This window comes from Rhamphochromis longiceps, linkage group LG23 (genome assembly GCF_057381845.1).
Source record: "Rhamphochromis longiceps isolate RC_006_pf linkage group LG23, R_longiceps_female_GT1.1, whole genome shotgun sequence".
In the NCBI taxonomy this organism is placed as follows: Eukaryota; Metazoa; Chordata; class Actinopteri; order Cichliformes; family Cichlidae; genus Rhamphochromis; species Rhamphochromis longiceps.
Genome location: NC_140578.1, coordinates 30,061,822 through 30,121,831, shown reverse-complemented (window position 1 = coordinate 30,121,831; position 60,010 = coordinate 30,061,822). Strand labels below are relative to the sequence as shown.

At 42.3% G+C, this 60,010-nt stretch overlaps 3 protein-coding genes and 1 long non-coding RNA gene across 5 annotated transcripts; 2 read left to right on the top strand and 2 right to left on the bottom strand.

Annotated features, from left to right (window-relative positions):
- The first annotated feature begins 7,512 nt into the window (after positions 1-7,512).
- Positions 7,513-9,290, top strand: hemk2 (HemK methyltransferase 2, ETF1 glutamine and histone H4 lysine). Of its 2 annotated transcripts, XM_085397796.1 has the most exons (6): positions 7,513-7,820; positions 7,902-7,988; positions 8,088-8,178; positions 8,249-8,332; positions 8,416-8,557; positions 8,642-9,290. In XM_085397796.1, the coding sequence occupies exons 1-6, from the start codon at positions 7,696-7,698 to the stop codon at positions 8,755-8,757; spliced, it is 645 nt and encodes a 214-aa protein (XP_085253922.1). In that variant the 5' UTR covers positions 7,513-7,695; the 3' UTR covers positions 8,758-9,290. The 2 variants fall into 2 exon arrangements, with proteins under 2 accessions (XP_085253922.1, XP_085253923.1); XM_085397797.1 differs by lacking the exon at positions 8,249-8,332.
- On the bottom strand, positions 9,024-20,612 carry gart (phosphoribosylglycinamide formyltransferase). Its single transcript, XM_085397795.1, has 23 exons — positions 20,480-20,612; positions 20,220-20,313; positions 18,621-18,770; positions 17,929-18,024; positions 17,676-17,850; positions 16,925-17,036; positions 14,560-14,628; positions 14,296-14,421; positions 14,111-14,198; positions 13,946-14,031; positions 13,690-13,858; positions 13,105-13,336; positions 12,733-12,827; positions 12,283-12,392; positions 11,990-12,188; positions 11,645-11,896; positions 11,411-11,563; positions 11,042-11,245; positions 10,798-10,956; positions 10,261-10,391; positions 9,906-10,047; positions 9,703-9,818; positions 9,024-9,600 (listed from the first exon to the last, which is right to left on the bottom strand). The coding sequence occupies exons 3-23, from the start codon at positions 18,763-18,765 to the stop codon at positions 9,406-9,408; spliced, it is 3,054 nt and encodes a 1,017-aa protein (XP_085253921.1). The 5' UTR covers positions 18,766-18,770; positions 20,220-20,313; positions 20,480-20,612; the 3' UTR covers positions 9,024-9,405.
- Positions 20,613-23,621: 3,009 nt separating this feature from the next.
- Positions 23,622-27,482, bottom strand: LOC146642353 (uncharacterized). Its single transcript, XM_085399227.1, has 5 exons — positions 27,383-27,482; positions 26,905-27,191; positions 24,440-24,706; positions 24,206-24,358; positions 23,622-24,031 (listed from the first exon to the last, which is right to left on the bottom strand). Exons 2-5 carry the CDS (start codon positions 27,176-27,178, stop codon positions 23,859-23,861), a joined length of 867 nt encoding a protein of 288 aa, XP_085255353.1. The 5' UTR covers positions 27,179-27,191; positions 27,383-27,482; the 3' UTR covers positions 23,622-23,858.
- A 5,380-nt stretch (positions 27,483-32,862) lies between these two features.
- On the top strand, positions 32,863-58,166 carry LOC146642352 (uncharacterized). Its single transcript, XR_014909727.1, has 3 exons — positions 32,863-33,049; positions 55,084-55,147; positions 56,133-58,166. It is a non-coding gene; the product is annotated as an uncharacterized LOC146642352 (long non-coding RNA).
- Positions 58,167-60,010: the final 1,844 nt, after the last annotated feature.

Below are 60,010 nucleotides of genomic sequence, written 5' to 3'. Positions count from 1 at the left end.
GATCAGTGACATGATTGGGTATAAAAGGAGCATCTTAGAGAGGCAGAATTTCTCAGACCTTTGGGGTTCGTCAAGCTGCAGTAAATGTTTCTAATATGTGAAATTGTGAGGACTTTGAATAATTTATTTCCTACAGGCCATAATTTAATCAAAAGATTGAGAAAATTTGGAGAAATCTCTGCGCAAGGGATGAAGCCAAAGATCAGTACTGTATGCTTGTAGATCACAATTTTTGGCCTTCAGGCAACAAACTAAATGATTTTGTGAACCTGGAAAAACTAGCTAAAATAAAACAAAAATATTGAGTAAATATCTTTAGTTTTAGTATTTGTTAGTTTGGTAAAAGCAAAGCTAAAAAACAATTTACCTGATTTGGGATGAGTGTTTATTGAGACTGATATCTATCTCTGGGGCGATCGTGGCTCAAGAGATAGCAGTTCGTCTTCTAATCAGAAGGTTGCCAGTTTCAGCCCCAGCTCCGACGGTCTCGGTCGTTGTGTCCTTGGGCAAGACACTTCACCTGTTGTCTAGTGGTGGTGGGCAGCTGTGGCTACAATGTGGCTTGCCATCACCAGTGGGTGGATGACTGAATGAAGTGTAAAGTGCTATACAAATACAGGCCATTTACTGAGCTGATTGAGTCAGCTGCTTTCAAAATTTTATTTTAATACCTGTACTAATTTTCCTGCTTCCTTGTCTCTGACATATGCCCTCCGTAACATAATTATAAAGACTAAAACTAACACTGAAACTAATAAAAACTCTGAACTAAACATAATAAAAGAATAAACTGAAATAAAAAAAATCAGCTCTGGAAACTAACTGGAACTAAACTGAATTGAAACCAAAAACCAAAATAAAATAATAAATACAAAAAAATGCTAATAAGAAAAAACCAAGACTATAACTCTGTACAAAATTAGTTTTTTGTACAAAGGGAAGGGTGGCCATTTTAACAAAACGAAATTTTCATTTTATTAATTCATTTTATGTATTTATTTATTTGTTTAACTTTTTCAGACTAAAAGAAAACAATGATGTATTGCTGGCAAAATATTACACTGGCTTGTCAATAAATAGATGAATTTTAGTAGATTAAAAAAAAATGTAACATGCCTGTAAATAATTCCAAAATGCAAATGATCCTGTTTTGGGACTACAAATGTTTCAAATAAGTAAAACACCCAATACATTGTTTTAATGTTGTTTGTTGTATAAATTATTAAAACCACCTTTTGTTTTATGTTTATTTTGGTTAGGAGTGACGTCACCGTGACGTTGTTGTATATAGGGCTTTGCCGCATGATGTCATGGACGGAGGGGGGCACGCCCCCTCCCGCCATGACAGTAGGCCAGACAAAGCACATGGAAGCGTCAGCTATGGTTCGTATGTACTGTGTTGTCGGTTGCAACGGTAGATCACACAATAGGGAAAGGAAAGAAGCTGGAAAATGGGATCTCTTTTCATCGTTTCCCCTCCTGGAGGCAACGGGAGGGATCTCATGTATCCGATAATACTAAACGAAGACGTCAGGCTTGGATTGCAGCAGTCAGACGAGTGGATATCAAGTTCTCTGCCATCCCCAAACGAGAGCAATTGCCCACCTGAGAATTCATGTTGAGCGAGTAATAGGTAGTTTGCGTAACAAGTTCAAAATGCTACCACTACAATGCCAATCCGATTACTCACATCATGTGAGGGTGAAGACACAACACTGCTTGATAAGATTGCTAAGGTGTGCTGTGTTTTGGTGAATATGTGCCCCAGTGTGGTTGTCAAACCAGGGCCAAATGAAATTTGCTCTTTGCTCGTATTGCATGTACAGTTCATTGTAAATAATTGTACTTTCTGTAAAGTGGTTTCAATAAAACAGAAAAAAGTATGTTTATTTTTTTATTCAAGATCCGTTCACATGTACTTAGCAAGTACATACACATGAAATGCAAACTATTTACATGGCAACGCACAGCTGGCATCAATCGTGAACCGTTCATCTAGAGCAAATTTTGGGGCAGGTGTTGAGAAGTCAATGTTATGTGCAACCTCTGGCTGCATCTTGGTCATATGGTCAATGTACTCACAACGTGGAGGCTTAAAAACGGCCAAATCTTGTACCCAACCGTTTGTGAATCAGATGTGCGCCTCCAGGGATTTATAATTACGAAAATGATTTCCCCACAGGCAAGGTACGCGAAGATATTGGGATAGGACAACAGCGGTAGGCTGTCTGGGTTTCCACTCCACTGCCTTATTTCATACAGGTCCACATTACCGATGCACGCTATTTTTTCCAAGTACCGTCTCTTGGCTTCTGGGCGCAATCAGTCACGATACAGCCCTTTTGCGCTGATTTTAAGCATGGTTCTGGCAGTCCCGCTTCCAACACCGTGGCCCTTTCTCAATATGCGTACTTGTGTGTACTTGCGTTCTCGTGATACGTCATCAGTCGGAGACCAAGTACTGTTCCAATTCGAAGTACGCATCAAGCCGAGAACGCGAAAAAGTCCCGGATGTGTTCTCACTCCGCCCGTTTTATCGAGCATGCATCGGTGGTGACTGTCACTACCCGATCTGTACCGGAAACCCGATCGGTACCCCGCATGCGCGAAAGGTGTCTACTTCCGGTCGAAGCATTTTACGATAGTTACAGGTCAGAGTATCTGTTAACTCATTCACTGCCATTGACGTCTATAGCCGTCAATGGCAGTGAATGAGTCAATGGGTTTAACTCATTCACTGCCAATGGCTGGCAGTGAATGAGTTAAGAATAACAAGTATCTCTTAAAATGTTTCCGATAATGAAACATTTAATATAATGTAGACAAAAACAAAAAAATAAAAAGATAGTGACAGATCGGGACTCCCGATCCTTACTGCGCATGTGCAAAGTCGGACCGTACAAATCGGGTCTACCCGATCTGTACCGTGCATGTGCAGGGGTTTTCTTCTTCTTCTGTTCGTTTAATGGCAGTGTACTCCCCAGTGTACGAGGGCACCACCACCTGCTGACTGAGCGAATGAACCCTATTGTAAACTAAATTAGCATCATTATAAACGTGTGTTAAATTTGATTTAGTGATAATCGAGTGTGTTTATGCTTGTCTGTGTGGAGAGGATTGTTGGAAAAGTGATGATAATGTCCGCTATCACTGTCAATTGCCAGTAAACACTTCATCTGGCTGCTGAATCTTCACTTGACATATTATAAAGTCTGTATTATTAACTCTGTCATTAGGCACCATTCTTCTTATTTTACGGCGCTGTTGTTCAATCGACGAACGCTCTCTGTTGAGGAGAAAAGCAAAAATTTGTTGCGGATACGGATTATCCATTGTTTAAATGTCCCGGTAGTCGAAAAGGAGGCAGAGCTGCTGAGAAATGCTAAGAGCTAACTGGGCGCTAACCGTGTCATTCAAATATATTGAATGTCGCAATGTTGGCAAAGAGAGGAAGTGACGTAAGATTTGCGCATGCGGGGTACCGATCGGGTTTCCGGTACGAATCAGGTAGTGACAGTGGCTGTATCCCAATTCAGGGTCTGCAGCCTTAAAGTACGCAGCCTCAACGGTCTTCAAGGGCCGCGTACTCAAAGACCACTAAGGCCGGAAGTGCGAGGCTTGTGAAATGGGACGGTCTAGCCTCCGTCGCGCTGCCCAGGTTGCCTAGCAACCATGATACTAACAGCTGGAAACGTTTCATACAGCTTTGTTTGACAGAAATGAAGAAGAAAATCTTTTGTTCATTTGTTTGTTTGTTTCTACATGAGCTTTGATCATTCTCTGTAAAATGAAGGTCAGCTATTGAAGGCGTATATTTTAAAGTAAAGGCTTTAAAACCAAGTTAGTACAAATGTCACTAATGTCACATAACTTTGCCGACATGTGGCCAACAGTAATGTTTTAATGTTCTTCGTTATTAAGCATTTGCACATAAATAAGTGACATAATATTCAGTACTTACTTAAAGTTTACTCTTCGGGCGCCCCTCATCCGCCGTTTTTTTTTCGGTAAAATTATCGTAATCGGCCTTAAAATGCGGCCTTTAAGGCTGCAGACCCTGAATTGGGATACAGCCAGTGGTCGTGTCCAAATTCATGGGCTGCATCCTTCTGAGGCCGCATTTGTAGACCGATTACGTCACAGCGACGCGCCGAAGGCTGTCCAAATTCGTAGACTCCTCCGAATGCAGCCGACAAATGCGTCCTCCTTTTCCCCGAATTTGAAGGATGGGTCAGGTGTGTCCTTCGTGGCATACCATATCCCAGAATTCATAGCGCGGCCCAGCCAAACTCCAGTTTCCAACAATGTTTCCAACTACTAAGTTTTAAAATTACTCATACTAATCTTTCTGGGTCACAAAATAAACTTTTAACATATTTTCAGGCGAGAAAGTAGCTGTGTAAACATCAAATATCTGCTCGGTTTATCAAGATATCGCATATTTGCAAAAGTGCCTCGACGTTTTCGGAGACGTCTGCTACCCACCAGCTCGATAGCTAGCCGGGAGCTCGAGGGTTACTGATGCGGCCGAGAACGGCACAACTCCCGGCACATCATTTTCAGATCACCGCGGACTGCTCGGGTTAAACGTAATATATAAGTCACTTAGACAACCTAAAAATGTTATTGTTGGGCTTTTTTTCAGTGTTTTGTTTGTTCGTGAGTAAATCGGTTTGGCTGAGATTAAAGTTATTAGATTAGATTAGATCAAATAAAACTTTATTAATCCCCTGGGTGGGTTCCTCCTTGGTTTTTACACAGCTGACTAAACGTCAAACAGAAAACTGATTAAACAGAAGTATGAGACAGTCGAGAATTTACGCCAGTGTCCTGTTATATTTTAGATAGCAAGGAGCAGACGGCTGAGTTTATTAAACTCCACCGAGACAGCGGTGACGCTAATCAGAAGGCTAGACCGTCCAATTTCACGGCCGTTTACTTCCGGCCTACCCGACCTTCTGAGGACCCGGCCCACGTAGACCGCGAAGGCCGGGTCTATGGGCTCAAAATGTGGTCATAAATAGTTTGTACTTGTAAATCAGTCTCGTATGTGTAAAAAGAATTTGTGTGTGTATAAAAGATTTGTATGTGTAAAAAGAATTTGTGTGTGTGTAAAAAAGATTCGTATGTGTAAAAAGAATTTGTGTGTGTAAAAAAGATTTGTATGTGTAAAAAGAATTTGTGTGTGTGTAAAAAAGATTTGTATGTGTAAAAAGAATTTGTGTGTGCACAAAAAAGATTCGTATGTGTAAAAAAGATTTGCGTGTGCGTAAAAAAGATTCGTATGTGTAAAAAGAATGTGTGTAAAAAAGATTTGTATGTGTAAAAAAGATTTGCGTGTGCGTAAAAAAGATTCGTATGTGTAAAAAGAATTTGTGTGTGTAAAAAAGATTTGGGTGCTTTTTTGAACTGATTTGAACACACAAATCTTTTTTACACATACAAATCTTTTTTACACACATACAAATCTTTTTTACACACACACAAATTCTTTTTACACATATAAAACTGATTTACAAGTACAAAATATTTATGACCACGTTTTGGGCCCATACGGGTCCTCAGGAGAATGCAGTCCATGAATTTGGACACGACTTGTGTGGACTTGGTACAGCTAAATATCCCAAAATGCATTTCGTCCAAAACTCAAACGCGGCAATGGCGGACGAGCGGGGCTAATAACTTTTAAATATTACTCTTTCTGGGTCACAAAATAAACTTTTAAGTTATTTTCAAGCGAGAATGTAGCTGTGTAAACTTCAAATATTGGCTCGATTTATCAAGATATCATATGTTTCCAAACGTGCTCCGACGTTTTCGGAGACGTCTGTGACCCGCCAGCTCCAAAGCAGACAGCGAGGTCGAGGATCATTAGAGCCGGCGAGAACAGCGACTCCCGGCACATCGTTTTCACCCCCCCGCGGTCTTTTCGCTACTCAGGTTAAACAAACCCCAAACCCCAGTAGCTGTCTATTGTATTGAGTGTCCACTAAAATAAAGGCGTTCTAACATCTCACCTGCTTGTTTTTATTAAGGTATGTACACGTATGTACATGTACACTATTTTTATTAATAGAGCTTTCACTACTGAGGTTAAACATGATATATAAGTCACTTAGATCACTTCTAAATGTTAATGTTTGGTTTATTTCAGTGTTTTATTTGTTCCTGAGTAAACCGGTTTGGCTGTGATTAAAGTTAAGCTTCATAACATATTACTCACAGTTAAATTAAGAGGGGACGGCAGTAAAAGCTCTGGACCTGTGACATCATCAAGTACGCTGGTGTTCCAATTGTACAAGCCCGTGCTCGCGTTCTCGCCAAGTCCGGTCTCGCCGAGAACGTGAGTACGTACTCGCGTACTTTTTTTTTTATTTAAATTTGCACAGAACAGTACAACAATTATGGCAATCTCTACAAACATTCTATTTTCCCAACATGAAATAGTATCAGAACAGGCTGAATTCCAACATATAGAAGATAGATAATGAACAGGAAGTACAAACAACAACAAATAAATAAAAACAAACCCCAAACAGAATCAAAGCAAGCAAACAAACAAACAAACAAAACAACGACAACAACAACAACAAAAAAGACGTTATACCTTAGGGGTTTTCTAGCAGATCTAGTTCAATAATCATATGATTCAGAACCAGAGCTTGGTTTTTTGTCCATAAATTTAACAGATGAGAGGAAGAGGCAGAGGTCTTTGTGAAAAGTCAAAAAGGACGGCTTTGTTTTCAGAAAACGACATTTGTGAATGAAGAATTTGCCCATAATTATTACATTTAGAACATTTTCAAGCTTCTTTTCTTTTCTTAGAGAACCCAAGATAATATCATTTTTAGAAAATTCAAGTAAGTTTGGAATCTTTGGAAAGAGCCAGTAGTGCACACAGGGCTTTACAGAATATACAATTATAAAATAAATGTTCTGTTGATTCAATATCCCCGTCACAAAAAGAGCAAGAATTATTATCAATAGCAAAGCGACGTCTGAGAAATTCTTTGGAAGGGTAAATACCAGAAAGGATTTTGTAGTGGACCTCCTTAGCTTTGGGAGGAATGGGAAGTTTTAGGTAATTTTTTCTGATCTCTTACTTTTGATCACTAGAGAACAGATGTGAGATGGAATTTGGATTGGATCTATAAGGGAAAAAAAACATTAGTAAATAATTCCCTAATTTGGGAGTTTTTTAGACTGTTAGCTGTAATGTTATGCCCATTTACCAAGAGTTCAGGGAGGTCAGGGGATCTAGTCAGGGTTTTGAAAAAGATTATATGCTGTACATAGAATGTTTTGAGGGATAGCCTTAGTAATTTTTTGAAATTCTTTGTTATTTATTTGCAGATTATAATTGGTGGTGAAATCTTCTAATAAAATTTTACCTCAATCATTTAACAAATGCATCACACTCGCGTACTTAGAATTGAGAAAGGGCCAGTGTGTTTGTTTTGATTTGTTGCCTTCTGACATGGCGCCGCGATCCCACAATACACTGCGGCGTGACGTCAACTCCAAAGCCCTATAAGGAAGTACAGCGAGAACGTCTCCGGGGCTGAGCTACCTTTATTTTTAGCATGAGTTTAGGCATATTGTCATCAAACATTAAACAGTGGCTCTGCCGAGCTTGATTCCTTAGTGTGGGCCAGCAGATGGAGGAGCGGATATTTAGTGAGCTGTAGAGTGAGCATGAGTACGCCGCTTTATTCCCACGCTGGACGAGGAGACTTCCGAGAGGTTTACGAGCCGGCGGAGGACTCCTTCCTCCTGATTGATGCTCTGGAGAAAGACGCAGACCGGCTACAGCGGATGAGGTAGCCATAGATCGAGTATTATTTCCAGTAGACACACACACATTTTTATCAGAGTCTTAACTGCCTCTTCACCGTTTTCAGCCCGTGTGTATGTTTGGAGGTGGGCAGTGGCTCAGGAGTGGTGTCTGCATTCCTGGCGTCGGTGGTGGGACCTTCGGCTTTATATATGTGAGCCATTCTGGTACCTAGCAGCAATGTCCAGCCAATGGGACTTACTGATGTAGAACATAGCATCCAGTTTCATGTACGCATGCATTTATGTTTCAGTTGCACTGATGTGAATCCTGCAGCAGCACAATGCACAGCAGAGACTGCTTCTTGTAACAGGGTGTCCCTGCAGCCGGTGATCACAGACCTGGTAATCTTTAGCTGCTCTTATGGTTTGGGGTTTTCACAACCTGCATATCTGAATGTTGTTCCTCCTGCAGGCTGACTCTCTTCTCCCCCAGCTGTGTGGGAAAGTGGACATACTCCTCTTTAACCCTCCCTACGTGGTTACGCCTTCAGAAGAGGTGCATCACATAGCTCAGCAGGGTTAATGAAGTTCAGGCATGGTGCATTAACCTCCAGTTACTCAGTGGGTTTTCTTTTTCAGGTGGGCAGCACAGGCATCGAAGCCGCCTGGGCTGGAGGGGAGAGAGGGCGAGAGGTGACAGACAGATTTCTGCCAGCTGTGGTGCAGCTGCTGTCCGATAAAGGGCTGTTTTACCTCATCACAATTGCTGAGAATGATCCAGGTTGGTTGACTTTATTCATTGCAAATTATTCATTGTAAGGAATTGAAGCTTGAATAGTTGTTTCCCCCCCTTTTTCTTAACCAGAGGAGATCATCCACCTACTGAGCCAAAGTGGCTTGAAGGGAGAGTCCTGTTTGTCTACAAGAGCGAGAAACGAGAGGCTGTCCGTCCTGCGTTTCCACAGGAACCAACAAACATGACCTCCTTGGACATGTTTGTCCAGGATGCATTTCTTTTAGCCCCTGAGGTAGAATTCAACAAGAGCAAATCATGGACAACTGGACAGCTGTTGAATCTCCAGAGGACGAACAGCATGGGAAAACTGCAAGGAATTGGATCAGTCAAAGGATATTTTTAATCCAAGCTGGCTCCATGGAAGGACATTTAGTCCTAAATGTCCTTCCATGTAGCCATGGACAAAAAACAGCCACTATAAAAATAAATGATTGAAATCCTTATAATTGACTGTTTGCATTCAACCACAGTTTTTATTATCAAGTCACCAATGATAACATTCAAAACCTCATAATCAAGCATTCAGATACTGTAACAAGAAGGCTCATCATGCTAAATCTGTTATTTAGTGAGTCCAATGCAAATCTACAAGATATGTGGAATGTAGTTAATGCAGTCATTTATCTGGGTTTTTTCAAAAGCTTTAAGTGACCCTACAGCACATGTGTACAAAAGTCAGCTGAAGACTTTTTAAAGAGTAAACTTTTTCTACTCATCACTCTGTTAGTGCCTCAATTTCTCTAAAACCAGTTTTGTGTAACGGAAGTAAACTGGAATTGCTGTAAACAGCACATAATTATTATTAATTTTTTTATTTTTTTTATTTTTTTATTTTAACTTGAGTGAGATTTCCAGCTTATGCGTCCATCCTCTCCAAGGCTCACAGCGCCGCTCGCCACCAGCTCCAGAGCTGCAGGGAAGGCTCGGTGCTCGGCCTCTCTGATTCTGTCGGAGAGACTCTCCTCTGTGTCGCTACCCAGCACGGGCACCGCCTCCTGCACGATGATGGCTCCTGCGTCCACCTCCTCCTGATCGAGTACAGAAGCCACAGCAAAATGTTAAACTTTCCTGCCTCCCACGACTCTGCTTCTTGGTTTTCACATCTGAACTAAACACAAGCTCCTACTTACTGCTACAAAGTGGACCGTGCAGCCGGTGACCCTCACACCAGCCTGCAGAGCCTGTTTCTGAGCGTTCACACCCTTGAACGAGGGTAGCAGAGACGGATGGATGTTCAGCAGCTTACCTGTGACAACAAACGCACTGAAACTGTAAGAAAACTTAAATCTCTCTGATATTTCACAGAAGAAAAGATGCGCTTCAGGGAGCCTACCATTCCATTTCTTGACAAAGGTTCCAGTGAGGATCCTCATGAACCCAGCCAGACACACCAACTCCACCCCAAATTCTTCCAGCACGCGATCAATGGTGCCATCGAACTCTGCGCGGCTGCCATATAGTTTGTGGTCTACCACCTATTCAGAGCCAGACAGACAGGTTTTTCCCCCAGAAAGTGTGCACACATGGATCAGACCACTGCTTAGGGTGTATTTATTTATTCATTTAATTCCAAACTCACATCAGTGAGCTCATCCAGACTTTTTAAATCTCCAAAACCCCACTCAAAGTTATCATAAATGCATTTTTTTTCCCCCCAAGTTAAGTGAAAAGCTACTTCTGGTTGTTACCCGGGTCTGGATGCCAGCCAGTGATGCTCTTTTCAGGCCTTGAACTCCTGGTTTGTTGGAAATCACCACCACAATCTCAGCTGAGCTGCACGGACGCTTGGCCTGCTCTATGAGGGCCTGCAGGTTTGTGCCTAGGAGAACAGAATAGTCATTTATTTTTAGACACCAGTTTAAAAAATATGGTCCTTCATTATCTTGACTCTGAAGGAGCAGACATACAAGGATACAACTTCTCTTCTCCTTCGCTTTTTTGCACACTACATGTGACCTCTCTCCAGCCGCATACATTTAAAACAATTAGTCAGAAGGAAGACGTCCTCACCTGACACTGTACTTCAATATTTTGGAAAACAAAATGACTTTCAAATTGCAAATACCTTGTCTAGATGATATTTTGTCACTGAAACATTGCGCCTGATAGTGGCAATGTTAGACTTATAAACTCTTCTGTTGCTTTTATGTGACACACACAGATTTCCTAAACCACTTTTCAAATGGTACTTGCATGAACTCATTTCACCATTATTAGAAACACACCTGTGCCAGAGATGAGAACGCCTACTTTTGTCCTCTTGCGTGGTACCATGCTGTTGTCGTGACAACCCCCATTCGCCTCGACTGCCACCTCTTTGCTGGAGGCCTGTCCCGCATTGAGCAGGCTGTTTTTCAGGTTGCGGACCACCACAGGTTCGGCCCCTGCGTGAACACAAAGTTCATTTTTAGTCTCTTTTGTTTCTGTCCCGCCAGCCTGTTTTTAAGCATCAGCATTTCACAGTCTCACCAGGTTCCTTGTGGGCCAGCGAACCGACAATCCAGGCCTCCTCGTGGGCTTGAAGCTGGCTCAGGACCCTCTGAGCGTCCACGGGGGCGACCACCAGCACCGCTCCCAGGCCGCAGTTGAAGGTGCGGGCCATCTCCTCTTCACTCAGACCTCCTTCCTTGTGGAGCCAGGAGAACACTGGGGGGATGCTCCACTGAGAGGCATCTGTACCGTGCATAAACCGTGTAAATAATCAATCAGGAGGTGCTGCAACTGTGCTGAATATAAAAACACTTCTGTTAAGTGTTTTTATACATTCTTATTCTTCCTCTCCACATTGTTCAGGTCGTTGTCTCTATGCTATAGTTTGCGTTTGTGCTTTCGTCTCACCTAAATCCACAGCCAGCTCCTGTGGCAGCACCCGTGGGATGTTCTCCAGGAGTCCCCCACCTGTGATGTGAGCGTAGGCTTTGACAGCACCGCTGCGCAGGATCGGCAGGAGCAGGGGGCTGTAGATCTTCGTTGGAGTCAGCAGAACCTCCCCTGGAATCAGAATTACAAACAATTGAGTTCAACTGTTAAGGGTAACCTGGAGGAAAGGCACACTTCATCTCTTTGACTCACCAACAGTCTGTCCTGACTTGCCAAAGGGAGCAGGGGAGCTGTAGCTGAGCTTTGCCTTCTCCAGGATTTTACGGACAAGACTGAAGCCGTTGCTATGAACCCCAGAGGAGGCCACTCCAATCAGCATGTGCCCCTCAGAGATATCCCCCAGTCTGGGCAGCAGAGCTCCTCGTTCCACTGCGCCGACGCAGAACCCGGCCAGGTCGTACTCTCCCGGAGGATAGACGCTCGGCATTTCAGCCGTCTCACCACCTGCAACAGAAGCAGATGGCATGAACTCAACATAACGTCAAGACCGGATCTACCTTACCTCATAAGCCTCAAATGGTATGTCTTGTTTCTCACCCAGCAGCGCGCAGCCGGCCATTTCGCAGGCCTTTGCGATGCCCCTGACCACCGAGGCGGCCACGTCCACATCCAGGCTACCACAGGAGAAGTAGTCGAGGAAGAAGAGCGGCTCAGCACCCTGTGCCAGCACATCGTTTACACACATGGCCACCAGGTCCTGACCCAGAATGCCGTGCTGCCCGCACGCCTGGGCGATCTGATGATTTAAAAAAGAAAAAAAAAAATTAAAAGAAAATCCAAACACTGCTAGGTTTACAGGCTCTATTCTCCTTAAAGGACTGAAATCCCACCTTGAGCTTAGTCCCAACTCCGTCTGTTCCAGATACAAGGATCGGGTCCACAAATCCAGCCGCCTTCAGGTCAAAGAGCCCAGCGAAGCCTCCGAGCTCTGCATTACATCCTGGCAAAGACAGAAAAACAAGTGACTCATTCGTTCTAGTTTGTTGTTTAGACTACGGCTGCTTTATCTGAATAAAACAGATGTAATAAAAATCACAGCATTTAATGACTACAATTACTGAAAAGGCAGGAAAACGCGTTTTCTAATTAGAAAAAAGGTTTCCATCAGCAGAAGAGGAAGAAAATAAAATGAGGTTTACAGAGTGGCATTTAAACAATTTCCCCCCAATGTTGTGGGTTTGACATTCGATCACAGATACAAGCGCATAAGCTGTGTGTAAACACAATACAAACCCTTTCTTCCTTTTGTGTTCAATTTCTGCAGATAAGAACAAAATTACCAGAACGGGAAGTTGCCTTGGCCAGGGGTTTGATCACGTCCACCAGCCTGTTTCCGGCAGCAATGTCCACACCGCTGTCCTTATAGGTCAGACCTCTGTCAGAGACAACTGATCAGCACTCACTGAACTGTGACAGTCGGTAATATCGTGTTGGTCTGCAGCTGCTATCACAGTGAAGCTAATGAAAGAGGCTAAAAATCAGTCGGGAATTCCTCACTGTGAATTAGATCAGCTACATGACAACTTAATTAGCTGAAGATGAAAATTAATACCCGCGGAAAGAAGAACAAGGACGCAGTTTATTATTCAAATACATGATATCCAGCAAAGGAATGAACAAAAGCACAACAGAATTTTTAGCCACACACACACCTGTGCTGTTTCAAGTGAGCGATGGCTCGGTGACCGATGTCGCGCCTGTACACCGCGTCCAGGAAGCCAACTGCCGCCACACCCTGATTGGCCGCCTGCAGGGCCAGCTCCAGAGACGACTTCACTGCAGTGACAGACAAGACCCGCCCGCCGCTGGAGACCACGCTTCCTTCTTTCAAGGCTGTACCGGCATGGAAAATCTGCAGCCCCATGTCCTGAATCAGGGACAACCCTGAGGAGGAGCCAAGGTGTTACACTAATAGTTCCAAGCACTATAACGTGCGCAAACACAGTATATGTCCCAAAAATCTAGATGTAGTGTTTTCAGTAAAGCACTTGCAGAAATTAATGCATTACATTAACTTGATCATTTTTTGCAATAAAATGTGCATGTTTTTTTTTTTCGATTGCAGAATTATTACATCCACAGAACCACAGACTGAAACATTAACATGAAGGAAAAAGGAACTAGAGTTTTGCACATGTACAGACTGAGAGGCTCACAGAAAAAGTGAAGCCACACTCCATCTTCACTCACAGACGATTTTAAACAAGACTCCTGCTGAAATCGCGGATTTCCTGTACCTGTGATTTCGACTCCTTTCTTGTAGGAGCCGGGGTAACCGCCACTGGCCATGACCACAGTGACTGCAGAGCTGTCCTGGTGCCACACGGGGGCGTTGGAGGCCAGTTTGCCATTCATGGTGTTCATGATCACTTCATATAGGTCGCTCTGCAACAGCGGCAGCAGCACCTGGAGGAAAATGGCAAGAGCGGAGAGAAACGCTTAGTTTTAAAGAGAGGAGATGCAAAGGTGGACGTCTGCCTGTGAAACACACACCTGACACTCGGGGTCTCCGAAGCGGCAGTTAAACTCTAGCACCTTCGGGCCCCGCTCTGTCAGCATCAGGCCTGCGTACAGCACGCCTGAAAGACAAGGGCATAAACGATAAGTGAAAATAAATGAAGGCTGCTGCAGCAAACATTGACTACAGATGGTACTCACCCACATAGGGTGTTCCCTCCTCACGCATCCCATCCACAGTCTTCTGCAGAACAGTCTCTGTGATTTGCTGCAGCAGGTCCTGACTCACCTGTACCACAGTGACAGAAAGCAGCTTAACCATTAGCCAGCAAAAACTAAAGTAGAGCACAAACAGGGTGGTGCAGAACGACTACAGTTAACGTTACCTGAGGGGTGGGGCAGTAAGCTCCCATGCCGCCTGTGTTTGGGCCCAGGTCACTGTCCTGCAGCCGCTTGTGATCCTGTGCAGGGGGCATCTGTGACACCGAGTGGCCGTCGCTGAAACACAGGCACTACAAAACCAGAGCATGCGGGATAAGCAGTTTGCCAATTTTGATGGAAGAAAAAAAATATACACGCACATGTATATAAAAAAAATTCTTAAGTTTGTTTAAGTTTTCTCAGACTTTAACTTAAACTATTGCACTCACAGATACTTCCTCTCCCTCCAGAAGCTCCTCCACCACCACCGTCTCCCCTGCAGATCCAAAGGCTCCGTCCTTGAGCGCACAGTAAACACAGCAAACTGTTGACACTGGAAGATCCAATTACCTCCCCCAAAATTCTTCAACAGCTCAATATATCGGGTAAAAAAAAAACTCCCAAAAAAACAAAACAAAAAACCCCAACAAACTTCTGAGACTCCACCAGCGATTATTCTACTGACTAACCAGGCGACTCTGCACCAGAGGCTGCTGTGCAGCTTTAAAGGGAAACAGTCTGAGAGAGAAGAAGAAAGGCGTTTAAAGGCTTCTGCAGTTCAATTTCTTTTGGGAGGATACAGGGCAGAGAAGCAGCTTTGCATAAACAAGGCACACCAAAGTCTAGAAAAATGAGGAGCTGCCTACAGAAATATAATCCACTGCAGGATTTGTTTAGCACACAAAATAATGGTAACAGATTACGACAGCTGTGTAGCATGTTTCTGCCATCAGAAAGAAAAAAGTAGCACGTTATAATTCACTTCACTGCAGCACTTCTGGATGCTCACAACAGGAAACACGATGCAGCAGATCAAAGCAGATGACTTTGACCTGGAAGAAACGTGTTTGAATACTCAGTGAAGCAGACCTTAATCGTGCTTTCCTGAGTAGGTCGGAATTCCAGAGTTTCCAGCAGGAATTGCAGGGTTTTTTTTGATGAGTAAATATTCTAAATTATGTTAACATTAATGAGCAGTCATCTGTGCCTGCACTGCTACACTCTACTGATGCTCAATACTAACTAGAATAGCACTTTACCCTCTCGTCCAACCCTGGTCACCACCCCAATGCCAAACTCCAGACTTAAAACTGTTAGTTTGTGAAATCCCATTTTAATGTTTACTGAGGTATTTTCTGTGTTTTATTGCAGGAATAGTTTGAAAAATTCCTCCAACATTCCTCATGCTAATAGTAAATAACTCTCAATAATATAGTAACATACTCTGTTTTGCATTCCTGTTTAAAAATTACTTCCCAATACTTCCAAAAAAGAAAAACACCTGAAAACATGGAAGCTTGTTTCTGCCACATTTCTCCTCCCCCTGTTTTTTGGCAACTGAAACTTCAACATAGCTCAAAACTGACAAAAACATGTTTTTTTTGTCAAGTTGGTAAACTCAAACTGTGATTTTGAATTATTACATTAAAATTTAAATGAAGTAACATGAAATTTTGAATTACGGATGGCAAATTATTTTCTTTTTTTTCCTTAAGTGGCAGAAAGTTTCAGCTCACAGTAGCAACGTTTAACGTTATACTTCATCAGGAAATACACGTTAGCTTTCTGTTTGAGACAGAGACATTGTTGGTGCCAAGTCAGTTTTGTTCCTTAGCCGTTTCAAAACTTTTGAAATGTGAATGTGAGAGTGACTGAATAGTGGCATTGTAAAGCGCTTTGGGTGCCTTGAAAAGCGCTATATAAATCCACTCCATTATTATTGTTATTATTAAATTACTTACGAGTTTAATTTGTCAGCAACTTTCTGCCAGCCCTCTCTCCTTGCTTTTGCAGCCTTTGCAGTGTTCCCTTGCGTTCTGATTAAACTCTGAAACTCCTGAAATCCCTCACTCAAGAGTTCTTGCTCTGCTGCCGAAAAATACCGAGCCGAGCGCGCTCCGTCGACATTTTCGCCGACCAATCAGAGGGTTGCCGATCAATGTTTCTACTATCGATGCGTAGCCCCTTTTACGACACCCAGTGATGTCACATTACTGCGTCCAGCTGTACTAATCGTCAACAGCAGGTGTGTTCGGGGAACCGGATTAGCGAGCTCACGGTTAGCGCGATGGTTTGGTCTTGGATGTAGTGAGCGACGTACGAAGAACGGGCCCCTGAACCATGTCCTTCTCAAAAATAAATAAAACAAGGTCCATTGTCTGCAAATGGTGTAAAATCTGCATCTGAAGACATTAAAAAGACTGAGGAGTGCGCCATAACAGCACAGCTACAACATAAAGGTGAAATTAAGAGGAAGAGCAGAGTTGGCACTAATTCCCACCCTTTTCATATACACAAAGCAGTTTGGTCCAACATTCATATAAAAATAATGATTACAGCAGCTTTAAGTAGCCCAGAAATGTGCTGGGAAATGAGCATTGAGAACATTACATACATCACTGATCTAGGAGGACTGCTCTGTGGGCAGCTGTGACTGAATATTCAAAAAGGAAGCTTTTACAACACTCATTCATCTATTTTCAATTAAAAATTTTAGCCAAATACTGCTGCCCATTTCCCCCTCTTTCCCCTCCTTGCTATAACATAAGGCCAGGGATTAATGAAGAGCTGCAGTATTGCTTAATAGCCTCACACCTTCATAATGTCCATCACGGCCTGACAGGCCTCGTCCTGATCTCGCGCCACGATCACTCCCTTCCCTGCAGCCAGACCGCTTGCCTTCACCACCAGAGCTGGAAAGTCGGCCCTGGAGAATCAAAGAGATGAAATAAACCTGGATAATGTGCAACAGGAATCTTTTCTCTGCCTCCCCGCTGCCGCCACAGACATACACTGAACAGATGCTGATACTGAGCATAAAATGTTTTTTTTTGTGCACCATTTAACATTTGCAGTGCGCGCTGCTGTTGGGGAATGGGTTTGCGATCCGTATGGATGAAGGCTGTCAGAATATGGCAGCTGTTGTTCTGCCCAAGATGCTTTACATGACCAGAGAAACGGCTCTCATTGAGCGCAAGACATTTTTTTTTTCCCCTTTTACCCTCCCCTTTGTCGATAAAAGTAACAAATCTGTTTATGCCGGATTGCTCCGTGCGGCTTCGCTCATCAGAAAGGCGGTCATTACATCTTAGATCATTAACTCATGAAACCATCTGAGGAAGGAAACTTCCATCTTCTTTCACGGTGTCGCTTTTTATGCGTTTCACGGCTCTAAAAACAAAACTTCGCAGCCATAGACAGTCTTTTACCGTAAACAGAAAACCCCATCTCCAATCCCAACTACTTCTTCAATTAAGCTGGACCAAGACGAGTTTTCAACAGTCCAAAACCAGAACTGTAAATTTAATGAAGTGTATTGCCTCACATATCCTTCTATAGTACTGACGTGCGGATGTAGTGACAGGCCTGCTGGGGGTCGGTGAAGGACCCGTAGCGAGCTGTGGGGATGCCGTGACGTTCCATGAAGGCCTTGGAAAAGCTCTTACTGGCCTCCAGCTGAGCTGCTTTGGCTGAAGGACCAAAACATGGAACTCCTGCGGCCGTCAGGTCATCCACAATACCTGAAAGAGAAGCAACAGGTGCATTTAATATAAAAATCATACCCATCATACAAGTTTAAACAGACGGCCGGCACTTACCTGCTGCCAACGGAACTTCAGGTCCGACCACAACCAGCCCCACATGGTGATCCTTGCAGAACTGAGCCAGGATGGTGTGGTTGCTCACTGATACCTCTGCACAGAGTGTGAGCACTTAGACATCATTCAGTCTTCAGCTGCTTGACGGTGTAATCAGCATGGCATACCGAGCATATCCCATTAGGCTAATTATGTAATTAACTCAATCAGTGCATTAATTAATACATATCTGTGCGAGCGTCCTCATCGTCACCTTAAACAGAGGTGCTGTAAAAGTTTGTGCTATATTTATTAAAGCTCTTAATGAGTAACGCTAATGAAGAAGGATATGAAACGCAAAGAAGTTCATCTGTAAGATAAGAAACTTAGAATGTTGGCAAAGTGCAAAAACGTGTCATATCGCAGCTTTAGTGTGGAATCTGTGCAGCTACCCTTGCATAAAGCAGGCAAGCCAATTCCTCCGATTTACAGGTTTGATGCTTTGCAGCTTCTGGTTTAATGTGATGTGCATAAGTCTTGAGTCATCCTTCATTTCTTTTCATTTTGTTAGGAAAATGTGTAAAAGGTGCAGTGATTTACGCCACAGCAAGACCTTCGAAAATTGTCTGAACGCTTGTGTCTCAGAGGGACACCTGATCTTCACAAAGCTGCCCGTCACTCAAGTATTAATATAGAAAACACTTCCCACTTACCAGAATTGCTGATTTTTCCACAGCCGGCCGTGCCCGCGTTACCCGGCGCTACCAGAACCTGCTGAACCTGTGGCGACTGGGCCAGCTTCCACGCCAGCGCGTGCTCCCGCCCGCCGCCACCAACCACCAGCACCCGCCCTGCCATGACACCTGAGCGGCAAAAGAAGAACAACACCACCACCAAAACTCATCTTGTCATCCACCTTTAATTGACAGCACTCGTGCCAATTTAATTGCATGCAAACGGTGACCTATAACTGCACAGCTGCGAGGAAGCGGTGACCTTTTCAGTCAGCCTGCTGCTCTCATATCATCTTGTATCGCCGCAGTAACAAGGATCCAATCAAGCAGAACATAAACACAAGTCAACAATTACACAGAATGGTCACCAGGCAAGGCTAAATCACCAACAAGTGGAAACACAGGCTCAATTTGCATAGAAAAATAAAACCATAACAGCCACAGTGTGGCTGGGCAGTTATTCGGCAGTCCCTCCATTTTTGGAGTATTCATCCAATGCATTTTTTAAAAAAAAATCCCTGTCATGGAAATTTAATTAACAAAGCTAGCAGACACTGTAGTAGCAGTAAAAACACCTTTAATTCTTCTATCGCATGCATGAGGACAGACATCAGTCAGGGGGCACTGAGAGCCGTCTTTGAAAATGAACAGTACTGGCCTCTTTTTAATACAGTCAACAGAACAAACGAAGGCCTTAAACAGCTGTTCCTTACAACTGCTTCCCCAAGGAAAGAGTTTACAATCCTTTACAAGAGCAGTCTGGGGTGATAAAGTCAAAGTACTGTTACTAAGACAATATGTGACCAATACGTAAAAAAAGTCCAACATATCCCTTTTACTTCAAACTATTGGGAATCTATTAGAAAGCAGGATACGGATATAAAACAGCTGAAAGGGACTACAAAGTTGTTTGTTGGCCCTTGAAATCAAACAAACTGGGGTCAGAGTTTAAACCATCCCCATGTGCGCTGACCTGAAACCCATTCCTTGAACCCTGGGAGGTTGTGCAACTGCATGGTTTGCTACAGTAAAGGCCAGTTTTTGCAGATACACTGCATCAGTGCAGTGACTTCAGGGATAAGACAACACAAAGGCGTGTGTGTTGCACAGTGGTTGCGCATGCTCAACAATTAACCAAATCATCGGGTTTGATTGAAATCACTCCGCTCATGTGACTCGCTTTTAAGATGCACGAGTCCAATAAGGGTTTAAGAAAGCTTTTTTTTTCTTGAGAACCTTCACTGACAAAGCTGTTTATACGCTGTTACACAACATGCTGCGCAAAATGATGCATTTGAAACTGGTATTACTGCACTGGCATGTGCCAGAATGTATATGAATGAATTTCACTGCTATACTCTGGGAAAACAGTGAAAAGGTGGCAGCATGTACACAGAAATCCATGCATTTATTCTAGAATAACAAAAAAAAAAAACATCCACTGCATTTCTAATAAACTTTCTTGGATCGTCTGTGCAATGCATTCAATCCCATTCTTTTCCACTAAGAGTACATTCAGCGACATTACCGCGTTAAACTGGGTAAAGTGAGCATGTCGCGTGCCATTTTAACACTTACCTGCGCGTGTTAAGTGTATGTGTGAAGCAGGAATTAGCCGGAGCCCAGACCAGGACAACAGTCAGACGTGTAGCCTCTGCTCCCAGCCCGCTGACTGACCGAGGGGATGCAAAGTATGTCATCACACACACATACAACACACCACGTGGATCCAATGTAACAAATACATATTCACTATACGTTAGCAAACGCTACGAAAAGTTAGCTTAAAGTGCTACGAAGCATAACAAAGTGTATCGGCGTTTGTGTTCGCTGCTTACCTTTATGTGTTGTACAAACTAATCTGGGACACTTTTTTGGGGAATTCTACAACTTCCTCGGGGTGTAACTGGCAAGTGCATCATGGGAATTGTAGTTTGTTCGCCATCTCGTGCTAGTGTGGCGACCATTGACTGTAGAAAACACAGTCAATGGTGGCGACTCGAATTAGGAAAACCGGTAAAGGCAACTAACTAGATGGTGATGACAGCAACACCTGGTGTAACACCCCAGGAGAGATTGCCGGCGCAAACGTTGTAACAGTTATAAAAGGCACACAGGCTCGTTATTATCGGGCAGAGACGAGGCAGGTCAAGTTCATCAAACAAAGTTTATTGGACAAAATCACTAAAATTGTAGAGCTGAAAAAAAAAAGAACTTCTTAAGTAGCAGGGCTGGGAATACCGAACCGTTAATTAAGACACGTTATTTACAAACATTACTTAAAATAACAAGGTTCAGTAAAATGATCCTGTGTAGTCTGTCTACAATCCTCACTGCAACTTAAATGGTGCGTAATACCCATTTCCCGGTGTGTATGCTCACATGCATCAGAGGGAATTCCACTACACGTGCCTAGCCCTCACAAGCATAGTGGAGCAACCCTCCACTAAAGCAAAATAAACCCATAAATCAATATATATTAAACATAAAACAACTCAGTAAATGAGATGCAAAAGAAACAAGAACCAACAAACACAATTAACCAGTACTCAGAACAATGTGCAAGTCCTGGAACTCAGTGAAGATTAAAGAGAACGACAACTGCAAGACAACAGTATCATCACTTGTATGTAAATGTACATTATTCACATGTGTCACTACTTTGCCAAGATCTGGAAGAAAACCTAAAGTATTACCCTCACAAGAGGAAATTGGTTTCTGGTGCAACAGCGTCACTCCACACAGTGTAGAATGATGCTGCCAGAGCTTTACATCTGCTCCAAAATTGACACCTTCAAGCTTGACTGAAATTTGCAGCTGCCCACCTGGACTAGTTATATGCTTTCTCAAGAAAAGTTTTATGGTCAGATGAGACAAAGATTGAGCTTTTCAGCCACAATGACAAGTGGTATGTTTAGAGTAGTAAAGGTGAAGCTTTCAAACCTAAAAACACTGTACCAACTGTCGAGCATAGCGATGGTAGCATCGTGCTGTGGGGCTGTTTTGCTGCCAGTTGTACATTGCACAAAGTGGATGGAATGATAAAGGGCTACTTCCAAATTCTTTAACTTCACATGTCTGTCTGCTTCCCAGGTGTTTTTGGTGACTAAAGCTTGAGCTTTACATCACTTCCACTTTTCCACTTTTGTGAGATCACCGGTCTAGTCCAATCATCTTTCTGCCGGCCTTCTTTAGGCCAATCAACCTTCACTCCGTGTACTTCAAATCTCACTGCACATCTGTCATTCTTCTTTGCAGACACCTATTTGCAACCCACCTCCTCCCTATCACCGCCTCTCACTCATCATTCAAGCCTCCATCTATTTCTACCACCAGCGTCTAGACTTCAGGGGTGTCCTGCTCTAGTCTCTTTCACAGATGGGGTTACGTTCTGCTATGCTGGGCCATTGGAGTTGCCAAATACCTGAAATTGAATTCTGTACATCTATTAATTATGCTCAATTCCTTCTAGACCTGCTAGAAGGCTGAAATCTGGGCGTTCCAACAAGTAAATGATGTTAAATACATGAAACGTGCATTTTGAATAGAGAACGCAGACTACCATTAAGCTTCTGAAAATCTTCCCAAAGCCCTGCTTAAAATTTGTGGACAAGGGATAAAACCTGTGTTTTGCCAAGAAGCAAACCACTTTAACTGAACTCAATTCAATACCAATTCTGCCAGAGTGGTGAAATATTTGCCCAGAATTATGTCAGAAGATTGTTGATGGCTACCAGAAGCATCTGGCTGAGGTGCAACTTGCTTAGGGACATTTAACCAAATATTAGCGGATGTATATGCATGTTGTTAGCCCGTGCGGATTAGAGAAACTTGTACAAGTTACTAAAGATGTATACTGTACAATCATTCCACCCTGGAAAAAGAACAGTTTACTTAAAAGCCCCAAATTACCATGATATTCATCCTCATGGATAGTTTATGCAAACTTCTGAACTTTACATTCAAACCATCACATAATGCTATTGGCATCCCTATAATGTTAACCTAATGCAGGCTTTTTAAAAAATATCTTTTTATCCACAAATTCTTTAATTTTGATCATAGCTTCTAAAAAACGATTCAGGAAACACTGACAAACTTTAGGAACGATCACAGCCATATCAAGCTGGGATAACAAACGCAACATAATAAGTGTTAGAGTTGAATTGTTAAATGTTTGTCATTTTTATGTTTACCATTTGTACAGTGTTTTAACTCTGATGAAAGAAATTCCACTGTCCTTCCCCCCAGATTCTCGAGGTTCTGGTGGGGGCTGTAATGTTTTATTGCAGATATATCCTATCTGGAAGATCTGCTTCGTTTGATGTAAGCTTCCTGCGTTTACGACCCTTTGGTCAGCAGGAGGTCTGACACACACACACACACACACACACACACACACACACACACACACACACACACACTCTTACAGAAGTTCACACATACACATTTACATACAGTCCTTGTCTTTGTAACCAAAGGGGGTTGCAAGGGGAGGTGTTTAGTAAACTATTGTTTGAAGTTTGTCAATAAAAGGCAGCGAGAGGAGGCCACCATTGGGGTCATTGTCGTGCTGGACACAGATGAGAGGCCTCCCTTGCACAAGTAATCGATCGATCGACTGTCTTGTTTTCTTCATGATGAATACGTCTCTAGAATTAGCGGGGTTTGTGGAAACACAGACCCAACAATAAGTTATACAAAAAGAATCCACTTTTCATGCAAGTGTGACAGTTTTTTCCTTCTCAACTGTAGCGATTTGTAGCGCCCTAACTGCAGCGACTCCATCACTTTTAATGTGGCTTTGGAAGCAATCACAGGAGATTAACCTGCTGATAGAAGCTTCTTCACAAAAGCACATAACAGCTCTGAAATACATGCTGGAGCTGTGCCATTTATTGCTTTTTGCAAGCGATCAATAAATTCTGAAAGTCAATCTTGAAGTTAACATGGAGATGTGTAAAGTTAGCAAATAAGGGCTGAGAGCAGGGTGGGGGCTTTTAATGATGTTGTCTTTAAAACAAAGATACAAACATGTACATCTCTTAAAATGTGATTTCTAATCAATGTTGCCACAGAAAAATGGACAGAAAGTCAGAGTTCACTTTGAGCTTTGATTTAAATCTGCTGATCTTAAACATTTGGATCAATACAAAGTGTTATTGATAGTATAAATAGATCTTCAAGCTTTAAGTCCATCCACATGTGGCAGTGCGGTCACAACAGAGGGAGTTCAGGAGCATCGAGGAGTTCTTGTCCCAATTCTGACTCTCTTATGGCAAACAATGTGACGCCTGAGCTGTATGCTGCAGGGATCCTGATGTGAGTCATCTTGGGCTGATTATTTTCTTCTTCTCCTTCCTCCTCCGTGGCCATCTGCCTCACCTGACCTGAGGAAAACAGGAAAAACAGTGTCAAATATCACATCGGGCACAAAATGTAAATGTAGAACACCATGATGACCATGTTGTGAGTAACAAATGCTGCACTGTCCAACCCGAGAAGAAACAATAGACGTTCGTCTTCTTCAATACCAATTCAGTGACAAGGAGCTGCTGCTTTACCCTCGACATCCAGGGCCTTCCACCGTGGGTCGGACTGGCTCTCCGAGAGGCCCGACAGGGAGCAGTCGGGCGTCAGTCGCTGCAGCACGTCTTCTCGACGAATCAGCAACATGGATTCACTGCAGAGTCGCTGGTGCACCTCTCCCTCGCTTACTACAACGCACAATAACCAACACCAGCATGAGGAGCTGATTCCTCTTCCCTATAAGCAGCTATTTCCTTTCCCTTACTCACCTACATCTAAAGGATTGGTCATAAAGACAGCGTTGGATGTGACTCCGAATATGAGCTGGTGGTGCCAGGCGTCGGGCACCTCCTCACCCTCGGGTACAGCCAGCTGCATGTTCATGGTCGCCACGGGAACAGCGCCTTTTCGGATCCAGCGGGCGAGCCAGGGGACCAGTCTGACTCGCCTGCTAGGGTGGAGGTGGAAGAATCGGCCCGTCACCTGGCCTCCGCTGGCCTCCTGCGCTCCCTGGATGAGCTGGATGTGAGTCGCACCTGAAAGAGCGGGATGAAACGGGACGCCGACATTTATCGCATCTGAATCATAACAGTTGAACAAAAAGTACGTGTCACGTCCGCTCAGAAGCTGAAATGTCGGTGTAAAAACTGTGTAGCAGAGCCGAGAAAGTCAATTACAGCCTCTCCTGCGAGAGACATCAAACTCTTTGTCTAATTCAATAGGGTACTTTTGAATTCGCCTGGTTGGCAATGCAGCCAGCTGTCACACTTGTGGGAAGCAGCACTTATGGGTTCAAGACATTACAGAACGGGGCAGTTATAGTCCCTGTTAGCATCTGTGACACCCCAGATATTACTGTCTGTGGAGCTAAATTAAGATATGCACCTATACCACACTTTATGTATTAACATTTCATTACCTGAAATGTCATGGAACAGCTTGCCGAGAGAGTGAGAAATTTTGAGCTTGAGCCAACGGCTTACAGTGTAATACCTGCCAATTTAGGGGGAAGCTTTTAAATTGCACAAAAACACACATTTTTAGGGAATTGTAAATGCTAAAGAGACTGCATTTATGTGGCTTTTCTAGTCTTAATGGCCACTCAAAGTGCTTTAACACCAGAAGCCACGCTCGCCCGTTCAGGCAGAGGTTTATAGTCTAGATCAATTCTGTTTGAGCTGTGTAACCTTCTCGGTCCCCTGGGTTCTTGAAGCAAATGGCCAAAAGCAGCCCTTGGGATCATTTTATGCAGCCCGTGGAGCAGAAAAAGGAAAGAAAGCAGTACTGTATGCACAGGTATAGCCAAAAGACATTTTTTTAACATCTGCGGTAATTTTTATTTAGCAACATTGCTCTGTGTTGGTACCTCATCACCGCTTTCATTTGAATGTGAGATGGATATAGAACTGCAAGACCCCCTACTGCCAGCACCAACGCCATGCAGAATAGAGCAGGCATCACTAAAAACAGATATTAAATAGTATTAGTTAAAAAAAACAACATGAAAGGAAGAGCTGGGTTGCAAAAAGGCTTGCAGGGGCAGCTTAAATAGGCTGCTCACTTATTTGGCAAGGGGTCACCACAGCGAATGGATCCACAGATTTGACATCAGATGCCCATCCTGATGCAACCATCCCCGACTGGAACTCAGAATTCAGTAGCATGTGACCTCTTCAGGCTGGGTTTGTTTCTCCTTTTGGCAAATGTTTTCACCACTATACTGAGGGGCACTACAAGAGATTTTTCAATGGGATGTGAGATGTATAACGTAGGCCAACACTGAGCTCAGCCGATCTGCAATCAAGACAAATCACAGTTTAATTCCATCTCTCCAAGCTGTCCACCTGACAGCTTTTGTTCAGATTTCTTAATTGTCTATGTCGCTTCTGCAAGAACTCAGAGGACCACGTGCATTGTTATTACATCAACTTGTCAGCAGTCAGGACTGAGATTTGTTTAGTAAGGCGTAGCAAAGAAAAAAAAAATCCTCTTATCTTGGAAGAAGCAAGCACAATAAGAAAATAGACCCTCATGTTTTGCATCAACTACTCGTTGCTACATTCTTATTAAAGAGGAATCAAGACTCATTAGGGTTTACACAAAAACATATTCCAGTATGGAAAGAGGGATTCTGACCAGTTTAAGTGCGCACACATCAGACACATTCAGCTAACGGTAAAGACTTCCTGTAAGATGGCACTCAGACAGTTAGAGTGCTCCCCACATCTCCACCACCCTAAGCCTCAGTATGGGCTCCTAACAGGTTGTATGCCATGTCCCTTGTTCTACTCCATGATTGCACCCCATCCACCACAGCAACACCATCCACAGATGACACCACGGTGATGGGGTTCATGTCTGTGTGAGATGAATCGGCCTGCAGGGACGAGGTGGTGCAGATGACGGTGAGGTGCAGAGACAACAACTTGTTTCTTTTGTGTGTGGTGCAGCTGCACAGTGGCAAAAAGTCGTCTTTAGAGGAACTCAACAACACTCGCTGTGTCAGGAAATCCCAAAAACATTTTGTCTGACTCATCACACCCAGACAATGCAGTACAATAAAATCAAGGACAATGTTACTTCCCCACAACTATTTAAGCATAGTTTTCATTTATTTTGTATATATTATTTGTATCCTCTTTAGCACACGGCATTTTCTGCACATTTATGTGCACTTTTTGCGTAAAACAAGCACACCCCTCTCACTCTCTTTAGCCATGTTTAGTGTTCTCACCAGCTTCACTGCGGGACAGCAGGTAGTCCGGCAACGGTGACTCGTTCCTCCGCAAACGGGTTTGGACGCAACGGTCAGCTTCCTCCGGGGTCACGTCTACTCCGAGCGCCTTCAGCACGTCCACCACAGCCGTGGCCCCGCAGGCGGACGCTCCGATCTGCAGGGTCTGCATCTCCAGAGCCTCCTGGACGGACCACAGCATGGCTTCATCGGCCCCTGCCTCCTCATCATCCTCACGACCTCCCCGCACCTCCTCACACACAGCCGCCTCCATCTGAGAGCCTCACCTGGAATATAAGTAAAGGTACAAAGTCAAAGTAAAACACCTGCAGCCATTAACCATGTAGCCCATGAATACGGAGGGGAGAGCTTAACGAGATCCAACACATATGTGCACCGAAATTACTCCTCATAGTCCACTCGGGTGTTTGCCAGTCTAAACAACGGATTTATTTACGTTTATTTTACATGTCCTCACCATTTCTCACGCTGTCAGACACAAACCGACAGCTGCAGCTACAACAACAGTGTGCGCATGCCCGTACTGCGCGTGTTCTGCTCCTCACCGCTTTCTTTACCAGCAGGGGAGAGGAGGAATGAGGCGACTGGCGCCCCCACTGGCCGCTTTCAGCTATGACCCACGACCACTACAAGTGCATCTCTGCAGGCTGAAGGCATTTTTACACCGAAAACAATTCAGTTTGCATATCTGTCTACAAACCGTGTTTATAAAGTAGTACTGCTGCATTTTAATGTATTTGGAGATCTGCAACAGACTTGTATTAAATCATTTTGGCGTATCCAAACAATTGTTTTTTGTTTTTCAACTGTGCATGCTCTTTAGATTTTTTTTAAATTCATTTATTTATTGGTAAAGTCTAATCTGGTCTTATTGTACTTGAGTGTAACCAGATGTTTGTAGCTCGGAGTAAAGTCTCTGTATGTACATCCATTAAGGCATCGCTTATAGATTTTAATAATGATTCTCCTACCTTTCTGAAAGTGTATTTGACTTGGTTTGATGCTGTGAAGTTGTTCTGTTTAACCACTGAATAATAATTTTGTCATCATCCACTTTATTTGTCTTCTGTGCTCTTTCAGGCCTTTGTTTGTAGCTGGCCATCATTCTTTTAATAATGCACAAGATTATTGATCTAGCCACTCATAAAGTTGTTGCTGTCTCTCTGACAGGTTTTTCTTTGGTTTCTTTGGTTGATCTTTGGTTTCACTGAATGATGGCCTCCCTCACTTGCACCAACATCTCTTTGTACTTTACAGTGTAGAGTATGAAACAACAGGAGAGCAGGCCTCACCTGGCCATGAAACTACTTGTCAGTCAATTGTCCAATTATTTCTGGGGGTTTGTGCATAAAAATGGCAGTAATTCCTAAACACTCAGCAAAATACTTTTGTTAAACACTTGAATTAAAGCTGAAAGCCTGTACTTCAGTCACATCTTGATTGTTTGATTTGAAATCCACTGCGATGGCGTACAGATGCAAAACTACAAAAAATTGAAGCCTTTGTCTAACAAGTTATGGAGCTGACTGCATGACCACAAAGCCCGGACAGTTTTCCATCAAGCCAAAAGATGTCAGTGTGGCTACATGCAACTGCAGCATGCAGAAGCGCAGCATGTGTGGTAACAGCAGATATGTACGTGGTGTCACAATGTTTGATGCTTTGTGAAAGAGCCTGAGGCGTGCAGCACGTCGCCGATGGCCGCGTCTTCTTTTTGCCGTGCACGGTTATCACAGGAGGAAGGGGGGGGCATCGGGGTGAAGTGTACAGAGAGCAGACAATCTGAGGCATTAAAGGAAATAGTGTAACAAGGCCACTGTAATCAAGATGGTCTTTTTCTCTTTTAATGTGCTAAATAATTTTTCTCGTTGAGCTAAATTTTGAGCCAACCTGGTTGCACGCCGCACAAATGAAAAGCATAACAGAACAGTTCAGGATAGTCAGCTCAGAATCATCCAAACAGGAAGTCCCACGGGACGTCACTGTTCTCCCAATTATTTCTGACTTAAATTCTACAAACAGCCAACGCTGGCTCTGCCTCAAAAACACATGAGAAGCACATGGAAATAAAGTAAGCCAGCTCTCTGCTCAATGCCATCTGGTGGCTGGAAAAGAGAATCAGAGTTTGCAACCGAAAGTGACCTGCGCTGGAAAAAAAGAAAAAACCCCAGACTTTAAGATTTGTATTTGATTAAGAAAGCCTAATTTTTATTCCCCTTGCACACCTTGCTTTGATCTCTCCTACAGTAACTTTATCTGTACTGATCCAGGATCACCCATCAGCATGTGTAATCACGAACACCAAAATCCTTGTTGGTATTCGCCTCACCCTTACTTTCGCCAGGTTTTCTCTCAGTTGCAGCAACTGGCTGCTGGAAACACTACAAGCAAAGTGTGATTAAAACTGACGGGCTCGACGAACGTGACCCGGCTGCCAATAAGCCAGCCAGGAGATGAGGTAGATGGGATGGGATGAAAGACAGAAGCAACCTTGGCGTCACCATTTTTTTTCACTTGCAGATGTAGCAGAAGCTTAAAGGGAGTTTCCTTCTAAGCCGTCTAAGCTTTAGCTCTTCGTTATCAAGCTTGCCAACAGATATGCAGATCAATATTTTCCTGAAGTGGGCTATGAATAATATGAATACTGTGGGGGTAAAATGTGGGATGTGCTAGTCATTTTAGCAGATAATTCGGAAGCTGCGGCGACTGTACAGAATCAATAGCTTTTTCCTGTGAAAGCATTAAACAGTGTGGATATGCAGCAGCTGTAATATGATAATGCTGTGCTACCAGCAGACTGTAATGTTGTGCAGCCGTGAATCCAAACGGGTGACCAAGTGCCATCACAGGCACATTCAGCCGAACTCCAGTATTGGGACTAATGCGGCTGTTTACACTAGTTCTCAAGTGGCTCACGCACTCTTTATCTGAATCCTGCTTTACTTGTTACATAACCGCTCCCAATGCAGAGACCATCAAAAGTAGATCCTTCATGCACTTTCAGTTGAAACCATTAAAGAGATTAAATGAGAAGGATTTAGAAACCGTGCTTCACGGGCCCAGTCTTTCATTGAAACACCAAAGCGGTTTGATTTAGCAAACAGCTGGATGGAAACGCTTTCTTTTAGAGGTCTGCCGTTTCCCTGAACTTTCCTGTCCTCTGGATGACCTTTTGGGTGCTCCACCATCCACTCACTTATTTTTGATTTTTTTATTTTATTTTCCAGATTTCTGAAGTATGAAATACATTTGTGAATATAAACAGCACCAAAGCCTATACCTACTGACACGTCATTCATATTTAATGATGCATTTCTGTTGTTGTTGACTTTGCCTTTCATGAGTAAACTGCAAATCACTGAGGCTGGAGGATGAATAGGTAGTTTTTTCCTCTGTGAATACAGACCATTAATAAAGAGACACATACAAGCTGAAGATGCAGCTGTGTGCCCGTCTCATAAATAAATAGTAAATAAAATAAACGAATGCACTGATCACAAATTAACAGTGACTGCTGTGAGGCAGGCTAATGCAGATTCATGCATCTACTGAAATAGAGGTGCAGGTTAAAAAAGTAAAAATGCCACATCTTTGGCTTCACATTTGTTAAGAGTGAACCATTACAAATGATGGTGGGAAAATAAGAAATCAGGACGGAACCTTGTTAATTGCTTGTTATAATGCAAAAGTTTTCCCCAAAATGTCAGACCACAGTGCCCAACAACAAATGCTTTAAGGCAAGGACACACACAGCTCAATTTAATCTTAAAACTCACTTTTCTGTCCAAACAAAGAAGTTTAAGGGCACTTTTAGCTGAGACATCTTAATATAAAAGAAGATGTCATTTTAAAGGCAGTTCTTAGTTATTCTGTAGGATCACGAATCGCTGCTTTAATTAATAGAAAAGAAACGTATCAGTATGACTTAAATTATAAGAAATAAGATTGTAAAATTACAGAAAACGACAAAGAGAAAGCTTGTCTAAATTCAATTCAATTCAACTTTATTTATATGGCATTGTTGATGATTTCCTAACTATATGAAGAAACACACAGCCTTCATTTTCACTGCTGAGCAGATAATTGTGGTCAGACAATTACATCCACTCATCAAGAGCATGAATGTAACAGTAATTCGGGCCTTTTAATAATTTCTTTGAATTCTTTTTGCAGGGTTGAATGATTGTACAACATATGTCTTTAATGACTTAATGACTGGATTAGATTTGATTCTACTGTATTTTATTTGCTGTCATTTTAAAAGTATATTACTCAAACAATGAAAGGAAGTTTGGCATCCAGTTCAAAGTGCAAACAATATATACATGCGTTGCTATCAGTGATCAGAGTTTAGCAGGCTGACAGCAGTGTGGAAGAAAGTGCTCTTCAGTCTGCTGGTTTGGGAGCAGAGGATCCTGCACTCCTTCCAGAGCGACGCAGAGTGAACAGTTTGTGGTTTGGATGTGAGGAGTCTTTATGATGTTGTGAGCAGTCTTCAGACTGTGATTCCAGACTATGTTAGCAAAGGAGGGGAGCTGAGTCCCAATGATGTTTTGGGCAGTTTTCTCAACTCACTGTAGAGCTGCTGTTAAACCACAGTACAATGCAGCTAATCAGGATGCTCTCAGAGGTGCATCTGTAAAAGTTCAGGAGACATTTGAGGGTTTTCTTTATCAGGCTAATTGTATTGGTGTGCCAAGTGAGGTCATCGCCGATGTGGACTCCCAGAAGCTCAAAGAGACACACTGCCACCTCACTCCCTTAGATGTTAAGTGGAGCGTGTGATGTGTCACTGTATCATCATAAGTCCACAATAAGCTCCTTGTTCTTCATGGTGTTAAGGGTAAGATTGTTAACTCCACACCAGTGAGCCAGATGTTCCACCTCCTTCCTGTAAGCCTCCTTGTTGTTCACACTGATCAACCCCACCGTTGCAATGTCATTTGCAAACTTCACAGTGGTGTTTTATACACACACAGGAATGCAGTGATAGATTAGCAGTGAGTAGACGAGTGGATTGAGTATGCAGCCTTGTGGGACACTGTGGTTAGCGTCAGAGTAGAGACGATGCGGCTGTCTACTCTAACAGGCTGGAGTGTGTTGGGTGTAGTCCAGTTGCAGAGTGCTGATGCCCAGCTGTCTGAGTTTGGATGGTACAACTGTGTTGAATTCTACAGTTCATCCTGTTAAAACTAAAGCTGAATTTAAAACCCTTCTCCTCACATACAAAGTCTTAATTAATCAGACTGCATCACAGCTTGAAGATTTCATATTAGGGCTGCTCGATTATGGCAAAAATGATAATCACGATTATTTTCACTGAAATTGAGATCTCGATTATTTGACGATATTTATTTAACCCTTTAAGACCTACCATAGAACCAAGTCCGCCAGAGCTTATATTATTTTTTTACATGTTGTAGTGCCATTTGTGGGAGCATTTCAAGTTGCTATACAACTTTTATAGCCCATATTTTAATAATATGTATGCACTAAGTCCATAGTAATTACATTAATTGCAAAAAAGTGCAATAAACTACAAAAAAATTGAAAATCGTTTTTGGTTTTTTTTTACATATATTTCTACTTGGAGAAATTTAAGAGGTTTATCCCGCAAAACTGTGAATACAAAAAAGTTGCAAAAAATAGTTTACAACAACAGGAAATTTATTTTGAGTGTCTTCATAGTTTTATTTTGGAGATACACCAATTTTTATATACTGCAGGAAAAACAAAAAAAACAATCCTATGATGCAAATTTGCAAAGAAAACCGCAGGTGCATCAAAATAAACTATTTCCAGCAGTGCAATTTGAGTTCCAAGCATCCCAGAAACTATTCAGAAAAGTCAAACATGACCAGTATAGGCTTTTAAGGCTACAAGTAAAAAACTACAATTTCCGCGAAAATGACGTCACTTCCGGTTTCGGCCAGGAAATGGCGGACATGCGATAGTTCGCACTGACCTCTGTTTCACTGTGGGAAGTGTTACGAACAGCTGATCGGACCGGCAAAGCTGTTTCTGGAATATTATGTTTTTGTTCCTGCAAGCGCTTTTTATGCAATTTTTGCAAAGCTTTGTGTGGAAGGAAACTGTGACCGAGGACAAGCTGATGGCATGAGATGTGAGTACAACTCCTCTGGTTTATTGCGTTAGCTTACAGGGTTCGTGTTCTACAGGGATTTAAAAATAGTTACACAAAACGGAGCGTGCTGCTCTGACCGGCTTTAAAGGGTTAACAATGACTTTAAAAAATAATATAAAATAGTGTGCAACACCACTGAAGTTTTTTTTACCTCTCTTTTCAACCAACGGCAGTCCCTCTCCTCTCCAAATAACTTCTGCTTAGCTTTCCGAGCTTCCCTCGGGTCCTCTTAATCAGCGGTCTCCAACCTTTTTTGCGCCACGGACCGGTTTATGCCCTCCAATATTTTCAAGGACCCTGTTTCATATCATCGTAATAGACCACTTTGCTCTCTAATCGCAGGCTTGTGTGGTTCCTCGAGTTTTTAAAAGTAGAATGGGAGGCAGAGGGTTTGGCTTTCAGGCCTCTTTTCTGTGGAAACCTCTCCCAGTTTGGATTCAGAAGAAAGACACCCTCTCTACCTTTAGGATTAGATACAAAACTTTCCGTGGATCAGGTGACCCTGAACCCTCCCTTAGGGTGTGGGGAACTTTTCATGATGCACTGAACACTTCGTCCTAGTCTTGCCACTACTGCATATCATTGAATTTTACCTTCTCTCTCTATGTAGTAGTCCATTTTTCCCACATTCACCAAGTCCTTGCATATTAGAAATATATCCTTTTCTCCAATATTGTCGGGCATAAAGCACCTTGAGTCAATTGTTGTTGTTAATTGTTGCTATGTAAACAAAATAAAACTGAATTAAATGGAACATAGAATTGGGTTGGGGTACTTGACTAGCGTGCTTAGATGTCACAGGGTCTATAACTCTCCTCCTGGTGGCTGACACTGTAAAAGTCACTGCTGAGAATCAGTTGCTACCATTTCAATGTTGCATCTCTTTCTGATTCTCAAGACAGTTGTTGGTATGTAAACAGCTACATACATTTTCTAGTAGCTGTCTATTAAAGTGAACAGCTGGAGAGCACTGGAAATTGTTTTCTCCTCTATTACACAGTGACCACATTTGATTTTGCTGATTCAAATCCACAAAGAGCCAATGTCGGCGACAGCTCAGTGTGAGCCTCCAGGTTATGACTGCAAACGAGGTGCAGAGCTCAGAGATGCTTTGTGCTACACCAGAAATAAAGAAACATTCAGTTCTGTAATCTTTGCCTCTTTTGTGAACACTAAATGTGCAGGAAAAATGGAAGAAACTGCAAAACTGTCAGCTGTTTACAGACCTGTGGTCGTCCCCTTGGAATAATACGTTAAACAGAGTCTATTTAAACACTATCTCTATGACCCCTTGGTACAGAGCAGCTCTGCAGGGATCTACAGGATTAACCAGCGCCTCTGAGGTAAGCTGAATCATAATAAACAGCAGCAACGCTTTGAAAATACCCATAACGGCACATTAGCATTGAAATGAGGTGGCACTTTTGTCAGTAGGTAGTTCTGGGTCACGGAGACAAACGCTGAATACTGCCGCGGGGACGACGGCACACACTCAGCTGTCCTCTCCACAGCCCAGTATGCCTACATCGCTAATGTCAATAGTGTTAACATGGCGGCTCGTTTGCAGAGGAGCACGGGATGAATTTGCTCAAAGCGCTGGAAGCTATCCATTTTTTGGAGAGAATTCACATCAACCCTGCTTCGTACTATGGGCTACATCCATGGCACTTCTACTCATAGGCTGTAAAATTTTAAGGGTTCGCACAAAGCCATGAGGTCTATGAGATTTGCTCCTTATATTCTTCACTTCAACTGGCTGTAAAACATCTCCCGCTGTTAACTTACCTTTATATAGGCCATTATGGCAGGCGAGTGCCTGCCCTCTCCGGCATGTCCCCCTCGTCTCCTGCAGTAAAAGTTCTCCGGATTTCAATAAGGCAAGTGCATAAATAATGAGACAGGGCATTTAGTCTCCACAAAGACAGCATTCCTTGTCTTTTGTCAAACGCATAATGTGGATTTTGCACTCCAGGAAACACTTAAGTGGCAGCTCTACGGGATTGTATTCAGAGTCCAAGTCACATAAGAGCAAAATCACAGTCTACCACTAATTAAAACGATAGAGGGAAACAGAGCTGAATCGGAGACACACACGGTCCTATAACTGCCAAGCTCAGCTGTCACAAACCTGTGATTTTTTTTTAATGGTTTATTCAAAAGCCTGTGCTCTGGAGTGGATACTGTATAGCACAGGTTGTTCTTTCAGTGGCAAATAAAAGGTTTCCTTTTTTTTATTACTGTTCTTTTATTTAGGAGCCTATTACAGCGTGTTCAGCCACTCGGAGCAACTGCAGTCGCCATGCTGCGTGTCAGGCCCTCCTTAGTGAAATTTAATCGCTCAGGCTAAGTCATACTTTCACATATTTAGAACAGTTAAATTACATACACCCATGCACAATTAACTCAACCGGTTGTAGAGAATACTCTCGATACTTCCTGAATGATGTCGACACAGTTTAGCAATTAAACAGCAATGTAAAGCGTTTCCCAAGGAAACGGAAGGCACTTCCTGTTGTCCGTCCAAACAGCCGATGTGAAGTTTGCATGAACAGCAACGGCAACAGCTTGACAAGAGAGCGGCAACAGCTGCACGGCTCGTTCATGAATACAAATCAAACCGTGTGCCACTTTCAATTAGGCCTTCGAGGGGTACTTGTGGGAAACAATTCACAAAGGAGAAGATGTGACATGTTTCATCACTGCGTCATGTTTCACATGCGGTACATGCAGGAAAACAACGTGGAGTCATTATTTATGACTGTCTGATGCGCCTAAAAGTTGTTGTTTGGGCATTTGTGCATAGTGTTGCAAAAAAAAAGAGAGAAAAAAGAAAGAAAGGGCTTTACAGCCCATTATCACATCTAACCAGGATCAGATTCAGCTTAGCCTGACGACCAGAGGAACGCACGCCTAAGCTTGATGTGCAAAAGCTGTACATCATCACCTTACTGCAAAAACAAACTGTCCTTGGCAGATAATGTTCCATAAAGTTTCTCGAGCCGGCTGATTTTCCTCTCTGCGAGACATTTGTCAGGTTTCCCTGACACCGGGACAATTTCTGCTCCTCGCTCGTACATCACGGCGCAAAAGGCTGATGAGTTCTTTTCTGAAGATGTCAGCCTAAAATAGCCGTGCTGACATTCCTAATCACACACACGACATTCACGAGGCGAGAGGAAAACTTTCCATCTGCTCCCCCCCCCCAACTCTTAACGGACCGATCTCTCACACGCCGATGTGACTGAAAGGTGCTCTTTAGGTTCAGACACCTGCATCAAGGCAGCCTGCCATTAGCGTATGATGCGCACTGTGGTAGCTGTCACTATAGCTGAGTGTCTCCACAACAGAATGCCATTTTCTCTTGCTTTGTTTCTCCAGACCCCCCGCTACTCGGCCCACCGTTTAGCTATCAACCTCTGACATTTGTCAGCTTCCCTCCAAAACACCCTTTTCAGTACAGAGGAAGAAGTATTAAATGTTCAGGGTGGCTTCAGACAGGTTTACAGGAGGATGAAACACTTTGTGTCGTGCTTTTTTTCCTGCATTAGCTGGGAGAATCTTGTCAGTTCTGTGTGACGAATGTAGTAGTTTCAAAAGTTGAAACCCCCCCCCCCCCCCCCCCACACACACACACACACACACACACACACACACACACACACTAAGCAACTACTCAGTCCTCCATGAACTTTATCTGAAAGTACTGGAATACAAAACAAGGACAGGAATATTGATGTGAGGGAAATGAAAGGCTGCATACTGAGCTGGTTAGCTTACTGACCGATCTAGCCCATAGTATGTTTTTCCTTTCATTGACCCAAACTGTATATTGACACAATGGGAATGCTGTAGGATGGCGCTTCTATGGTGCTGCCACGGAACAAGGCCATAGAAAGTCCTTACTCCATCAGTAGGACCGATATCAGCTTCTTTTGGGCAAAAGGATGAGGAGAGCCACAGGAGAGCTAAAAAATTATCTCCAGCAGGACACTGGTCTGAATGTCTCTGACCAAGCAACCAGAAACAAACTTCATGAGGGTGGCCAGAGGGCCCGATGTCCTCTAGTGGGCCCACTGCTCACTGGCTGGCACCGTGGAGCCCAATTGGCATTTGCCATAGAATAACAGAATAAGCAGGTCTGCCACTGGTGTCCTGTGAGAAGCTGTGGAAAATGTTATTCTGCCTGTATCATTCAGCATGACTGGTTTCATGGTGGGTCAGTGATGATTTTTCACTTAGATTTTTGCGGTATCTTTACATTCAGTCCTGTGTAGGTGATCCATTTGTTCCTTACACATTATACAGCCCATATGAGTATAGCTCTCCAGCATGACTTTTCCCCCCATTGAGATCTGATATGTGTTCTAAATTCCTTTATTTTTTGCAGGAGTGTGTCATTTAAAACCTTTCCCCCCTGATTAGCATCACTGAGAAATATAGATGCTTCAATATAACTTAACCAGCAATAAAATAGTTGTAAAGTATTAATATACATTCGTAAAATAGAGTACCCGTTTGTACTTTGTAACCAAATTTGCACATAGACTCAGCCTTCATTACTCAGACCCTTAAACACCACCAGGGCTGGGGCTGAAAGAATAGAAACACTATCAGATTCTCCCGTGTCTTAATCATAGAGTTGTGATATTCATAAGTCCATTAACTTACAGTCTGCATTTTTTGTTTGTTTTTGTTTTGCTGTCTTTCCTTCCTGGCTCCAAATAGCTCAGACTTTATTAATATTTAATCTTACTGACCAACGCATGTACAGTGCTCACACGTTCATGCAGTACACTGCCTTTTCTTCTCAGACACACTCACACCACTGCTTCGTCTGCAGCATCTGTGTTACATTCAGTCTATAATGTGGTTAACCTCTTCATTTTTTCCCCATTTTTCTTCTTTTGTGAAATCATCTGCTCTGCTGACAGTACACTTATTCATAACTGTGATCGGTCCGATGCTGCCAGCACCACCCCAATCACCCCTTGCAAACGTGCAGGGGAAACCCCGGGTTAGCTTAGTGTGCTAATAATCAGCTTTGTGTGACCACTTATCCTGATTGCCAGTGTTAAGCCAGATAACAGAAGGATACACTGCGTATTTTAATACATTTCATAATACAGGGCCCAGGACTAGCTTCCCTGCTATCAGACTTCTAGATTAGGTAGCAGGTGTGGTTTTAGCTCAGCTGCAGGAAGTCAGGTGGGGCAGAGTAGTTCAGAGAGCCGTGCCAGGTGGATTAATTGGTGCACCAACTGTGTGTTTTCTAATCAACTTGGTGCGCTGGGGCCTGAGAACGAACGAACACACACACACACACACACACACACACACACACACACACACACACACACACACACACACACACACACACCTAAAGAAACGTCGCAATTAATGCCGCCTCATCTACTGTATGCTCAGTTGAAAACACTTGAGTTGTTATCCAAGTTGAGTGCACTCTGGTAACACTGGTCAAGCACCACTGGAGCACACAGTTTTGTGTTTGTTTGCTTGCTGTCCGGCTCAGTCTCCACCACAGGGGTAATGGGGTCTTCTGCTACACAGATGTTTTGGGTTTGGTCCACCTTTTTTTAGATGAATTACAAGCTAAGTTGTCACACAATGCTCTCTTCTGTTATCCCTACTGTGCTCCACGCCTACTTACACAAAGATGGAGGCAGCAGTGGGGAGAAAAGACAAAGGAACTAGCGTGACCATAAATGACAGCAAAATGCAGTAGAGCAGCAGTGTCAAACATAAAGCCCAGGGGCCAGAATTGGGCTGCCAAAGGCTCCAATCTGTGCAAATGTGAAGCAGAGCATACATTTTGTGCTTGCAAGTGTATTTTTACAGGTTTTGCAGCTTCTTCTACTGATAAAGCGCTATACAAATACAGGCCATTTTTACCATAAAGAGCTCCCCCCCACATGTCACCAAAGTAAAAAAGTAATGCAACAATTAATAAATAAACAAACAATTAAATGACAGAAAAATACATTTTTTTTCACTATCTACTTTAAAATGTATGCTTCTTAAAGTGGTTTCACAGCCCAAAGACAGATTTCATTTAGTACAGCAGCATTTGTTATCATATATTAAAAAAAGAGATGTATTGAATAAATTCCACTTCTTTTTTTATATTAAATTATTTTAGGCATTAACTCTTTCTCCGTATGTATCTGGAAGTACGACAGGATCTTAGCTCGGTCCACACCCTCTATTGCCTCCCCGTGTATGAGGAGAGGAGCGTGTTCTGTCTTTCTGGACCTCCAGCATGACCAAAGAGGTCATTGTGGATTGCAGGTGTTCAGGACGAGCTTGTTGTCTAAGCACCACTTTGTCAAGTGTTGGTACATCCTCTCTCATCATTATCCGATACGAGAGACACCACTGTGGTATCATCCGCAAACTTCATGACTGTGTCAGAGTGAATATGGCCAGGCTGAGCACACAGCCCTTTATCTAATGTTCCATAGAAAACCGCACGCTCCTATACAACATTAAACAACTGTTTTTTACAGCGTGGCTTAAACAAACTTTAAGCTTGGTTGAAAGCAGTCAATATGAATTTCCATGTCACTAGTAGCCATTTTGAACAGCAATGACAAACAATATTGACTTGCTGATGTGCTCCTCTGTTCGGTCTCCACAATGCAGAAAGAATATGTGTTGTTAAGGGCTCGTAAACTGTAAACAACCAGTTATATAATCAATAAATGAATATAAAACAACTGGAGATTGCTGGAGCTCCAAAGGCATGTAAATGACAGATATATTAAAGGGAATATTAAAATGCCATACAGAAGACTTCTGCATTGCAAATCCTCTCTTGTTGCCACTCACCTTTTTTTTTGGTAAACACGTCGAGTCGTCCTCATGTCCTCATTTTTCTCATCATGTCCTCGCCTCTGACTTCCTCGAGGAGGGCTCATTGTTCTGAAGTGATTGGACCTTAAAGGAGCAGACTCTGTATATGAGTTTATTTGTGTTTGACACAGAAAGCAGGGTGGATGAGGGAGGAGGAGCATTTGTGAGGGCCCCATCTACCGATCTAGATTCAATTTCTATGCAAATTTGACGACTCGTTGTGGAAGAAGCTGCCTTTGTCTTGCGTGGGCAGGCGAGGCCGGCTTAAGGTGTCGCAACGCTCAGGAGCCGTGTGTGCACGGGCAGCGAGTGTGCTCATATTTTCCCCAACTGACAAACTTGGCGTGTGATGCATTTCGGTGCAGCAGCTAGCAACTGGAAGGCAATACTTTACGCGGTGGTGACAAACAGCTGCAGGGGGAGAATCACACCTAACTGGTGGAAGAGGCCAGCAAACTAATTGTGAGTCTGTGGGGAAATGTTCCTCTCAGCCAATGGGGCAGAAACCTGAGCGCTCATATTTCTTGGCCACTATATCACCCCCCGCCCCCAAGCATCATTCACGTAACAAATATCACCATCTGCCTGTTGCGGTGTTTCTCAAAAAAGCAGCCTGGGCCCTGCGCCTTCCATCAAATGCTACAGGGGGACAGTGTGCACACTGCAGTTAGTGGTTGTTTGCCATGATGGTTAGCTGTTGTTGTTGTCCATAAAAAATAGTATAGAGCAGCTGAATGAGCACAAATGCAACAGGCGCCGTGTTTCCAGGCTGTACCAACCTTGAAAGTGGAAGAGAAAGCTGCTCCAAGATTTTGAAAAGAAAATATAAATAGCAAAGAGATTTTCCCGCCTCGCATTTTCATTCATCTCCATCCCACACACACACGCCCACTTATGCACGCTTACAGAAGGGAACTTTGTGTGAGTAGAGAGAAGTGCAGTGACCCCCATTTCACTTACGTGTTCCTGGATTCGGACGTAGGGTGGGTGGGAGGAGAGCGTATGCAATATTGCCTTCAGCTCCAGTAATCCGCTGCTCTGCATTTGTTATGTGTGATTCTGGTGTGAGCAGAAACTACCTGTGTATTCTGTGGGCAAGGCTGCATCACACCTTCAATAAAATCTTCCTTATCGCTATGCAAACATGCACTGAAGAAAAGTTTTGTAGTCTTGCCATCACGGGCAAGCGAGCAGGGCCAACTCCTCGAGTTAATTATGTGCTCAGATGGTCTCGCTGACACATGGTACTGTAGATCAGTGGTACTCAAAGTCCCGCTTGGGGGCCACTTGCAGCCTATAAAAGACTTCTAAGAGGTCCTTGAACATTTTCCAGGATGAAACAAGCCCATCTTGGGCTGCTGAACCACCTCCTACGTCCATGAAGACGGCAGGATCTATAATTAATGTCTGATAACTTCATCTGCAGTTCCAGTGATTTCATTACCCTTCTGGAAGCAGTTCTCCCTAAAGAGGGTCAGTCTTCAAGTAATAATCCGTTGCATCATTATTTTAAAAAATTTCTGTTTTTCTACACTTCACTGCTGATTGCACGATGAAGCTAATTCAATTAGCTCTTCTAAGTGCTCTCAAGTCATTACTTGGAAAGATTTCCTGGGAAAGTGATGAGCTGAATGTTTACAGAAAGAAATGGCAGCAATTTAAAAATGAGAAGAATGGGTAAGTGATCGGGCAGGGTTTTCTGTGGGCTTCCCCATAGAAAACTCATACAGGGGCCCCAAAGGGCACAACTGCCTGTGTGGGTGCACCCACTTGGACACTTGGAGTCCCTGTGGGAGAAATGTTTGGCCTGCTGACACCCCCCCCCCCCCCCCCCCCCACAGTCTAATGGCATTCTTCCTGGCACAATATGTACAATAAGGAAACACCTTGTTATACATAATATTATATATGAACATGTTTTAATAGACCGTCAGAAGTATGAAGCAGGCGATTGATTCCATCCCAGAGTAAAATCAAAGTCTTACTGGATCTTGTAATACGTCAAAAGAACTACAGAGGTCAAATTTATCAGATGATATTCAAGTTACTGCAACAGAATAACTTGATTTTTTTTAGCTAATTGTTTCAAAGTGCCATGTATACATTTGCCTAGCAATTTAAAGGCCCTGGTTTAAGCTTGGGGCTTCTGGTGTAAAGACCCGTCAAATCTCTGTATGCCACCAACTGGTGCCCAGTGCCACCAGTTGGGCCATGCACTGTGCAACTTACATTTGACTTCAGTACTCGTGCCCAGTGGGTGGGCTTGCTGACTGTGGCCCCACATGGAGCCCCAAGTGGGCATGTTTGCTGGGTGCCTATAGTACTCATACTATAGTGACTTGTCAATGTCAAGGTAGGCCACACTGAAGAATATTTTACACAACTGTAAGTTACACATCCAATAAACTAAGACTACAAAATAGTGAATTGAGTCTCCAAGTTAATTAGGAAAGTGTTTATTGGGTTATTTAACAGCCACTAGAGTCACCTCTTAGAATTATTCCTGGTTATTATAAAGCACTTTTCAGACTCGGTGTTTATATCTCTTTTTTCATTTCAAGTCCATGTCATAAATAAAGCCAAATATCCTGAATAAAACAGATTTAAGGTCTCAAACAGGCCTCAGCTCACTTTCAGACTGGTTGGCAACCCTGCTTAGGAAAAAGGTTCATTATCTGACGGGCTGATCAGTCTTTGCATTATGCTGCATTAAACTGATTGCTAAAGTCTCTGTCAACAAACTGGTGGTGCTAGTCAGTAAGTTATTTGACTAGTTGGTGGGCGGTTGCAAGGAGGTATACAGAACTGCACTGAAAACCTTCTACCTGAAAACCTGAAAACTAGCAGATTGCCAAAATTGCTTGCAGTTTGCAACTACATTACAAATCAGATCGTTTTTACCCTCAAAGTTTTACTCTTTTACTCTGAAGGAAACCCATCTTCATTTTATATTTGCATTGTCCGTCAAGTGGGTTTATTGGTTCAACAATCCTCTCGCCAGCAGGGAATACCGGTCTTGTGGCTTGTATGACTGAAACTAAACAGCCAGTTTGGAAGGACCCCAAGAACACATGCTCGAGTGAACAATGCTTTGATTGCAGAATCACTACAGCTCTGCCTCCACCAAACCAAAACAGAAAAATACATCTCAATATGTTTCATACTGTACAATCTGATTAGGCCAGAAAGTGATATGTATGAGCCATAAAATTATGGGCCTTCATTTCCGTCATGCAGATAGAAATCTAAGAGGGATGAAATGCAAATTACCGAAGCAGTAAATGTGTGCCGTGTTAGTGACACGCCTGGATGAGCGAAATTCCCCTTAATGTCATGCATTAAGAAACAAAACAAATAACCAAAGACGTACTGGAGCATAAAAATAAAGCATGAAACATACTCTGACACCCTGAATATAATTTTTTTACACATAAACCCAGAGTTGACCATGACAAGTAGATTGGATTAACGGGCACAATTAAAGAGAGGAGGATAAGAAGTGATGACACATTCAGCAAACCGCACATAATACTGATTCAATATTCTAAATACATCAACTTTATTTTAATGCAGACATGCATTTTGAACCTTTGCACTAATTACTTCACTTCCTAAAACAGGAATTGGGATTCATTTTAAGTTTAATTATCTGTGCCCTTGTTTTTCGTACAGTTTGATGTTTACTCTGCTGAGAAAACAAAACACCATCAGTCTTCATCATTGCCAAGCAGAGCATACCACAAAACCTCTCTCATTGCCAAGACGATGAGAGCAGATGATGAGCAAAATCTTTTATTATTTTGGAAGACTTCTCTTTGATGTGGCTTTAAAAAAAACCCAGCTTTTCTCTAATGATTGTGCAGATGTAGAAATACACTTCAAAACTGGGAGTGCTTTGTTTTATCCAAGGTGGTACATGAACTTTAAAGCTCAAGTTAAAAAGAAAGAAAAATGACATTTTAACAGCTGAAAATACACCAAAGAAGACATGCAAAGCACAAAAAAAGAACTAAATTAGCACAATCAGGTTCCAAACACACCTGCGGAAGAAGAAAGAAAATCCTCTCTTGATCGTTTTGTTTCTTTTCAATGAGACTTTTTGCACTGCGGCGATTTTGCCCACCAAGAACTTGTATTTTTTTTTAATGCAATCTGCTTCTGTCAGTCAATTTAAAAGAAATTGCACATTTTCCTCTAAAATCATCGCCATCTTGCCTTTCAAGTCTCTCAGAAACTGTAAAAACTCAAGAGTCTCCAGTATTGGCGAATCAAAATCACGCCGCACCGCTGATGGCTGTTTCTGAACCACTCAGAGCTGTTAACCTCGTTTCATTCTCGGGATTAATAAGCATCAGAAGAAGCAAAGCCTCTCAGGGTGCTGCTGAGATCTTTGGCTCAGTGGAAGATTGCTCTACGCTCTCTTTCTCCCAGCTGCCTCCCTTTCTCGCTGGGTGTCTCATTACAGTGGTGCAGCACCAGGTAGGGTAGAATCTGTTGGAATAGCCACCGACGGTCATTTTTAAACCTCTCTCTCTACTTGTAGATCTGTCATCATACCACACAGGGAAGACATTTAAATAAAAATCTAATTAATAGACTGACTTTTATTGGCCTCTATCTAGATATAGATATTGCATCAGGGAGTTTCTAAATAATTAGCACCTGCACCTAAGGTAGCTAGGATAAAAGATATGATTAATCACCATGCATAGCATGCATGTGCAGCTCATATCTTTGGTTAAAATGTCTTTGAAAATACATGGGGTACAGGAGATGTGAGCTTCTTTTTTAATATTTGCAGGCTTCATTTTGTGCTCGATGATGACAGGAATCCAAGGCAAGGTGATACGATCATTAAGTTTCACAAGTTTGCTCGTAAAAATCAGAAACTTCAAAGCCCTCCCACGGGGCACCAATTTCAGCACTGCAGCTACTTTTAGATTCCTCACTGGGAGTTCTGTTATGACCATTTGTGCCTCTATGGTGTGGACTGGATCCTCCTTTACTACGTCAGAACACCATCCTTTCATTCTGAATTGTATTTTGTGTAAGAGGATGAAATTGCAGGGAGTTCTGTCTGGCGAGTAGGGCGAACGTTGTGTGGTACGGCTAAAAAAGCCCACTATTTTTAATGACACGCTATAGTTCAGGACATTTCACCATGTGTCTATACTGACAGGTGCAAATTCGAAGTAGAGTAATTCTTTGCAGACTGAATTATACCACTCTAATTATAATTACTGTTAATGACAAAATATGAAAAAACATTTTTTTGTATGTGCAACTCTGACAGTTTTGCTACAGTGGGATATCTTTAGCAAAGTTTGCTAAGCCTAACATATCCAACTGTCTGTCTGTGTCCTGAAAAGTGCTTTTTGATGGCCAGCAGGAGGGGACTCCTCTGGTTGTTTCCCCCCAAAAATGCTGCTCTGAATTCCTATCCAATTCCAACATTTAAGGAGTTTTCACACAGGAAGTGATTAGCTTATCTCACATTGTTTGGCGCTAGCAGTCGTTCCCTGCTCCAGTTGTCTGGGCAATTCTCTAACCTGACCAATCACGTATCACCGATCAACACCATCCTTCACTCTCACTGGTAGTTTCTAAAGTTGCTTGCCTTCAAGGTAAAAAAAGCTTATCTTGGTACCCGCTCACTTCACAAGCCACCAGTTATTTTGCCCATCGTTGGGTTCAGTGAGTGTCGACTTTCTCTGGACTCTTGGCACAACATTACTGCAATTCGCTTGTTGTGTGGTCTTCCTTTAAGCCAGTGCTGGAAATGAGCAGGTAAAAGCCAGATGTACAAGACATATCAGGACATCAGATTCTCTCAATTTGAGATAAATACAAGGTGTCCTTTTATGCTAATGATAATACGTAGAGCTAACCGTCCTTTTTCTGTAGAGTACTGGAGTCAAGAGTGATGGTAGCAACTTAGGACCCCATTATGACTTGCAAATTACAAAGCTGACGTTAAATTAACATAAACTCTGCAGTCGCAAGCTACTGTTTCTGCTGGACACTTCACCATTTCAAATTCAAAATTCAAATTTTATTTGTCACGTACACAGTCATACACAGTACGATATGTAGTGAAATGCTTGGACAACTGCTCGTGACCTAAAGAGAACAAAAAAGGAAAAGGCTATGAATAAGATAGGAAATAAATATGAAAAATTAAAAAGGGTAAATTTAACTAGGAAGGAATAAAATATAAATTAAGGTTAAAAATGAAATAACTGTACAACACAAATTAGAATGAAGGGTAAATTTAACTGGGAAGAATAAGATAAAGATAAATATATAAATTAAAGTTGAAAATAAAATAACTGTACAACAAAATACACAATACACAATATAGAACTATATAAGAATGTATGAAGAAATCTAAATATAAATAAATATATACACAATAACAGCAGCTGTACAAGTATTAACCGGAAATGAAGAATATAGTGACCAGTGTTGTGCAAAACCAAAGTCCAGAAAGTCCAGTGTGTGTGTAAGAACCATATGTGTGGGTCAGTACTGTGTGGTGGTGTGATTGAGAGACCGTATCGCCTGCGGGAAGAAGCTCCTCCTCAGTCTCTCTGTGTTGGTCTTCAGGGAGCGGAATCGCTTTCCTGACCTCAACAGAGAGAACAGTCTGTTGTTGGGATGGCTGAGGTCCTTCACGATCTTCCTGGCCTTGGTCCAGCACCGCCTGCTGTAGATTGAGTGCAGGTCAGGGAGCTTGGAGCGGATGGTGCGCTCAGCTGACCGCACAACCCTCTGTAGAGCTCGTCTGTCCTGCATGGTGCTGTTCCCGAACCAGGTTAAGATGTTTCCCGCCAGGATGCTCTCTATGGTGCACGAGTAAAAGTTCCTGAGCACCTTGGAGGGCAGTTGGAAGTCTCTCAAGCGTCTGAGGTGGTAGAGACGCTGTCGGGCCTTTTTCACCACGGTGTTGATGTGACAGGACCATGACAGGTCCTGCGTGATGTGAACTCCGAGGTATTTGAAGCTGTCCACTCTCTCCACTGGGCACTCGTTGATGACGGGGGTCTGGTAGTTCCTCTCCTGCTTAGTGCTGAAGTCATTTATTGATATATCATTTAAATGATATATCAATACAGATGCTCAGAAATTAAACACAGATTATCACAGATTAAACCGAGGAAGCTTTTGCAACAGTTTAAAAAGAAAAAACTCTTTCTTTACTCCAGATTTTGACTTCTTCTCCTCCTGTACCAGGAGATACCAGGAGTGGTGATACCTATCGTTCAAGAAAATATTGCAAAATACCTGGAGCAGAAATGGGTGTATAATGATGTCACTGGTGGTGTGTGAAGGGACAAATGTGGTGGTTATACTGAGATCCCTAGGCTTCAGTTGTAGTCCGTTGTGAATATGGATACCTGGAGAGTGGAGACTCAATGGCCCAGTAGTCGATCCTGTTATACTGATATAGCATCCACTGTCTGGGGTACGTGTGTAGTTAGGGTTAGGGCTAACAGACTAGAGCTAACTGTCCTTAGCAAACCATTAGCACCCCATTATATCTCACAAATGGCACCATGTAACAAAGTTGAGGTCAAATTGCAGTGGAGTCAAGACCCTAGCACAGGGGTCGGCAACCTGCGGCTCTTTAGTCCTTATAGTGCGGCTCCGCGTGGTTTGGGAAAATAAATTAGAAGTATTTAGCTGAAGTGTATTTTATTTATGTTAGTTCTTTTTTTAACTTGTAGTTCTAAATTGGAAGATTATTGTAATATTGAAATATAAAAATAAAATTATAGCCTTGCGACAGACTGGCTATAAGGGTGTACCCCGCCTCTCGCCCTATGACAGCTGGGATAGGCTCCAGCGCCCCCCGCGATCCTGAAAAGGATAAGCGGAAGTGAATGGATGGATGGATGGATGAAATGTAAAAATAAAATTATATTCTACTATTTTTCATTGCTCAAAATAAGCATCACACTTACGGAAGCCGGTATACCCGCCTAAATGCCGTGCATTTATCGAGACTTTCAACCCCAGGTAGGCCATTTATGGATCTTCGGATCCACATTATGTCAGCAGCTGTTCTCCACCATGAACTATGTTAAAAACAAACACCGCTCACGTCTCACAGATGACAGCTTACAGTCCTGCGTAAAGATGAAAGTGACTTCGTACAGCCCCGATTTGCAGACGCTGTGCGCAGAGGTTCAGGAGCAGCAGTCCCATTGTAAACATACCACGGCAGACCCGACGATGTTTCCATGAACATGCTTTTCAGCATCTCTTTATTGACCACTTTTCACACACGGCTGCTTTACGCACACAGCCGGCTGTAGGTTTTCAGCTCACAGCCCGACATATACCAACAACACGCGTTACTGTAATCTGATTACTTTTTTCAAGTAACGAGTAAAGTAAGGGATTGCTATTGCAAAAACGGTAATTAGATTACCGTTACTTTCCCGTAGGAACGCTGCGTTACTGTGTTACTAAAACCGTGATGTTTTTGCGAGAATGTCTCATAACAGTGACGTAAGCAAGTGCGACGTTCGTGAAAACCATTGACTGTAGAAAACATGGACGACGCGACAGCTCCCCAAAAATGAAGCTAAAACGTCTCTATCGCCCCCTGGTGTCTGGCTGCAGTATAGGTCATAAACCCCGCCTCCTCCATGTTGGCGGATGGGACTTGGGTCTGACTAAAATAAATTCTCCTCCTGGCTCCTTAGATAATTTTTTTCCAAAGATTCTTTCTTTTGTTATCAATAGTTCTCATCATGCTGATTGATGTCCGAGAGGTCTCCTTTCCCATAAGTTTGATTCTAATTCCTACCGCGGTGATGTTAAATTGGGGTGAAACGTCATTATAACAGCTTTGACTGGCAGCTGCAGTCGCGGAGAAACTTGCGTATCTCTGTCCGGAAATAGCAGATAGAGCGTAGGCTCTGAGAGGAGGGCCAGCGTTTACGTTACGAAAACACGACCGAGTGTTTTAGCCTGAGGTGTTCTTCAGTAAACTGGACTACCCGACAGAAGGACCCGAGGCCCCGCTGCACTTTTTCGGTAAGTTAAACGTGTTTGTAAGCTAATCCGTAACTACCGTCCTTAGCTAGCTCCTGAGACCTAGCTAGCTAAAATGAGCACTCGGCTGTCAGGGTTCGTTTAGCTAATCCGTGCAGGGGAATGAATTTACTAAAGAAATCAAGAGAAACGCTCCGGGCTGCTCAGTCACTAATTACTGTTACTGTACTTTTATTACAAGTATTATACTGTAAAAGCAGCAGGCTGCACCCTGCTTCAGCTCCTGTGCAGAGCTGATTATTAAATATGTGCAAACAACAGCATGTTTTCAGTCTCTTGCCACATCTGTAAAGACAGTAACATTTTTTTAAAAGCTTGTACTTCAGTAACTCCTCATTAATCCGGAACTATGGTTTAAAGTACTGTAGTGTACTGTAATACTGAAAAAAATGTAAGAGAAGAACTTCAGATCCTGAGTGTGTGAGGACAGAAGAATCAGCTTTATTTCAATATTGAGGGATAAAATTTATATCTGAGTTTGATGGTTCTGTTGTCTTTGTGATTACAGGAGCTGCCCTCAGATTCAGACCTCAGCTCCATTGAGTGACAGCAGACAGATCATCCAACATGTTCACATGTTAACTGTAAAATGAACTGATGAAAACAGTGCAAAGGTTAAAGTACCACACGTGCTGTAGTGAAAGCTGCAGCTGTTTTATTGATAAAGTTAAAGACAAAAAAACAAAAGGATTAATCACTCATGTAACTGTGTCACTATATATCAGCATTAACAGGACCTCAGTTTGTATCTCAGACCTGCACAGCTTCTGTTTTAAACACTTGATGTACTCAGCTGCATGAAGAGCATATGAGATTTTCTCTAACACAATTAAATAAAACCTGATGAAGGTCAAAGGTCGTCACTTGTATGTTGAACTACAAACTTGTCATCTGGAATTTTTTCACAGTTTTTTTTACACATAGTGTGTTATTTACCATAAAGTGATGCAGAGTTATTCATACCAGAGTAATGTAACGGAGCGGAAAGGCTGATTTTATTTCCAAGATGTTTTGTGTTTTTAAAAGGAAGGAAACCTTCCTCAAAACGGGCAGAGCAGTGGAGCCGCCAAGGGAAAGCACACAATTTAAACTGTAAGATTAAAAATATAATTTATTATATTTAAATAGTTAAAAATGTAAAATGAATTAAAACAACCTTGGCCAAGGGATAACACAATAAAAATCAATAAAACACAACATCACTGCTTCTGCTCTCCCGCAGTGCACAAGCTGGCTCTTGTCGTTATTGCCGTCTGACTGCCCGCTGCGCGTCCCTAGTCGCTGGTGGTGGCGCGTCCCCAGTCGCTGGTCATGTCTCCTAACGCCCAGCTCCACCAGCCCCTTCGGCTTGCAGGCGCCGCCACCTGGCACCACTTACTCCTGGCCGTCTCTCAAGCCTCTCGGTCGAACTCCTTCCTTTAGTCTGCCAGGCCCTCTTATTGGCCTCTCTGGGATCTCTCGCAGGTGTGATCAGTTTATTATCAGGTAGGGGCGGAGTCTTTCCAGGACAAGTCACCAAATAAATACCATTAAAACATGCAGTAAAACTCATAAAAATAACCCAATGTACAATATTAAAATATTAAAAAGGTAAAACGCAGCAAAACATGCATAGTAAAAAAACTTAGATAACTTGTCCCTTTCCACCCTGTGACAGTAACCAGAGAGGATCACATATTTTTAAATATATAACTTTCTACAGGACTGAATATAATATCTTTATGTAAAAGTCCGGAGCCTCTGGGGAGTATCCAAGTATTTATAACATTACACAAACCAAAGGTCTCATCACAGTGTTCATGAAATGCTGGGTTTATCCATCTCCTGGGGCGGGCCTACAGAGGAGCTCTGAAGATTTCCCTGTGAGGGAGCTGCTGGCGAAGATCATGAGTCCTGCTTGATCAATGCGATGAGCTTCAGTGTTCCTGGTGTTTCTTAAATGAAGCCTCTTTCAGTGGGTCAGCAGAACTTCTGGCACAGGACAGCTGTGATGAAAGAAAAGGAAGAAGTTTCTCCAACCCTCTGGACCCAGAAACCCAGCTTGGTTCTGATGGTCTCCCTCACTAGTTTCTCTCCAGGGTGAATGTAGCTGTTATACATAATATGGATTATTATTAAATGAAAAGAACACATTAGACTACACTACTGAAACGTTCTGCTGCTGTTTTTAAAGTTTCCATGTTACCAGGCTGTAGACTAGAGATTTAAACAGTTTTAGATCCATTACACTCACAGTCTTATGTTAAAATCTCAAAGGACAGCATTATATTTTTGATATTAACAGTAACTCTGGGCCTCTGTGGAGTGTGCAGCTGATCTCATCGCTGTCTAAAAATGGATAAAAAAACATAAGTGTTAAAGACTATTAAGAGTAGCAGGTGTGTAGCATCGCTAACTAGTTAGCAACAAGCCTCCAACACAGTGCGTATGCTAGCGGCTAATGTAGCAAACGAATTAACAACAGAGCGATTTTAGAACTATAAGATGATAAACTGTGTGTCTTTTTTTATAACAGTGACATGGTTGTATTTACCTTAATTAAACGAGTCGTCAGTCGCGGTAAACCGGCAAAAAACTCGAACCACAGGTGCTACGTAAAAAGTGTAGGGGGGCGTGTTTGCGGTCACGTCCAGCCAGTGTTGCCAACTCCTCAGTAAGGAAAATCGCTATTGGCTGTCCTAAAAGTTGCTAGAAGTCGCTAAATGACGTCATCGCCTAATTTGCATAATTGGTCATGCTAATGTAATTGTGACCTATGTTGTTGGAGAGAGAAATAACATCGTGGAAGAGACATAAAGTGAGTAAAAAACGTCCTAAATGCATTTAGAATTTATTTAGAACTACAAATTAAATTTCTTTTAGCAATTATTGTTTTTTTTAATGTCACAATTCCAACCCTGCTCCTTTACCCGGGCTTGGACCGGCAAAAGTGACCCGAAATAGGCACTCTGGTGGAGTTACTTTGTGTGTGTGTGTGCTTATAAGTAGTTTTAAACCTTGTGATTCACAAAACAGCATAAGAGTAAAAGAGTAAAAGAAGAACTGACTGCATTGCAGCACCCGCTGCTTGTTGAGAGTAAAAGCGATACGCGCTTTCACGTCTTTTTAAAAAAAAAAGTCGCTAAGGGGTCTGAAAACTCGCTAAATATAGCGACAAAGTCGCTAAGTTGGCAACACTGAGTCCAGCGGGTGTGTGGGCGGGAGTGTTACACAGTCACTCCACCTCAAGTCACTACTGCGCAGACTCTGGCTCGAAATTTGCAAGATGGCAGCCTCCACAAGTGGGATAGTTTGGCTTCATTTTTGCACAATGGTAGGAGGCGGTGTCGCGTCGTCCATCTTTTTTCTACAGTCATTGGTGAAAACAGCTGTGTGCAGAGCAACAATGGATAATATATCGAGTGCAGAGAGAGTATGAGCATGCAGCGTTTAAAGCGTGGAAGTACTGACCTTACTTTAAGTTTGATTCCATAAAAAGTGACAAAAACATTAGTGTCCATTGTGCATGGGAAGAAAACTTCTTTTTACACCGAAAACCCCCCCCCCCCAAACTTCCAAACACCGAGTGCGCTACGACATAATGGGAAATTCACAGAGAAACTCGCGGATTCTTCAACTGACCGCTGCGGCACACCTGCACCAGGGTAAACCTCCGCCTACCCCACTCCTGCTTTACAGGTGAAAATAGAGCAAAAGGACCGCTGAGTGTTTGACTTTATTTAGTTTCTGCTGTGCTTTACTTACATCTATTTGAAAGAGTGAGTGTAAACACACACACAAAAAAAATATTTTATGTGCTGGAATGTGCAGAAAATAGGTTTAAATATTAAACAAATTTCTTCCAGTCAGAGAATGTTGCATATAATTAAATTTTTGCTTGATGCATAAAGTTAGAAGATTAAAACTAATAAAACAAGTTTTAAAAAGGGATTTTTCCATTTGATTACATTTTGTATGATGGATTATGTAGAAAAAGTAGAATTGGGCTGAAAGATCTATCGCTTTATCACCTATTCAGGTTGTAAATCGTGTTTTTAAAAAGTAACTAAGTAATTAATTACTTTTGAAAATAAGTAATCAGTAAAGTAACAGGATTACTTTTTGGGGAAGTAATCAGTAATTAGTTACTGATTACTTTTTTCAAGTAACTTGACCAACACTGACAACAACACAACAGCATAGATAGCACAGACGTTAAGGCGGCGAGGCGTGATTGCGGGTGCCGCTCAGGTGTGTCCGCCTCCCCTGCAGCGGCTGCAGACCACGCCCCGCCACACACATTAACCTGGTAAAATACATATTTAGGCAGAAATTTGCAAATATCTATTTTTCATATTTCAGCAGCATAGTGCTTTTTTTCCAATTATTTTTTTAAAAGTCAGGTCAAGGCTCCAAAAGCCCAAACGTGATATGAGGGTGGCGGCTCACAACAGTTTTTGCTTGCTACATGGATCATTTTAGTTCAGCTTTCCTTTTGTTATATTTCTTTAAGAGTTCAAAATGTGTTAATTACACAAATAAAATGTGATTTTCTCTATAGCACTTCATGGATTTCATAAGCAACACACCTTAGTTGTTCACACAAAGTATAAAGGTAAAAAACAATATATACAGTGCTATCTTCATTTTAGGTGTCAAAAAGTATTTGTGGCTCCCAGTGTTTTCTTTTGTGTGGAAACCGGGTCCAAATGGCTCTTTGGGTCTTAAAGGTTGCTGACCCCTGCCCTAGCAGATCCTCATGGACATGGAAAGTATAATCCCAAATTTCTCAGCCAGGTGATTACAGATTGTGGCCTCTTCAGAACATTTCTTCACAGGTTAAAATATTCCAAAGGGTACTGTGTTTAAATGTGATGGCAAGATCTCCTAAACAAAAATCTATATGGGGCAAGTTGGGGAGAGCGACTGGGGTCATGTATGCTGTGCTTCTCTCTTGGCAGCAAAAGCCAGGGATTACAGTGAGAAAAGTGTCAAGTAAGAGACTAATTGCTGTCCTGTTACAGTTTCAACTTGTTTGCCTTTTTTGTCATCACTTTGCCAAGAGGGTGCACGGCGTGGACACCCAAGAATTACGCAACGTAGGATTTTCACCAGTGCAGCAGCAAGGAAGCTGAGGGTAACCAGTGGCAGTCAATATTTTTAAACTGTAACCCCAGTGTTAGCTTATTCAAGTTGATCTACTATTGTCCACATTTAAATGAGACTTGAATAAAGTTAGACTGAATATAAAATCATGTTGTAATTATTATGGCATTTTTCCTGAAATTAGAAGAGAGAGTAGAGCGACGAGGATTGGTTTTATTTAAAACTGCTCAAGCTTGAAGAAAGAACAGTGAAGTGTAGTAGCCAATATGTTTTCATCTGACAAAACAGAGGGTGTGCTGTGAGACAGTCCAGAAAGTAACAAGTGGTGAGTTTAAAAACCTTATCAGACGCCAATAACTTTGCTTGGTTTGGCCCAACTTTTTTTTGTTTTTTCAGTGGACCTGTTTTGCCAGACCCTCGCTGTGCTGAGACTCCTGCTGTGTTGGCTACAGATTTCCCTGGAACGAATGAGGGAATTGTATTTTTTTCCCCAGCCTGAAAATCCAAACATGAAAAGTAAATCCATATCTAGTTCCACAATGTTTCTGCAAAGGCTTCTCTTTATTTTTTACCCTTTTCAGAAGTAGCTGAGCACTGGGTGTGCCAATGAGGAACTGGTGGTGCACTCCAAACAACAAAAAAAAGATGCAAGCACATGAAACAAGCACTTAATTATAGTGAGGAGAGGTACCTGGACTTATTCATTTTCCGTAGTGGGGGGAAATTATAGTTTCTAGTAGAGTTTGGAGAAAAAAATAAGCAGAAGTTAAGTTTATTAAAAAAAAGAAAGAAAATTACCTGTTTTTTACATGCACACAGACTGAAAATGTAACACTCGTGTTTTTGACCTTGGTTGTGTGAAAAAGTAATAAAGCAGTTGGGTGGCCTAGTGGGCATAGAGACCTTCCTTTATCAGAAAGGTCGCAGGTTCTATCCCAGCCGACAGCAACTCTGTATCCATCAAAAGCTGTTTATCCTCTGCAAATGTCCTTCAGCAACCCGGCGAACTGCTTCCTGCTCACCCACTGCCGCTCTGGCTGACAGCTCCATATCTTAAAGGTAAACACATTTCAACATCACCTGTGACCTAGCAGGGTACACATTATCTAAACAACACTAATGAATATTAATGTCTGCCCATGCCATGTCTATTATGTCGTTTATTCATCTTAAGGATTTCCTAAAGCAAAGCCTCAGCACCTCTCCCATGTACCTGGATTCAGCTTGATCGACTGGCTCGATCGAGGCATTCATCAAACGTCAGACTCTTTTGGCAAAGTGCAACCAGTCTCGGCCTGAATTATGCAGAAGGAGAAAAAAAAAGCTCTAATATTTCTCCCAAAGCCGTTGGTCGATGTTGTATCAGCCGACCCATTTTTATGCTTCTGCTGCTACTGTAGTGATTAATTTTCTTCAAAGTGTTTGAAAACCCATAGCGGAAATAACTTCAGAAGTCCCCCTCAACTCCAAAAATAAAGTCCTTACAAGTTTTAATGTGTCACAGCATTTTTTGGGGAGGGGTGGGTAGGTGGGGTGGGGGTCCAGAGTGTGGTAAACACAGCAATTTATGCATATCCGGTAAGTCAAAGCGCCATGCAGACAACCCGAAATACTGAAGCTCCAACTTGTGACACTAATTATGACATGTCAATGTGCTGAGCATTTACATCTGATTGAAAGCCCTGCGGCAACAGCACAAAGAGTGCAGTTGTTGCTGCTGTAAGCCACTAAGCCAATTTGTCAGAGTAAAAATCAGTAAATCTTTCTCTTTTTCTGTGCTGGACTCCCCCGAGAGTCATACAGTATAAACTGGTGTGAATGCAGACAAAGACAAAGAGGCGAGATAGAGAAAGAAGAAGGAACGCCAGGTAGAGCAAAAGGGGATAAACATTGTTTATGATCCCTTTTGTGCAAGGTCCCAATTTTAATTAGCTCCCAGCTCACGAGGATTTCAGTCAAGGTCCCTGGTTATGTGCAAATTGTTTTATTTGGATTCTCAGCAAGAACCTGCTCTTTCCTCATTGTTTTCTTTTTCCCCCTCCAGCTGCTGATATTCCATAAAGGGAGCTGCACCGGAGACGCGAGCTGACCCCGCTGAGAAGACGTAAAGGCTTTGCAGCGCAGCCAGCGTGGAGGGAGCCAGGCTGGACACTGGCCATGCTTCAGATTAAACGCCATAATTATTAATTCTGCAGCCTCTAATAGAATAGAATAATGTGCCAGTTGCCAAGAGACCGCTCCGCGCTTTCTACGTGGAGAGGCTTCCTGAGACAGACAAGAATAGAGCTTATTCGCCGTGAGCACCGAGGTGAGGAAATACAGGAAAGGGCTTATGAGAGGTTTTTGTTCCAAACATAAAATGCTCACTTCTGGGGAAAAAGTTAATAAAATTTTACTTTTACTGTAAAAGAGCTTTATTTTAGAGAATGGATGATTATTTTAGAAAATGCTGAGAGTTAGTCCTCCAACTATGCAATCCTATCAGTCATTTGTTCCCGCTGTCTACAACATACAGTGAAAGAAGTTGTGAAACAGCAATATGGTGTCACAAACACAATCAGCCCGTGTGCTACACAGGAAGTCTAGTTACAGGCTTTTTCACGTAGCTACATCTTCTAGTCTTTGGCTTGTCTGACCCTGCCCCTGAACCACTCCTGCTTCAAAGGACTCTTGGTGATTACTTTCACTAGAGGCCATCCTTAACCACCTGGATGCTGCCACTCTGGCTCTTCCTTTCCCTTGTTTTTTCAACTTGGTAATAGATATTCTGTTTAGGTTCCTAATTAGTAAAAAGACTAAGGACTCAAAGACACAAAATCACATCTGCGCTGATCAATAAAACTGTGTATAACAGTTGCAATCCTGTCTTGTTCCTTGGTCCTGCAAGATATCTGCAAATGACTATCAAACATTTGGTAAACTTTGTTTTTCTGTGATTTGAGCAACAGGCTACCATTTAGCCACAACCCCAATTCTAAAAAAGTTTGTATGCTGTGATAAATGTAAATAAAGACAGTGGCAGTGGTTTGCAAATTAAGGAAAACCCACATTTTACCACAGCAGAACACAGAAAAACTGTTATCGCCATAACAGTCATCAAAAAAGTTTGAGGGAGAGGGAAACAGCTAGCGTGATGTACCAAGTTTTCTTTTAAAAGTATTAGTGATAGCTAAAGACTTCCCCAAAGTGTATATTTAATATAATCATATTTTTAATTATGCTGATATAATTATACATGCTGTCATGTTTCTGTAACAAGTTTCAGTCCATGTGGGTGATTTGTTTGTATGTATGAAGAGCAGCACTTTGAAGATTAACCTTTTCTGTAACTTTATAATAAATCTATTATTATAAGACATAGCAGCTATATATTATTTCCTTACAGATTTCAATTGAATTTGTGTATCTTGTTAAGCCGTACCAGTTTCATTCTGTTTCCTTTTTTTATATCATTGCGTATATGCTGTACTGTGCAAAAGTTTGAGGTAGTTCATGTTTGTTAAAAGATTTATCCAATCTTTCCAGAGGACAGGGTGAAATTTCTCTGTAGAGACTAGAGATGGCACGATACCACTTTTTTATGTCCGATACCGATACCGATATCATAAATTTGGATATCTGCCGATACCGATATGAATCCGATATAGTGTGTTTTAATCAATAAAACTGTTTTTTTAAAAATATCTTGCTGCATTTTGTATAAGTTCATACTCAAGTTTAAAACAACAACTACACTAAAGCTATTCTGTTATACCTATATGCAAAAAAAAAAATATTTATAGTTCAGCAATACTGATCAATCTAATAAACTTAAACCTACACCATCCTCCCTATTCTGGTATTTTAAAGAGTACTTAGCGTAAATATTAAGCAACCTAACTAATAGGGTTCCAACTCCCAGCAACAACAAAAATAAATAAATAAAAAATAGGGAACCACCCCTCACGCTCCACCTCATGATGCTTAATCAACGTAATCAACCTTAATTTGATGCAGTGTGAAAAAAAATGCACAGAAATCAATTATTTTTCAAGAAATATTAAATAGATTCAACATCTTTCTTCAACAAAATTGCAGACTGTACAGATGGTACCTTCCCAAAGGAAAAAGTACTATAGCTTACTAGGGTATATATATTAGACTTAATAGTCACTATATACAGTAATTGACTTCTATTCATTTTACATCAAATTAAAACTTTCGGTGTAAGATTCGGATAATTATTTATTAAAAGCTAGACATTTTAAATGAGAATAAGAAAGAAAAGTATGTCTTTGTGCCCCCTTTTCCCTGTTAATGCCCTATCGGCCCCCCTGGCTAAACTTTGCTAGATCCGCCCCTGCACAGTTACCAGCGTCAGCTACGTAGAAAAAGATCCTCGAGTAGAAAGTAATAATAAATAAATTCTAACAACAGCTGATCAAGCTTAAACGTGCTGCTGTTGTTTAGCCGCTGGTTTCCTCTTTCTGGTGCAAAGTGGGCCAAAAACAAACCAGAGAGATGGACTCGCGACAGAAAAGCCGATCAGCTGATCATTAAGCAGTTTCATGATTGAAGTAGCAGCAAGAAGAGGCAGTCGCTCCATATATCGCTTGTTAAGCTTAACGCAGGAATGCTTTACAAACATTCAGAGATGGACTTACACACTTGCTTTACTTCTCTCGGGGATAACTTTGTCGGAGATGAAATGCCGAGTTGCTAGCGAAGCTCCAAATGCTATCCAGACCACCGACAGGTCCCGCATGCCACAGCCGCTCTATCACGTGATGCATACTGCTCCGACGTGCTAACGTTCTGAGGTGAGTTACGGCGTGTTGCAAGTTTTGTGAGGTGCTTTCGTGATATTTAATGGATCGGATTACATTTTTTATTTTTCTCCGATATCCGATCCAGTAATTTAGGTCAGTATCGGACCGATACCGATACGTAATATCGGATCGGTCCATCTCTAGTAGAGACAAAAACTGTACATAAAAGATGGACATGTCTACCTATGTGAGTCAGAGACAATGATCATGATCAATATGGCTTCTGCGCTCCATCTCTGCAATAAAGGCAACATTACTGCTTTGGCCAACACCATGGTGTTGTTTTGGAGCCACAATGGCTGTATTTGGACAAGCGGCAAAAAAAGGCTCAGTCAAAGAGATAGCAGCAGTATTTGCCAAAACCTTCACCAGATTTAGTGACTCAAATCACTACCTCAATCTGAAGAAAAAGCAAAGCAGAAATTGCAAAGAACCTTGGTGTGATTTTCGTCTGAGCTTTAATATTAGCTCCGCTGTCAAGACCAACTTCTTTCAACCAAGGTGAAAACTTAGCCACCCGCCACATGACTTGGAGAGCTTAATTCATGCTTTTATTACCTCTAGTCTAGACTGTTGCTAGGTGTTGCCGGCAGAAATGTTATGATCACATCATACCTCTATTGGCCTTCTTATACTGGCTTCCAACCCACTTCAGGATCCAATTTAAAAAGGTTTGGTGCCCCCTTAAAACGTTTGAAATCCTACAATCCTTCCCAAGCACAGAGGTCTATGAACCAGCTGCTCTTGGATATTCCTAGAGCAGAGCCGATAGAGCCTTTTTAGTAGTGGCTCCTTAACTTTGAAACTACTTAGCTTTTTACATTAGAGTTGTCGATCTCTCAGTCTTTTAAAAACCTATTTATGCTTGTTTATTTTTGGGTCTAGTTGAGCATGGTATCTTAATTACTTTTATTTTGTTTTATTTGATTTTTACTGTATATTTATTGTTGCTTTTGAGACTGTTGGTGCATAATTTGTATAACTTGTATAGCACTGTGGTCAACTGATATTGTTTAAGATGTGCTGTAGAAATAAACTTTGACTCGACTGACTCGACTATAGCCACCTACTTCAGCATTCACCTGCCAGTCTATGCGGCCATGCCCTCTAACTT

What these genes read in the sequence shown, in the direction of transcription:
- hemk2 (XM_085397796.1), top strand. Translation starts at nt 7,696, where the DNA reads ATGAGTACGCCGCTTTATTCCCACGCTGGACGAGGAGACTTCCGAGAG. An exon ending in GACCGGCTACAGCGGATGAG is followed by an intron (nt 7,821 to 7,901) that starts GTAGCCATAGAT and finishes CACCGTTTTCAG; the next exon opens with CCCGTGTGTATGTTTGGAGG. An exon ending in GGACCTTCGGCTTTATATAT is followed by an intron (nt 7,989 to 8,087) that starts GTGAGCCATTCT and finishes TTTATGTTTCAG; the next exon opens with TTGCACTGATGTGAATCCTG.
- gart (XM_085397795.1), bottom strand. Translation starts at nt 18,765, where the DNA reads ATGGCAGGGCGGGTGCTGGTGGTTGGTGGCGGCGGGCGGGAGCACGCG. An exon ending in TCGGAGACCCCGAGTGTCAG is followed by an intron (nt 13,859 to 13,945) that starts GTGTGTGTTTCA and finishes ATTTTCCTCCAG; the next exon opens with GTGCTGCTGCCGCTGTTGCA. An exon ending in CGTTCTCATCTCTGGCACAG is followed by an intron (nt 10,392 to 10,797) that starts GTGTGTTTCTAA and finishes CTGTTCTCCTAG; the next exon opens with GCACAAACCTGCAGGCCCTC.
- LOC146642353 (XM_085399227.1), bottom strand. Translation starts at nt 27,178, where the DNA reads ATGGAGGCGGCTGTGTGTGAGGAGGTGCGGGGAGGTCGTGAGGATGAT. An exon ending in GACCAATCCTTTAGATGTAG is followed by an intron (nt 24,359 to 24,439) that starts GTGAGTAAGGGA and finishes TGTGCGTTGTAG; the next exon opens with TAAGCGAGGGAGAGGTGCAC. An exon ending in GAAGGCCCTGGATGTCGAGG is followed by an intron (nt 24,032 to 24,205) that starts GTAAAGCAGCAG and finishes TGTTTTCCTCAG; the next exon opens with GTCAGGTGAGGCAGATGGCC.